The sequence below is a fragment of the Opisthocomus hoazin genome, chromosome 17 (assembly GCF_030867145.1).
Source record: "Opisthocomus hoazin isolate bOpiHoa1 chromosome 17, bOpiHoa1.hap1, whole genome shotgun sequence".
Lineage (NCBI taxonomy): Eukaryota > Metazoa > Chordata > Aves > Opisthocomiformes > Opisthocomidae > Opisthocomus > Opisthocomus hoazin.
Genome location: NC_134430.1, coordinates 704050 through 770773, shown reverse-complemented (window position 1 = coordinate 770773; position 66724 = coordinate 704050). Strand labels below are relative to the sequence as shown.

The window sequence follows — 66724 nt, the reverse complement described above, 5'->3', positions numbered from 1 at the left end:
TGGGGCAGCTCCGTGGGCCCTCCTGCGGGACGGGCTGCCCAGACCCCCGCGGGTGGCTGCTGTGCGGGGCAGCCCGCAGTGTGAGGCGACAGCAACGCCCAGAAATCAGGGCTGCTGGCGAGGTTCACCGCTGCCTTGGGTGCTTGGCTGGGGAAGTGGAGCCCTACCCGAGCAGGGAGTTAGACCAGGCCGCTGGGCTAATGCTCGTAACATTTCTTAGGGAGCGGTTGCACGCCCAGGTCCTTCCCTTCATTTCGACAGCAGATTCATGAGCAGAATCGCTCCTAAAGCAAACCTAAATGGAAACTGAAAGCCAGTCTTCTATTGTCATGAAAACACTTTTTCTACCAAAATGCAGTTATCGTTGGTAAAGAAACCGCTTTCTGCCCTTCACAGGAACGCCGTGCACGGATCGGGAAGGAAGCGGGGAGGGCTGCGCTGCTCTGTCCAGCCTGCAGGTAGGCAGGGTAGCAAACGGGCTCGGGAGAGGCACACCAGATTCATCTTCTGCTCGAAGCAGTCGGAAGTTGTTGGTATTTACTGTACAGAAATTCAAGATTATAAACCAAAGGAAATCTTTCCATTTCTGCATGAGGTTGGACAGACAAGCCCAGAAACGCAACAGGCGTTTATCAGCATGGCGGGAAGATGGCGTTCACCGGGGCTTAGCCTCTCAGTAACCTGCTCTCTGGATCATCTCGTCCTTTTCAGCCCGAACGCTCGTTCCACAAAGCTGGGGACAATCAGTCAGAAAGTTTGGACTACGTTGTAAAACCTTGTTCAGTCCTCTAGGTGGAAGGCTGAGAAAAGAAATCTAATTATTAGAAAAGGGGTAGTTTGTCCTGAAGAACAAAACTAAAAGTGCAATTACTTTGTTGCCCTCTCGACTTGATGTCAGATGTGAATCAGGCGTGTGGGCTGGGAGGAACTGTTGAAGGCTTGCGAGGTCTTAACTGAAACAGTCTGACAAACAGACCTCAGATCCCACAGGCTGTTCCTGAGTATTGTGTCTCTTGAGCCTTCTGCTCCAGATGCTGTTTTGCAACAAATGCATCACTCCTTTTGTACACTGTTGTGTAAAAGTGGAAAGACAGGCTGGGGCCCCGCTGTGCTCTCCCTCTGCGCTACCTCAGCAGGGCTGAACAGCCCAGGGTCGGGGCTGGGCAGCGCAGGAGGTGGCAGCCGGAGCACGGTGCTGTGCTGGGCGAGCTCCCCGTGCCCTGGATGCTATGGAAACCCGTGGCTCCACAGAAGCAGCCGGAGCCTGGTGCAGCCGGAGGCTGCTCCAGTTCCACACCAATGTGGCACAACGTGGGCTGGGGAAATCCCCAGCCAAAGGTAGCGAAAGCTCGGTCTTGCCCCACGGAGACTGGCTGCTCCAACAGCAGCGTAACTGAGGGAGAGGCCAGCCCTGCCTGCACTTCTGCATTGCGGGCGTTGCACAACTGCTACGCCGTGTGCTAAACTCAGAGCTGTCCCCCGATACCAGACAGCGCTGTCCTTGTCCGCACTCATGGCCGTCTGCCAAACGCTGGGAACAAGCTTTGACACCGAGCCGCGGGCCAGTTAACACCTTCTCTGTGTTTAGCCCCAGCTGGTAGCAAACCACGTCTTGGCCCCTGCCTGCCGGCGCTGCCACGCTGACACAGGCTGAGTCATATCAGATCGGCACACGGCACAGCTCGCGCTGCCACTGACATCATGGGAGCCGCGAGGGGAGAGCTGTGCAGGCTGTTTGTCTTTCTGCCCCGGTGACACACATCCGTCTCGTGGGAGGGCTCGGGGCGGCCCGCGCTGTCCCGCATTGCGCAGGCACGGCCCCCGTGGCGACGCCAGCCCCGTGGCCGGGGTCCGCGCTGACCCCGCCATCTGGGCTGGGAGAAAGAGGAAATGGGAGTTTCCTGACCGGCAATGCGTGCTCAGCGCGGTGCTGGGGGAGCCGGGAATCCCATTCCGTGCAGCTTTAACGGGAGCATCAGGGAGAACCAGCCTGTGTGCCGAGGGGCTCGTGATGAGCCCTCTTAGCACAGGAAGTCCCAAAGCTCCTGCCGAGGAGTTAACCTCTTGGGCTCATAGACTTCAGCAGGGCTCGTGAGGGAAGGACCAGAGATGTCCTTCCCTGGCCTCCTGGGTGCCCACGGCAGACACTCCAGCCTGGGAACATCTGAAAGTTATTCCCAGATGGACAGCCTTCTTCCCTGGAACACTCCTGCTGCATGGTGGCACCAGCAGCATGTGAAGCAGCTCAGGACTGGTGTGTCAGAGAGTGGCTGTGGGCATCGGTGTCCTCGGCTGGGGTGGCCGGCTCCCCTTCTGCTGCCGCTCCTGCTGCGGGCACCCCGCGCTGCCAGGTGACAGCACGTCCCCGTGACGCAGGAGATGTTCCTACTCTCAGGGCTGGGAACACAACGGCAAAGCACAGAGCAGGCAGCACGAGGACGTGTGTCCCCCTGCTCAGGAAGCGTTTGACACTTCTGGTTTTGGCTACATGTCTCCATCCATCCCGGAGACGTGCCTACAGATGACTAACAGCTACGAGCCACGACACCGCGCTGTCTCAGCACCTCGCTGCGACGGCGGCCTTGCTGACCCGTCTCGCTCCCAGCCCACGTGCAGAGCCGGGGCCCGGCGTCACCATCGCCCGCACGCTGGGGGCACCTGATGGAGACGCTGCCGCGAGGCTGCGAGCAGGCAGCGGGGCTCTGCCCGGGGAGCTGCAGGGACCTGAGCCCTGGGTGGTGCGGGAGGCTTTGTCCTCTGCCCCAACGTGTGCAGGGCACGGGGAAGAGCAAACGCGGCTCCCTTCCCCCTGCAGACCGCGGGGCGTCCCGAGCCAGCGCTCCTGGGGGCTGTGCTGTCTCCCCCCTGCGTGCCCAGGGCGAAGGCACGGTGAGCTCTGCATCTCCTGCCCAGCAGCGAGGTCTGCTCTGTGGGATCCCCTGCCATCCCTGGAGGGGACGAGCGGGAGAGCTCCCGGCACAGCTGCGCTCTGCTCGCTTGTCTTGGTCGTGCTCTGCTTCCAGCTCTTTAGAACAAAAACTGTCTGCTTCCCAAATGGATGTGCCTTCTCAGGAGGTATTTGCTCAGCAATGGTCACAAATCCTCCACTCTTCATGTTGCTCTGGATGGGATAAAATATTCTGTGATGGTCTATTTAAACATCTTATGTTAATACCATGAAATGTTTGTTCAACTTGTATTATTCCTTTAGCTCTGAAGTAGTAAACGCTCCCAGGCATGTCAGAGTACAGCAAATCCATGGCTACAGAACATGGCATCTAAACAAAACTCGGGCTACGCAGGCGGGAATATTTCTGGCGAAGGGGACAGCTGATACTTTCCGGCAGAGGGGCCATGGCTGGGAAGGGCTTAGCAGAACGGTAAATAGCTGCTGTCACAGAGACGCTTGCGTAACTGCTTGGTTTTCCCCATCATTATTTTTAGTTAAGTCTGCTTTGTACTCTGCTGTGGTAAATCCAAGGTTACCCAGTAAGCCAGGAGCGCTGCTTCGGGAAGGAGAGGGTGCTACCTGAGTGCGAGTGCTCCGAGTGCCTCTGTTAAACGCGTCTGCTGGGACAAGTTGGTTGCAGCAGGTAGGAATCACCCAGATATTCAGTCACCAGCGCATCCTGAGCGGGGGCAGTGGGACCGGTCCTCCCTGGCTTCGGAGCAGGGAGGCGGGGAGCCACTTTCCCAGGTCTAGCCCAAGCCCTTTCCTCGCTGCCAGGATGGTCGGCACGAGGGTTTCTTGGGAGCTGTCCTGACGTCAGCTGTGGTTTATCAGTGCCTTGCTGGTGTGAAATTTCACCTTTCCTGGAAGCCTTCAGGAGATGCACACCAAGCTGCGCAGCCCTCAGGTGGGACAGACGGGGAGGATTCGTTTGACGGCTCCCTTGCAGGGTCACCATCGCTGGGCGGTCAGCCGAGCACCGAGTTCTGCACCTGGGACAGCCGGGCGACAGCAAGGCTTCTGCCGTCTCTGTCCCCTCATCCCTCAACTAGAACAGATTTATTTATAGCCAACAAGACCTTGAAAGGATGGCTCTTTCACCTGACGGAAGCGCAAGAGAAAAAATAGCCAGGGTGTGACCAACCCATCTGTCACTGAGGAAATAAGGCCGTCCTCCTGTAACTTAATGCAGTCATCCACCAAGACCAAAGGTAGAGATCAGGGCTGCTTACTCAGTGGTACCTAAGGCCGTCTCTAGTCAGGCACACAGGCAGTTGCAGTGACAGCCAAATAAATTACTCTGGCACGGTCCCTTGGGAGCGTGTGCTCTCCTTCAGAGCAAGCGATTGCCCCTGAAACACGTCTGCTCTGCAAGGAGCCCTCTGGCTACACAGGGGGTGAGTTACTCTGCAGAGTGCTTATGAGGATCTCCTTAAAAGCCAGGAATTAATTTCAAGAGAGAATATTTCAGAGAAAAATCAGTCTATTTGTCTGCAGCTGCACAGGAATCCTGTACTTGTGGATGAAGGCAGCGCTGGGAAGACAGCTAGCAACGTGATGAGTACTGTGGGCACAAAGGCTCAAAACGTGAGTCAGTAAGTTCTGCAAATCCTGGTTCAGCTTCTCCTCTAGATATCCTTTGCTACACTTTCCTTTTTTCTGGGAAGACCTGGGCTACCTTTTCTCCTCTTCAATCCCTATGGCATGTAGCACCAGGGCCAGGAGGCCAGGAGCTCTTGCCTGATGTGCGTGAACAGGAGTGGAGCTGGCCTGTGAGAAGGCAGTGGCCTTCCCACTGGTGCCTCTGCTGGGCAGTGACCTTCCCACTGGTGCCTCCGCTGGGCGCGCTTCCAAGCTGGAGCCATGCGTCAGCTGATGGGCTCTCACTCTGGCAACCAGCTACGATGCTGCCATCAGAGACGTCTTTATTGAGGGAAGCAAGAGGAGCAGATGGTCTCTCAGTCAGCATCTCCATAAATGTGAGTGGCTGCGGCTGTAAAAGCAAACTGCTATAAAGGGATGTTGCTAAGCTTTCCTTCCAGTGTTATTGCTTGGCTTTCCTCATGAGGCATGGTGACCCTCTTCCAAAGACAGGGCATAAATCATCACTTGTTTTTTCCTTTAATTCCTGGATGTGCTGAGGACTGTGTAATAAATTGTACTGCTCAGTGTAAGAGAAAACTCAGATGCAGCTCTGCCAGCCTCTTGAATCCCATCAGACAACGGGAGGATTCAGTTAATCTGCCTGGTATTGCTCGCATCATCCAGGTGCAGATGTTGGTAAGTGCAGCGAGACGAGCCGTCCGGTCACTCTGCAGACGAGCAGGGATTTGGGATGCCAAAGCTGTCGGGAACACGCAGATCCCAAGGCAGCCAGCCCCAGCCCCAGCCCCTCCCAGAGAGGCTGTCGGCATGAGCTCAAGCTCTGAGCAGGTACTGGTACCGGTACCTGCCCCTCATCGCTCGGGGCTTGTCTACACAGGACTCTTAAGAAAATTAAGTTCAGGTAACTAAATCTAAAGTGGATTAAGAAGCATTAAAATTCTGCATAAAACTCTCATTCAGAATTAAAGTGGCCTTAATTCAGTTTAATTTACTCCCAAATGCAACTAAATAAGGCCATCTAATTTGTCCTTAATTAACATAAGTGGTCCCATATAGGCATTTATAAATGAGATTTAATTAGCCCATTTTTAAAAGCGAGTTAGCTGCCTTGAGCTTCCGTAGGTAGACAGGCCAGGTCCACGGCCCCTTTGCAGAGCAGGCTCCTGACTGAGGCCGGTTAGCAGTCGTTCTGTAGCGCTGGCGTCTCTGCCGAAGGAAGTGGCACGAGGCCAGCTTCTTCCCCACCAGCAGATACTGAGATCCTTGAATACCACCTATTTTGACTGTGTTAAGTGTACGAGTGGGAGATGAAAGGCTTTGCCAGAGGACGAGCTCTTTGTTTAAAATCTGGGACATGGGAGTGGTAATCCCTAGAAAAATCCCTAGAAAAGTCTGATGTCAGGATTTTACGAGACTTGTTCATGAGCAAGGAACCAGACCGGAGGAAAGCTTATGCTGAGTCAGCAGAGAACTGGCAAGAGATGGAGGACTGGGAGGCACTGAGCCCATCCCTGGGACAGGGCTTCCGCCCCCAGATGCTTTTGTTCCTTTTTTTGCCTGCTGGAAGCCCCGATTCAGAAAGAGAACCCTGCAGCATCACGCGAGGCTGCGGGCTGCCCTGGGCACCCAGCCTGCCGCGGCCGAGCCTCCGGCCTTGGCTGCCCCTCGCTCTCACGGTCGCTCCCCAGGAAAGTCCCCACGCACGCGTGCGCTGCAGCGGGGATTTCCACCGCTTCGCTGTGGGCACAGCCACCTCGCAGCGGGATGCAGGCGCGAGCACCGCTCGGCAGCCCCGTGGTGCCGTGGCGGGGAGGGGACGATGCGGCTGCCTGGCCATGAGCATGGCGCTGCCTCCTGCACGGCCCCCACCGAGCCCCGCAGTGGGGACCGGCACGGCGTCCCTCGGCACGGCGTCCCTCGGCATGGTGTCCCTCGGCACGGCGCCCGCCGGCACGCCACCAGCCCTGCATGGGAAGCCCAGTCGCCACGAGGTGAGGGCCCGACCTGTGGCACACAGCGTAGACTCTCAGCGGTGCAAGACGTCATTCCCGAAACAAAGGGTGTTTGCTGGTGTCTGGACGTGGGAGCAGAGCGTGCAAGTTGGGAAGCACTGCCATGAAGTGCCACAGAAGTGCTCAGTACCCCGATGAAGTCCGTGGAGGGGTTATCCCTCAGACTGACCCTCCGCTGCGCAGCCCCTCTGGCAGTCCCGGCTCCAGGACAGCTCACGGCTCCAGACTCGGTGGCAGCGGGCTGCTGGGTGATGGCTTCCCGCGGGGTGCTGCTCCCCGGGCGCTGAGCTACGGACGTCCTGCTGGATGTGACACCCGCGAGCGAGCAGAGAGGGGCAGAGGCCTTTGGGAGTGTCTGGAGGAAGCAGGACGGCGGCCGGTTCCTGGACGCCACGGCGAAGGGCGCACAGCAGCGGCCGCACAGCACGAGGTCCAGGGGCAGCAGTGAACGGGCCAACACGCCTCCAGAGCACGCCACAGCGTCTCGCTGTGGAACTCGGACGCCATACGAGCGTTTTTCTGGTTTCTTCATGTCTTTCATTTCTTCATTTCTCGTCAGCTGGCAGGGGCAGGGTGGGACAGCTCTGCCCTTCCAGCCCCTCTCCCTGTGCCGGGGACCCTTCGTGTGCCGCAGGGAGGAAACGAAGGCTCCCGCCTTGTGCGTGGCAGTGAGGGGCCTCGGTGCAGCAGGGATCCTGGCAGAGGCTTTGCTCTGGAAATCTTCACCTCCGCAGGAGCGGCAGCCTCCGCAACAGCTTTTGCAATGCCAAAAAATTCAAGCAAACTTTCTCTTCAAAGCAGTCAGCAAATGCAAATGCAAATACAAAAAAAAAAAAAAAAAAAAAAAAAAAATCAAAGGTAACCACTGGGAGTTTGGGGATGTGGCCAGCATGGGACTTCTTTTGACCTTCAGGGTGGAGAAGCCAACAGACCCTCTTCCATCCTGGCTTCTCTTTGTACCAAACCAAAACAGGCAGCACGCCGCTGCTGTCGCTGCTTTGCATAAATCAGCAGATCCAGCTTTGTGGCTCTTACTTGGGGTGTTTCCTATAAAAAGCACATCTGTGGCCATGCTTTTTGGTGCAATAGACTTTAGCCTGGAAGCAAAAGCACACAAACAATGTGAAATTCATGCTGACTGGAGTAGATTCCAAGGGAAAGAAGAGTTGGGAAAGCACCTACTTAAGTACTGACTAAGGATATTATCTCTGATCTGAATCTCGCCTCTGTGTGTGCGTTACTGTTGAGTACACAGTGCGGTTTCAGACATGGCCAGAGACAAGAAAAAATGATTGTTTCAGGGTAACCACAAGGAAGATGAATGCAAATGTATTCCTGTAACTGGGAGAGTTCCCTTGCTCTTAAGTTGGGCTCCGGTACATGGCCTCAGGGAAGTAAATTTGCAACTACCTTCATTAAATTGTTTAGGAATGATTAATCAGGAGTCAGAGACGTAACATTTTTTGCACATTGTGAAATGTTAATTCAGTTCCTGCAGTTCCGTACAGTCTGCAAGGGTGGCTTTAGCGAATGGTCTGGGGACAGGTACTGGTGGCTGACAGAGGCTTCCTGCCAGCCCTTATCTCCCCCGAAGCCCGGGGCTGATAAGCCTCCACCGGCTGAACCGCAGCCACCCGCGTCACACCGGGATCACAGCGGTGCGAGACGCCTGTCGGAGACAGCAGCCTCCGGCGCGGTGCGCGGCACCACGGCAGGAGACGCCGGGAGCACCCCTGACCGCGCTCTGCCATGCCCGCCCCTCGGGTGACTTCACCGTCACCGCGTGCTGTGTCCCAGCACCGGCTGCGGCCAGTGCAGCCCACACAGAACGTAACGACACACAGAGCGCTTCTGCCGACGCGCCCGCAGCTCGTGGCTGCGCATTGACGCGTTCCTGCTGCCCGAAGCTGCCGACAGCTCAGCCCTGGCTGAAAGAGCAGCGGTGCGTTCCCAGCCACCCCTCGGTGGCCGCAGGACTGTCCCCGTGCCCGCCACAGCCCACCGTGCCCTCCCGTTCCCGTCTCAGCTCGCGGGTCTCCCCTGCCTCCCGGCCGCGGCCCAGCGTGCCGGGGCGGAGCGGTGCTTTCCCGGCAGCTCCAGGCCAAAGCCCGGTCCCCAGCACGGCCAGGGCAGCGGCTCGGTGCGGCCGCACGCCCCGACGGGCCAGGGGACACCGGGCTGCACCGAGCAGGTGCTGCGGAGCTCTGGGACTCAGCTGCCGTCTGACACCCACCTCTGACGGGGGGGAGGTGAAAACGGGCCAGACCGGAGTTTTAATATTTTAACTTTTTTAACCTTTTTAACCTAACTTTTTTAACTTTTTGGAGAGGGGCTTTTCACAGGGGTGTGTAGTGATAGGACAGGGGGAATGGCTGTAAACTGAAAGGGCAGATTTAGGGTAGATTTTTAGGAAGAAATTCTTCCCCGTGAGGGTGGTGAGGCCCTGGCCCAGGCTGCCCAGAGAAGCTGTGGCTGCTCCTCCCTGGCAGGGCTCAAGGCCAGGCTGGATGGAGCTCTGAGCACCCTGGGCTGGTGGAAGGGGTCCCTGCTCATGGCAGGGGGGTGGAACCAGATGATCTCTAAGGTCCCTTCCAACCCAACCCATTCTGCGATTCCGTGATTCCAACCTCGGAGTAACCGCGGCCCGGACAGGCCGGAGCACCCTCCCAGGGCCCCTGCCCCCGGGGCCCGCCCGCCGCTGCCGACGCGGGGCTCCGCCGCGTCCCGGCCCCGCCGGCCCCGGCCCCGCGGCGGGCAGCGCGGGCAGGCCGCGGCACGGCGAGGGCAGCGCTGCGGCGGGGAGCGGCGTGCGGGGCAGGCCGGGGGCCCGCAGCGGGTCCCGTCCCCGCGTCTGCCGGGGCGATCCAGCGCGGAGGCGCGGCTGGGGCCGGGGCCGCGGCGGGGGCAGCGCTCGCCCGGCGGCAGGGCCCGAGGCGAGGCCGGGGGCCGGGGGCCGGGCCGGGCCGGGCCGCGCCACCTCCCCGCTGCGGGGCCGGGGCCGGGCGGGGCGGGGCTGGAAGCGGCGGCCGCTCGGCCCCGCCCGCTTTGCCCTTCCGCCTTGGCGCGGCGCTGCCCGGGCCCGGTATAAAGCGGCGGCCGCCGCCCGGCCCGCTCGGCCCGATGGAGACGCAGCGGCGGCCCCTCGGCGGCAGCCCGGTAAGCGGGGGGCGGGCGGGGGTCCGGGCCCCGCGGGGGCCGGGCCCGGGGCGCGGGGGGGGCCGGGCCCGCTGCTAACGCCCGTCTTGGCCCGCAGGTCCGGGCCGTGAGCGGAGGCCGGGAGTCCCCCGCGGGGAGCCATGAGCGCGGGCAGCGTCTCCGCCGCCCCGGGCTGGCCTGAGGCGCTCCCGGCCGCCCGGCCCGCAGCCAGCATGAGCGCCCGAGCCCCGGGCGAGAGCCGCGGCCCCGGCGCGGAGCCGCCCGCGGAGGCGGCGGGCCCCGGGCCGGAGCCCTGCGGCGGCGCCGAGATGCAGCTGAAGGTGGACTTCTTCCGCAAGCTGGGCTACTCCTCGGAGGAGATCCGCGTCGCGCTGCAGAAGCTGGGCCTGAGCGCCGACACCAACACGGTGCTGGGGGAGCTGGTGAAGCACGGCCCGGCCGAGCGGGAGGGCGGCGAGGCCCCGCCGGAGGCCAGGGAGGCCCCGCTGGTGCCGCGGGGGGGGGCCGCGAACAAGGCCCCCGCGCCCGGCACGGCCCCGGAGGAGGCGGACGGCGAGAACCTGCGGCCCATCGTCATCGACGGCAGCAACGTGGCCATGAGGTGCGTCCGGGGCTGCGGGGGCTCTAGCGGGGAGGGCTCGGGGGCCGGAGAGCCCCGCCGCTCCGCGCTGGGTGCCCTGCCAGCGGCTGGTGATGTTTTCCGAGGCACCGGCGCGCGTCGCTCTCGTGGGGACGGGCATGGCGCGTGCCCGTGTGCTGGGCCTGGGTCTCTCCTGCCCGCGGCCTCCGCCAGCCCCAGCCGGTGGTCGCGGGGCCCTGGCAAGCGCTGGGGCTGCTTCCTGGGCAGGAAAGACGCTTCCTGCTGCTTGCTCGCTGACGAGGAGGATGGCTGCAGATACATGGTCCTCTTGCCTAATGGCTTGCTGTAAGTCTCTCTAGCAGGAAGTTGCTCAATAAATAATTACAGGTTTAATTAGAGAAGGCGTTGTAATACGGAGCTGTCTTCTGCCTCGGAGGCCAGTCTCTGACTTGTGACTGTTGGGCTTCGGTTGAGTTTCCGTGTGGTGCGGAGCACGGGTGGGATGCCAAAGGGGCTTCGAGCACGTGGTGTCCCCCAGACAGGGCTGCGACTCGCCCGCGGGCGTTCTGGTGCCGCTGGCGCAGGTCCTGCGGCCAGAGGCAGCCTGCGACGCTGCTGGGCTTGGGACAGCAACATGCGAGCGCAGGAGCCCTGATAGCCGTGGAGCACCCGCGATACCTGGTCTGGATATTGGTTGTCCTTATGTCCCTACTTGCGCCTTGGCTTCTGTTCCCCACGACAGCGAGCGTTACCTGCCCTGTCCCCAGCCCCTGGTGTGGCACTCCCTGCCTCTGTGCAGGGCGCTCTGGGCTCCGTTAACTTAGAGCACCAGGTTTCGGACTTGGGCTTTGTCGCTGCAGTTCGAAAGCAAGCCTCCTTCACTATGTTTTAGCTTAATAGATCTTGTATGTTTGTGTACATGAACCTTTTCATAAAATAAAAACCCAACAGCTGGCGGGGTGCACACAGAGCTGCTGTGTGCGTTGCTGTAGACTTTGTCTAAGGTGAAGGTGCTCAGGGGAGGTACACGTGCAAGTGAGGTTTTCTCTAAGCCGTGGTTGGCAGTTCTGAGAACAGGACTGAGAAAAGACGGGGTGCAGTCTGCTGTGCGACTGACGAACAGAGCCTGTGAGCCCGTGGGCAGAGGAGGAGTTCTGATGGCGATGGAGCAGGGCCAGGGAGCGGAAGGTGTGACCTGGGTGTCTGCAGGAGAGCACCGTCCTGCTGTGCTGCTCTCCAGCAGCTGGGCAGCCACTCGGGGAAGCTGGCCCGTTGTGAGACCTGGGCTGAGAAGTGTGGCTCTTGCCGTGAAGCTGACCTTAGAGAAGTGCTCAGGCTTAAATGACAGTTAGTTGTGTTTTTTGAGTGAGGAGCCTCTTACCTGTGAAAGTTATCCCAAAAAGCGCAGGAGAGATCACAGCAAAGTGACTCGGGCCAGGCAGCAATAACGCTGCTGATAGGACAGAGTTTGACATGAGAAAGCAGTCTGGCTTTTTTAAGCAATTTGCTAGAAGGGGAATTCCGTTCTGAAACTTCCTGTATTGATGGTGTGATGTTCCCTGCTGATTCATTTGCAGTGTGTACAGCGGCCTCCCTGCACAGCTCTTGACAAACATATGCAAATCATAGTGGAAATTAGCTTTTACTTCCTTCTAAGGGAATTTTTTCTTGGCTGCTGCGAAATCAGATCAGCCTAATTAGCTACCTTTTGTAGACTTGAGAGCGGTAGCAAGGACTCAAAAGAAGAAAATCTCTGCTTTTCTCATTTAACTCTGAAAGACCATAGTAACCTGTGTCTGGCTATCTGTAGCACAACCAGTCTGACACGAGAGAAAATTTGTAGAACATCTTTCTTCTGATTGTCATTTAGGATTCTTAATGAAGATGTGTTAGGTGTCTCCTTAGGTGTTAGTTTTGATGTTAAATGGATAGTTCCTATAGAATAATTATTTTGGTCCAATTGTTGTAATGTAAAGCAATTGTTGTAATGGCTGCAGCAGAAGTGCGAGGGCAGGAGCAGAAATAGTCTTTCTAGTGCTACAGCTGTACTACAGTAACAGAGCTTCTTAGCAATGCGCCTGCTGGGACGTGAGCTCCTCAGTCACTGCTCATGGAGGAGCTCACGAGCATGCGAAGTGGTGGTGGGAGTCGAAATGTCATTCACGTGTAGACGGGAAGAGGAAGACTTGGGGCAGGGTAGTGCCCAGGTGGGGAAAATCTTACCGAACGATGAGACCGGTTATCTGCAGCACGGTACGTCTTACCAGAGTGTCATCCTGAAATGTAGGCTGTTCATCCCCAGAATGACAAATGGGGCTGTAACACAGAAATGTTGAAAATTTGCCAGAACCACTATCAACAGAAAAGCTGATTACACTCTAAATACTGGTACTTGTTAAACAGGAGTGGTAGTTTCCTCTTAAAAGTTCTGGAAAGTTATAGATACGACCTAATGAATAATTAAGAAGCAGCTTTTTGCGTTGGTATGTATGTCTGATGCAGTTGTCAGAGTTTGTTCTCCAACTGCCAGGTGCTGTTAAGATGTTTAGCACTGGTCCTGTTAACAGGAGATGTTGCTATTTTGCACAAATCCTGTGTTTGTGACTGACTTTTTGGGCCATAATATAGTGAAGAAGCATGTTTCCTCAGTTCTGATGTCCTTGACTGCATAAAATGTCTTGTTTTGCTTAACGTTACAAGCGAAACACCTAGTGAGGGTGCAGTTTACACTGGCAGAGGTTAGCCACTGGTGCTAGCTGGTGGAATAGCACAAAGGGTGTTCAAGATCACATTGTACTCAGGGCTAAAAATAGAGATGTAGAGTCCAGAGTTGAAGCAAAGGCTCTGTTTCAGAGCAGCTGCAACAGTTAGGGCTGCTTTCTCCCTCCTGCTGAGGATTTGGGTATTTATTGGTGTGCTGAGGGGCTAAGAGCAACAGTCATTCCGTGAAGACCTCAGTGCTGCTATTTACACGAGGTGAGCAACGAGGACCGATTGTGTTACTCTAACACCTCTTCACTAAAGGTTGCCTGATTTGCTGGATCCGTTTGCTTAGTGTCTTGCCTGACCAGTCTGTCTATAACCTGAATATTGTAATTCTCTATTTTTTTCTTTAATGCAGCCATGGAAATAAAGAAGTGTTCTCCTGTCGAGGTATCCTTCTGGCTGTCCAGTGGTTTTGGGACAGGGGACACAAGGATATTACAGTCTTTGTGCCGTCTTGGAGGAAGGAGCAGCCACGACCAGATGTACTTATAACAGGTGTGGAAATATGAAAACCAAAAGTAGCTTTTCAGGCTTTTTGCTTTGTCACTTAATGAGCTTGCAGTGTTCTGGCTAGTTAGTAATTAACTTATGAATGGAAGATCTGAGTAGTAGAGATCCAGTAAGCTGAGCTGACCAGTAAGAATTAGTAATTAACTTCTCCCCTAAGCAAGTTCTTGCCTGGATCAGTTGGAGTAATTCAGAGAACAAAGAATGTAATGCTATGCTGCTTCCTAACTTCTTGCCTTTCATTACTTGCAATTTTTTCCCCTTTCAGGGACAAGTCTTCATGCTATGTATTTGACTAACACATTTGACACTGTAAACTGTACAGAATTTCTACATGCTGAAAGCTAAAGCTTGATGAGAGTTTAGTCAGAATTATTCAAACTGAGGGGAGTTTTCTCTGAACTTGCAAACAGCTAAGATTTCTGTGTAACTCTGCTCGGAAATCTGTGCCTGTAGTATGGCACTGCAAGAGATACCGGCCTGCCAGTCTGTAATGCAGAGCGCACTTTGCATGCAGAGGATGCTGTGGGTGGGACTTGCCGTGTCGCAGCAGCCTCGGTGTGCGGTGAGTGTCCTCGGGCGCCAGGCAGGCACCGCGGCTAGGCACCCGCCTCTGGCAGCCTGGGGGAGAGTGTAAGGAGAGAGATGAGAATACAGGCCGTGTTGTGGGGAGATGAAATGACTTTACATGAATTTTGTCATTTATTTATAATGTTACGTTACCTGTGCGAAGGCCTTTGAGCTGTGTGTGTTCACAGTTGTGTTTGTTCTAGACCAGTACATTCTCCGTGACCTTGAAAAGAAGAAAATTCTGGTCTTCACTCCTTCCAGGCGGGTTGGAGGCAAGCGTGTTGTCTGCTATGACGATCGATTCATTGTGAAACTGGCACATGAGTCTGATGGCATTGTGGTTTCTAATGATACTTATCGGGACCTGCAGAACGAGCGTCCTGAGTGGAAGAAGTTCATTGAGGAGCGTCTGCTGATGTATTCTTTTGTTAACGACAAGTATGTTCCCATTCTTCTTTTGCCTTTCAAAAAGATCTGTACAAGCATACTGTCTTGTTTTAATGAAGCAATGGCAAGCGATGCATGAAAAGAGCAAAATGCTGGTGCAGAACGGGGATTAAAAATCCTGTAGAGGTATTTTTTGGTAGAAGGGAGTGTGGTGTGAAGAACTGTCCGGCTGTGGTGAAGTACAAAGGCATAAGGAATTGAAGTCATCTTAATAGCTGTTCATGGTTTGGAGCTAGGAGTTCTGCCACAGTGGAGTTCTTAGGAGGGCTCCAGGCCTTGATTTCCTCGCAGGACAATCACTAGCATGCCCAGCAACAAGTACTAATTCTGGTCAGCAACAGAGCACAAAACCTCTCCTGTGCCTGACGTGAAGCACTTTATGCCAGTCTTCACTAGGTGACAGGAGAGTTCTCACTGCAGTGAAATGGGAAAGCTTTTTAGGGCTCAGATAGCTTTTAACCTTCCGTCAAATGGGAGACTTCTAAAAGAAAAGAAACCCTGACCCAAGGAAGTAAACTGCTCCTGACTGAGATGAATTTTTCTTTAGGTTTATGCCTCCAGATGACCCCTTAGGGCGCCATGGCCCCAGCCTGGATAACTTTCTCAGAAAGAAGCCTCTGGTGCCAGAACACAAGAAGCAACAGTGCCCTTACGGTAAGACCTGCCTTCTAAACGTGAAGACCGAGGTGTTTGTGCTAGTGTAATGCATGCGTTTAGTAAAATTCAGCTGGTCATTCCGTGCTCTGCCTTTCCTTGCAGGGAAGAAATGCACTTATGGAATTAAGTGTAAATTCTACCACCCTGAAAGGATCAATCAGCCGCAGCGCTCATTAGCTGATGAACTCCGAGCCAATGCAAGGTTGTCTCCTACCAGAAGTACCAGTTCCAAGGAGGAGAAAAAGGGCAAAAGAGGTTCCCAGGCAGAGCTCTTGTGCTCTGTGCCCACAGAGAGTGATAAAAGCTCTTTGCAGAAGGTCTCTGCAGAGAGGAAAAGCTTGACCCACAAGGCAAAGCCCGGTGATGTTCCGCTTCAGGTCAAAAGCTGTGTGTCAGGCAGTGTCCCTCCTAACAGTGGGAGCCATAGGTCCTCTGACAGGTACCAGCAGCCTCATATGGACTCTCTGTCTTACATCTCTCAGGAGCATCTCGACTCGGGCATTGGGTCTTTGGAGAACCAACTGTCTGACATGTGGCCTTACAGATCTACCAGTCACTGTGATCATTCCCATCCTGATCAGGTGGCAGTCTGCACCTGTGGTAGGCAGAGACCTGTCTACCCACATTCTCCCAGCTTAGAGCAAAATGGTCTGGTCTCTTACAAGCATGGTTCCCATAAGTCGTCTTCCTCTGGTGCTAGCTTCTTGCAGTATAGCCCTGAGATGTCTCACTCAGGACCACCTCACTCTTTCTCAGGCTATGGGGTACCTGTACACCCAGTTAACGCTGGGCAATACAGCCTGCCCAATGAGTATAATTCCCCTCCACCCCATTCTCGTGAGTACTGGTCTGAACCGTACCAGATGCCACCTCCTCAAGTGAGGTCTACCAGCGTGCGAGATCCCCGTTCAGTGCAGAGAGCGACGGGGCCCACGTACGGGGACTCCGGCCAGTGGGCTGTCTCTGACCAGTTTGCAGAGGAGCGGGCCAATGTGCATGTCAAGCTGTGTGGCATATTCCATCCCCATTTAGTTGATGCTGTGATGAGCCGTTTCCCTCGGCTTCTCGATCCCCAAAGGCTGGCTGCAGAGATACTAACGTACAAGTCTCAGCACCCAGGTATATGAGGCAGGTGCCGGGGGCAGCCAGGCATGTGAAAGGCTTCAGCAGCGGTGTTTGCACTCTGTAGCTGCCATAGATGTATTCTGAGGGCTCCTCCTTTTTCCTTGGCAGTACCAGGCTCTTCTTGGAGGCTGGATACCAGATGTGGTATGCTCACAGCAAATTCTGGCCTAGACATGGCAGTGTGCCCCTTGTAGAGCTGAGAGCACCCTGGGGTCCCGTCTTCCAGAGGCCGTTGAAGAGGCTGCAGCTTCAGAGCAGCGTTTTTCCTTTGGGACTGCATGGTCAGTCAGGCACACCCTAAATTCCTGCAGTTGTTCAGAACTGAACATGACCTTATTCCTCCCGTTAGCTTCAGTTTTGAGATGGCTTAGTCTGTGATCAGGCGTACAGAGGGAGGACTCTGGGGGGCTTGTGGAAGACGAGGGGTACTGCCTTTGCAGTGGCGTGAGGCTTGTTTGCGGAGACTGAAATGCATTGTCAAGGCTGTTCTTGGCTCTTAACTAAGCCTCTTCACTAAATCTTACCATGCAGATCTGGAAACTGTTGAATTATAAATCTAGTATGAAGCTAGGTTTAGCTGACTTTAATTTGGTTTTATTGGTGCGCTTCTTTAATGATGCTTTCAGTACCCTTAAGCTTACCTTCCTGAGGTGAGGTAATTCTCCAACATGTACCACAAGTGCTTAGCAAGCTGCTCGGCTCTTAGCAATAAGAGGAGCTAGGAGTTCAGTGCTTTCTCAGGAGGAGAGGCCTGACACTGCTCCAGAGCTCCATGCGAGTCGTGTGTTTGGTATTTGCTGAAAAATGCAGCTGTCAGAACATGTGGGTGACCACGCTGTTGCTGCTGCTCCAGAGCACTGACCTTGCCTGGTAGCCTGTCGTGGGCTGTCTCTGCGCAACGCTGACAAGGAGGATTTATAATGTTGTGCCTTTTGTCTTCAGACAGCGATAGTTCTGAGCATTCAGTAAAACAGCTGTCGTCCTGTCTGGCCTGCTGCCAGGACTGCTCCTGAGGATTCCTTAATATTTTTCTCTGTAAAGCTGTTGTTTGGTCTTCCTTCTACCCAATGTTTTCCTGTCCCCTTCAGCTTTGTCAAACTATAGCAGCATCCAAAAATGTAGAATAAGACTTATTTGGTAAGACTGTTCCCCTTTCACTCCCTCTTACTCTGTAAGGTGTTTTTTACTGTAGATACTGTAACAGATTTTAAATATGCAAAACCAGTTGCTGTAGTAATTGGTTCTGGTCCTGGTATTTCACTGTGCTTAGAATGCAAAGATGTTTCTTGCACTTGCAGGCCAGAAGCAGTTGATTTGTTGATACACATTGTATCTGTGTGTTTGGTTATGTTTTTTAAGTATGTCCATCTTGTGGTTAAACCAAGGTTGTTGAGTGGCAAACTGTGCAGGGGAGAGCGGAATACAGCTGTCTGAGAGCCCTCGTTGGGAGCGGCCGTGTCCGTTGCTGTGCTTCCCTCTGGCTGTCCGAGGCGTGGCCTACCCAGACTGGCACCATGTGCCGTGAAAACCACAGGGACGCAGAAACCTGTATACGTGGTTAATTATGATACATTACAAATTAGTAATGTTTCATGTTAGTAAGCAAAATGCTTCTTAATTTTAAGTAACCTGATACTTTGCATATTTGTAAATTACAGGAAAAATGGTTTTTAATGTTATTGTCCAGCAACTTGCTGCTTGATGCTGTTTTTAATTAGTACTATTCTTGACTCAGCCATTGTGTTACTTGGCGTGGTGTTTTTTGTTTTTTCTGGTGGAATGCTGATACATGCTTCTTCTCTTGCAGTCGGAAGATTAACATTTTATACTCACAAGCTGACATTTTACTGAACTTTCTGTATCATTATGCAGTATGTAGTTTATGTACCAAATGGAGGCAGCCATGTGAAAGCCATGGCAAAGTAAGAACTTGTATTATATAAATAAAAACTGCTGAGTTATTTGGTCTCTGGTGGCTCTTTGGAAGACCATTCAACATTTTGGCTGGCTTTCCAAGAAAGTCAGAGAACTCATCCTTCCTCCCTGGGGTTCCTCTGCCAGCCTTGGATCTGCACGCGCCGGCTGGTGACAGCAGCGGTCCGATGGCTGGGCACTGGCAGGGTTGGTGGCTGGCGCAGTGTGGCAGCTCCAGAGTGCTGCAGCAGATGACAGCGTGACAGCGTTGGCTGTTTATTCGGTGTTCCTGAAGTTAGTGCTCTGCACAGGGGCTGCCCCGGCGCGCGGGGCAGCGGGGCAGCAGTGCGGGCATACGGCTCCAGCCGCAGTGGTGGTGGAGGTCTCGGGTGCTAAGGAACAGTACTCTCCTCATTGTTTTGGAATAAGTAGTGTGGGCTCTGCTTCAGTTTTAATGGGCAGTTCCACAGTACCATCTGGAAACAGGTTTATATTTTATTGGTTATACAGCACATCTGTGTCGGGTTGAGTGTGCTAATACGCGCACTGTAACATGTCAAGACTTTGCTCTAAAGCTTTGTTATGAATGGGGAAGGAAATGCAGTAGGAATATCAATGCTCACATTTCTGTACCAGAATCTTCCCCTCCCGCCTGCTATGCTGCGGTACAGCATGTTCTTAGCTGACCTGTTAAATAACTTTAGGGTCTTTATTAAATTAAGAGCATGAATTTGAATAGGGGGGCAATGACTGTTTCCAGTTAATCAAAACCAAGGCAAGCAGGAGCTCCTGGAGACAGTGCTTTCTTTCAAAAACCAAATCTGACACCTTGCAGTCTGAAAGGTCAGGTACTGGCTGTGAGAGAGGAGCCCTCCAGAGGGTGTCATTATGGGGTGACAGTGAGCTCGTGTGGCTCTGTATGTGTGTGACAGCTGGGGTCTTGGTGGGGAGGGGGCTAGCTGATGTGCTGTGGATTTGATCAGACCTTTTAACCAGGGGAAGGCTCTCTTGCTGTTTGTAGTGGGGTCTCTGGTTGAAAAATGCTGTAGGATTTTGAGGCTGGTCTTCCTGTAAAACACCTGAATGGATAGTTTTAGTTTTGCAGGATGTGTAGATGGAGGAGGAATGTTTATTTTTACCTCCTTCAAAGCTGAACTGATACAGCTAAAGGAATTGATGCAGAAGCACAGACGTTCACTACCATAGCCAGGAACGGAAGGGCTGGTGGTGGCTGAGTTTGGTTATGATGCTAACGGCCCTTTTCCATTGCAGTGACAGTCCTGGTGGCACGAGGAGCAGTTCGGGAGGGTCAGTCCCTAACACAAAGCCAGGCAAAATTATTCCCGCAGGGCGCTGCTGTGTGTGCTGCCATGCCACCCAGGAAACCCAGCCGAAATCAGCCACTCTTTCTCTGAACTCTCTCATTCTCTCACACAAGGCTTCTGCGAGAGTGAACCCGCTGCCTCCTGCCCTGGAGCATCCCGTCTGTTGGAGCGTAAGTGCTGCTGTCCTGTGGGCCCGGGAGCTGGGGAAATGTGGGGAATGCGGATCGGAGCTGTCTCTGCTGCACATTTTCCCCCCTGCACTGGGTCAGAGGAGCTGCCTACCTGCACACCGCGGGCTGCTGCGCTCGGGCAGGCTCTCACTGTGCTGCTGTTGTGGAATTTTCAAGACACATCCTGTGGCTTACCGCTTCCTTGGGGTGCATCGGTGGGGAGGACCTGTCATGACTGCTGGGCGTCTGCATTGTGTTTCTTACCCATCTAAAATAGGTTACATCTTCTTGCCAGCTTACTGATCTATTAAAGTTAAGGAGGTCACACACAGGCACCTTGTTGAAAGCTTCCTTCGCTTCAGCAGGGTTGCCCTGCCTCCATCCTGTCTACGGCCCTGTGCCGAGCCCTGCGGGAGGCTGGCTCCTCTCGGAGCAGCTTTTCCTACCCCAACAGCATGAGGAATCACTGTTGTTCTCTTTGAAAGGAGGAGCTCCCAGGCTGCGCTGGAGAACGGCGTGCAGAAGGCTCCTGAAAAGTGTCAGGGCACAACCAGGGGAAAGAGGAGGAGAATTGCTGAGATGACCCAAGGCTGTTTCTGCTGGACAGTGGGGCCAACGGGAGCTGCGGAGGGGCTGTGAGCTCTGCAGAGCAAGTCTGGTGAGCCCGTCCATCGCTAGCGCTGCCCTTCCAAGCGAAGGTGCCATCCCTCACCCTCCAGCAGTGATCAGTCATCCTCCCTTGTCATCTGCGTCGCTGCCTGCTCCAGCCAGGTGCCTGCTCCTGGCAGGAGGAGACCGCTGCCCTGCGCCCTCCCCAAAACCTCGGGGCAGCGTAAAGGGGGCCAAGGAGGGGTGGTTTCGGGTAGGAAAAACTTTGATGTGGAAGTGAGGAGGCTGAGTGAGGATGCTCGTAAAGAGGAACGAGGGGTCCAGGAGTGTGTTTTGGGGATAAAGAAGAACAGTCTTCTCTCTGCCTTCCCAGCTGTGCTGGAAATAGATGGATAAGGTAATTAAATCGCATCAAAGGAAAGGCTTTGCTCCCACTGCACAGACAGTGCACAGAAAGGACAGACAGGCAGGGGAAGAGCCCTCCTTCAGAAGTCAGTGCTGCAGGATATCTTGACTTTTATTTTTTTTAAAATCAATACTCAAAAAAGGGAAGGAAGAAATGGGAAGCTGTGCTGTGATAGAGGTCAGGGTGGAGACTGCCAGATTCTCATCTCTCCTTCCCCTGTGCTGGGCGATGACCCAGGAGGGACCCTGGGCAGCGGACGCAGCCCCCTGCTCCCAGCCCAGCGGGGATCAGGCACCCGGTGTCTGCAGGGCCGGGCTTTGCTCGCCTCTCCCCATGCCAGCTGCCTTGTGCCCTGCTCGCTCACTGAACCTTCATCTGAACCCATCTGGTTCTCTCCCATCGGGGGATTTCCAGGATGTGGCCAGCTCAACTCTAACATTTTAAGGCGTTTCCAGAGGCAGGAATCTGACCCAAGGCTCCCGTACAGGCTGTGGGAAAGGGGCCGCTGTGTAATGGCAGCAGGCGTGCGTGGGCTGTCACGTGCGGGTGCGGCAGTGTCACCCGTCTGCGGCAGGCCGCCGGGCGAGGAAGCAGGCTCAGCGTCAAGGCCCTGTTTTCACCCAGCTCCGAGGCGACGGGGCTCTCGCTCCCTGCGGATAGGAAGAGGCGGCCCAAGCGCGGCTGCAGCCCTGCAGTGCCTGGTGCAGAAGCAGCCTGGTGCACGGCCTTGCTGTAAGACAGAAATACAGGAAGCGAGAAACCCCTCGGAGTAAGCGTTGCACCAGAGCGAAAAGAAGGGAGAGGGTCTGGGTCCTGCCAGGGGGACAGAAAGCAGGCAGGGCGGCTGCTGGCGTGCTGGGGACCGCGGCGTGCTGGGGACCGCGGCGTGCTGGGGACCGTGACGTGCTGCCTGCGTGGGTGTCCCTCGCTGCTCACCCTCCAGCCGCGCGTTTCGCAGCCCGCCTGTCACCTGCCTGCCTCGGTGCCTTGGGGTCCCTGCGCTCCCCAAGGCCAGCGTTCGCCTGCGGGGAGGTTCCTCTTCCCGAGTTGTGCCGGGCCGCAGAAGCGCTTTCTCGCTGTCTCCATCTCTCCTTGCTGCGGCGGCTGGGGGAGCAGCACCCGGCTCAGCCCTCCGGCAGCCCCGAGCCCCCCGGACCCGGCCAGCCTCCCCCGAGCCCTGTGTTGCACAAAGGGCTTGGAGTCAATGCAGCGTCTGGTTGAGCAAGAGGGCAGGAGGATTTGCATGGCGTGTTGGCCCGGGGGAAAGCTTTCTGCAGCTCCTGCCTCACGCGTGGGCAGGGTGTGGGGCGATGGGGCTGCTCCAGCGGGGAGGGAGAGCTGCTGGAGGCAGCCAACGCTGCTGCCTTCGCCCTCCGCCTCCTGGACCCTGGCTCTGGCTGAGCTGCTGTGCGAGCGGGGCTGGCAGGGGATTTCCAGCACCGCGCTGTGGGTTGCTGCCAGAGAGCTGAGCTGGGGCTGCAGCAGGTCCGGGACCTTGTCGCATCGCTGCAAAGCTGCCGCCTGCCCTCGCCCGTGCTCCTGAGGGCTCTGTGGACGCCGCTGCCATGCTGCTGGCAGGGGGTGGCTGGTTTGGGGCTGGGGTTTTGCTGCAGCACGGACCCAGGAGGGGCTCGTGTGCAGGGCTTGATTTATTTTGGGATTTCTAAGAAGCGTGGGGCTGTCCCACTTCAAACACGGTGCAGCGTGAGTCAGGCTGCTGTTATTTGCATTGCACCAGTTCCCTGACGGTGTGGGGTGCTGCACGGGCACGTTGGGACGAACGATCCCTGCTCGCTGCAGCAGCCTGGCCCCAGCCCCTGCACCCGGCCGGCTCCCCGGGGCAGGCACGGGGGCTGCCGTCGGGGCTGTGGGACGGTTTCCGTGTGCTCTCCAGGCCCTGGGGACGGCAGCAGGCCCAGGGTCACGGCGGCCGCCCCACAGTTCTGCGAGGTTGATTCCCAAGCAGCATCGCACGAGTCTGCCTGGTGCCGGCAACACAACCACAGCAGAAGTGTTGCCATCAAAGCCTGAGAGCTGGAGGGCAATTCTCAGGGCTGCAGGACTGCGAGGAGCAGGGTCCCCGGCAGCCCCTCAGCCGTGTGCCACGGCGGGCTCTGCATTGACCCCAAGCAAGAGCTCCAGCCCAGGGCGAAGGAAGGAGCAGATGGAGATTCCTTGGGGCTGTCGGGGGGAAGGTGCCCACCTGCGCAGTGGATCGGGCATCTGCCCTGCCTGGGGAGCAGGGAGCCAGTGCTGGGCACCAAATCTGCTCAGTGCTTTGCTCCCTGCCTGACGCTCCCAGCAAGCTACGCCTGGAGCTGCCGCAAGCAGCGATGGCCGAGCCCGCTGCTGCCTGTGCCAGAGGGCTGGTGCCCCTCTACCAGCGGCTGCCAGCTCTCGGGGCGGCTGCAGCCTTTGTGAGGGGCCAGGTGCCAGCGCGTTGCTCCGGTCCCCTTTACCGAGGAGTTGTGGGGGTTGCTCAGTGCCAGACACGTGTGGGGTCACTGCGGGGAAGGGCGGCGGCAGCGAGCGCGGTGCCAGGGCCCGCGGGGAAGGGCTGCGCACGCAGGGCTCGCGGGACACGCTCGGAGCAGTGGGCGCAGCGATGAGCAGCGTTTGCCCATCTCTTGGCGAGGCGCGGCTGGTTTGCATGGCCTTCTCGCAAGGCAGGATCATCTCCCAGGCGGGAAGTGCTGCTGCCCCACGCTCCCCTCAGCAGCTGAGTTCACAATCGCAGCGAACGCTTCCTGGACTGAATCACAGCCGCGGCACACAGTGCTCCGGGCCTGGCCCGTGGCTGCCATAGCATGGGGACCATCACCTCCCTGCAGCAACAAGAGCTCGCCTGGGCACCCCTTCCCCAAAGAGCCGCGGTCCGGGGTCTTCGCAGGGCGGTGCTGGCGCAGCCGTCCCGGTCCCGGCAGTGGAAGGACCAAGCAAACACCCCGAGGGAGAAGCGCCCGCCTGTATTTCACAGCAGCAGAGCGGGGCCAGCACCAGGGGTGGGAGCAGCACCCGAGGCAGGACCAGGGTGGGGGGGGGGTGGGTGCAGGCAGCCCTTCACCCCTGGGTGCCTCGTGCAGGGCCATGGCCAGGCCCGATCTGCGCTCCTGGGGTGGGGGCTCAGCGCCCGCTCCCCTCGGGGCTGGCACTCCCATGGCTCCGCAGCCCCCAGTAAGATCGTCTCAGGGCTGAGGGCCTCGTGGCCGTCCCGGGCAGCCGGTTTTCCCCAAGCGCTGTCGCAAGGAGCCGGCTGGGCGTTGCAACATGTGTGCAGAGCAGCTGATGGAGGGGACTTACCCGACCAACAAGGAAGCAAACAGGGCAGCAGCTGGGTTTTGCAATCCACCCGCGGCCCCAGTCTCTCCAGCTTGTGCAAGGTGACCGGGAGCTGGCAGTGACCTTGCTCCTCACGCCTGGGAGCTCCCACCCAGCTGCAGTGGATCAGGACAGTGGCTGCTCTGCCACCTCTCATTTGCTCTGCTCATGATTCATCTTTTTGCAGGAAAAAGACCTGTGATTTATTTTTATCTACCACTTTCAGCTTTCATTAGCATGCAGGTAAAAGCCTGTGCAGCTCGGTCTGATGCCTGTGTCCACAGCTGTGCACGGGGGACCTTCAGTCACCCAGGCCCCTTCACAAGAAAAACAGAAGCCTTCAGCAATAAAACAGAAGTTTCAAGCACAACTGTCAGTGCCAGAGCCAGCACCCGTCCCACGACACTCCAGCTGGGGATGGGGCTGAGGCTCCCAAAGGGATCGGCCACACGCTGTCCTCCCCCCCCAAGGCAGCACCGCAGGGAAGCTGGTGCTGCCGAGCTGTGGCCAGCAGTGCTGGGTCTGGGACAAGCGGCCGTCCCCTCTGCCGGGGCAGACCCCAGGAGGCCCCACAGCCTCGCCATCTCACCTGGCCCCGGGCAGCCGAAGGGCCCAGCACGACGTGGGAGAAGAGCTGCCCCGCAGCAGAGCGGGACGTCTCCCCCTGCCAGCCGGGCGCTGGGCGCTCAGCCGGTGCCTGTCGATGCGCTGGCTCCCCAGGGCTGCTGCCGTCAGACACTGTCCGCATCGGCACCGGCTGTCCTCTGCCGTTGGTGACAACCGCTGCCGGAGGCAGGAAAGGCTGCGCTGTCCCCTCCTAATGCGCATCACAGCCAAAGCAGAGCTGGTTGACACTTTGCCACAGAAAACGCCCGTACACGCAGGCCTCTACACTCTGCCAGCCCTTTGCTGTTTCTCGGCAGGTGAATGTTCTGGCCAAAAAGGCGCAGCAGCTTTCCTCGAGGTCAAAGCGGTGCAGCCACGAGTTTTACCCTCTGCAGTCCAGGCGCTCTTGCAATCCTTGCTTTGGAACAGCAGCAGCAGTGGGAGAAAAGCTGCTTTCGTACCAAGGCCAAACAATCAAAAACCAGCGGCTAAGACTTCTTTTTCCCACAGCTATGGAAAAGCAAGGCCATTTAGGAGGTTATGCTGTTTCCTAGATCTTCCACCCCCCCCCCCCCGTATTTAACCTCCGTAACCTCGCACACAGAGCAGCAGGACAGCTCTGTGCCTCGCCCGTGGAGCCGTTAGATCCCGACACCCCCGCGGACACGCAGCCGCCAGCCCGCCAGCAGCGTGCCAGCCGCTCGCGCTGCTGCGGGACACGCCAGCCCCCACCGCGGACAGACACGGCGCTGCCTTGCGCCCCGAACCAGAAGCCAAACCGGAGAACTTCGCTCCTGCCCGTCTGCCTTCGCTCTGAGGAGCTGCTCTGCAGTGACTGGGCTGCCGGGAGGGAGCTGCAGGGGACCCGGGGCCCCAGGGCAGCAGCGGCGCGGCAGAGCAGGGTGCACACGCAGTTCCCTGGGGGCTGCGAGCGAGACGGCCTTTCCACAGCCGTCTCCCTCGGCAATGTGTAAGCAGACAAACACATTACAGCACCAGTAAAAAAGCCAATTTACCACCTTGGGAAAGGCAAAGCTCATTTCAACACCAGCACTGTTATCTCGACCTGGCTACCGCAAACAGCACCCAACACCCACCCCTCTGTGTACGCTCCCAGTGGCAATCCAGACTGCTCGTCCCTTATCTGCGGGCACTCTGCCAGTGTCAGCAAGAACTGCCTTACATCCAGGTCCTACCTTGAAGCGGGATTAGTTGAACACAGCTGGAGATTAGCGCCTGGCAACCCTTTCAAGTACTCGATGTTGTGTCTACAGAGGAAAGCATGCACGCAGGAAACCTCCTCAGGGGCACGAGACAAGGAACAGCTACTATGGGAAAGTGGAAGAACTCCAGCAAAGCCCTCACAAAACAGATGGAGAATAAAAAGCACTAGAGTCAGAGTTTGGACTGGACAAAACACGAGAAGAGAGACAAACATGTAACTTTTATTGTTTATGTACAAAGGCCAGAAGTTTGTATTAAAAAGAGAATTCACCCAATCTCAAAGATAGCAAAGAGCAGGATGGCTTTGAGCTCCAGCCTTCCCTGCATCTCAAAGCACTGCGTAGATTTTAGGGGATGGTGTTTAAAATTAAACTTAGAGAAAAGGGTTAAGCACCTTCTTCTCTGCTTGAGTAAGAATGAAAATGAGCCGTTCCTCAAAATGAAGAACCTTCCACTCTACATGGATTAAAACAAAGAAACCAAAAGTCAATTTAACTATACACTTTGGTTTTTAAAAAACAACAACAACAAAACCAACAAAAGAACAAAATCCAAACAAGACTACAAGGCTAAGTATCAGCAACAAAAGTAATCTAAGTCTCACAACACGGATGGGACGCACGGAATCACACCCCAGTTCCAGTGGAAAAAGCAGTACCTCTCTGCGGGTTTGCAGATGACAGGGGCGGCAGCAGCCAGACCAGCCAATTTCAGGAAGTTCCCGACTGAGGTGGAAGCACAGAATAGTCAGGAATTCAGGACTACTACTACTACACCACCTTAGTCTTCCTGCAACTCAGGTGATTTAAAAATGCTGCCAAGTACATGGTCCAAGATCTTCTCCCCCTATCTAAGTTCTTAAGAGCGAGCCACTCCCATCTGCAGACACCTGGCCAGAGAGCTGCCACCGTGCTCATCCAGTCGACTGGCATTTCTCCCAGTGAGGATTCATGTAGACCTAAACCCCAGCAGCATCAGCACTGACGAGTCTAGTAGTCCTGCAGAGAAAGGAGAAGACAGGCACTCTAAGACCTTTCTACTCCCGATTCTGCTTGCAGAGCCAGGATTCTCAGTCTTCTCCCGTTTCTACACACAATTAGTTGCAGGCAAAACAGAAAAGAGACTTTTTTCTTGTAGCTAAACATCGAAAGGGACAGACCTTTCAAAGCCCTAGGTCAAGAAGGCATCAACCAAACCCAGATGCTTTCAACGTTCCAGATCATGACAAGATAACAGGACGCAAACCAGCTTTTTTCATAAAAAGTGCACAGGACTTTACCGTGACCTAGCTTCACAACAAGCCTAGCTGGGCTTATTTACTGTTAAATCCACAAGACAATGCTTATTTCATACCGTGAGATTCCTCAAACACGAAAACAGGATCTTAAATTACAGCCGAGGGAGGCTTGTGAAGCTTAGGAGTCAGTCTGCCACTCAAGTGTACAGGCGAGCAATGAAAACAACGACAGAGCACGGATACTTACGGCTCTTGGCTTTTTGTTTAACTTGAGATCAATCCTGTGGTTGGAAAGATAAGAGAAATGTCCATTTCAATACATCAGACCAACACTGGAGTTCACAGAACCAGTTACTGCATATGGCACAGGCTACAACAAAGACTATTCGGTTAATTCAATCCACATTCCCAGTTCGGCTGAGCCAAATCACTGTCCCAGGGTTACTGGGCAAGAGAGCAGCAGAGAGACGGAGAGTGGATTCTTTGTTATTGCCAAAATGCATATCCCGTCCACTCAGAAAAAGAGTTAATAAAGGTTCACAATAAAAATCACAGGGAAGTTATGCAGCATAAAGAAATAAGGTTAAACAGGCATGCTCTACGTTAATCTGTTAGCTGTGTAACTATGCCGCACGGGGTTACTCAGACATAGTGGTGATGGTTATTTACTCGGAACAGAGACGGGAGTTTAGGATGACAGGGTTACATGAGTCAAAGGTACCGAGTTCATTACATTTTTCCAGAAGGAAATATCCAAATCTACACTAATCTCCTTATGAAGCAAAGCCAGAAGAATCAGTTTTTAAACAAAGTTTTTAAGTTAAAAAGTTTATCTATTTTAAAATGAAAGAGAAAGGTAAAGAGGAGTGAAGTTAATTTAATTTTGCTGAAGTTATTAAATAAAATGTTACCTCCATCACGCTTTTCTGTTTTTAAAAAAAACTTCCCAGCCTAACCTAATATACATACCTACAATTAAACAGATAAACTATGGGTTAGAAAGGTCTCAAAAGGCACATTGGTGTCTACACACTAACAACACAGCACAAGTACTAATTCAAGTCAAACTTACTCAAAGTCATAATCAAACATGCCAGACGGGCTGAGGGGCAGCATTTGAAAGGAAGAAAGCAATAGAAATTAATATACTAACGAATTAAATAAATTAGTTGATTAGCCACCCTAGCGAGATCACTAAAAAATAAAATAAAATAAAACAAATAATAAAGCCAGTGTTCAAATGCCATAAAGTTTCTTAAGATCTCTTCAGCAGAGCTGGGCACAATGAGCGCCCAGGTCGGGCAGTCGGGAGTCCCCTCCCCGGGCGGGTTTCGGGGCACCGCGGCGTGCGAGCGGGGGCAGAGCGGTTTTGGGGGGGGGATTCCAGGGGCCGAGAAAGGAGGCTACCGGACACCCGAGAGCGCGCAGGAGCTCGCAGGCAGAGAGAAAATCCGACCTGCTTGCAGACCCCGGCGAGCGGGCGGGCAGAGCGCGGCTCGGAGCAGACCCCCAGCAAAGCCCAGCTCGCGGAGACGGGGACGGCCGGGACCCCGCAGCCCGCTCGGGCGCAGGGACACGCCACGCACACGCGTGCCCGCTGCGCCCGCGCAGCTCGGGGCCGCTGCCAGCCCCGCACCGTCCCAGCGCCCACGGCACCGCACGGGGCTGGTCACCAGGCCAGCCGTAACCGGAACGTGGCCGCTCCTCAGCACTGAAGCGCCCGAGGAAGCAGTGTTGTTTGCTCCTGGAATACTTCTTAGCCAAGGAAATCGCCCAGCGTGCAGAAAATCATCACCCTGGCCTTCCCGCGGCCTTGGCGGGAACAGAGGACGACTTCAGTGAAGACACTCGAACGTCCACCCGACTCCCTGTCTTTAACTGGTCCAGGCTAAGCTGCCCAGTCACACCAGTTCTGCCCAGTCTGAACCCAACTCTCCCCACAGCTGCCGGCAGCGTTCGAAGCCGGCAATCCCGCGGAGCCGTGCACCGTCAGGGCGCCCCGTCCCAGCGCCCCAGCACCCACACGTACGCTGCGCGTGGAAGAGCTGCCGGACAACGGCCACATTTCTCTCTCTCGCCTCTTCTCCCCACGCCGTGACACTCCAGGAGTGTCGTCCTGAAGAGCGCTCCGGGCCGCAGCGCGCTGCGAAGCCCTCAGCTGCACTTCCAGTAGACTGGGACCTTGCGTTGATTGCTTTTTGTTAATGTACATATACTGGGAACTTTTCTGCCAAAATTTAGGGGATAGGCAGTAACGGCATTCACAATTTTAACAGTGGTTTTATTACAGACAAACTTAATTATCTTCTTTTAATTATCTTCTTCTTTTAATTATCTACCTGGCCACGCTAAGCGTTAGGAAACAGTCAATTACTGACTGCAGACGCCTCTCCGTAGCGTAGCTGTGTCTGCCTGTCTCGTCGGACGGTCAGAACCGCCATGCCAGCGCGGGCCAGCGCTCCTCACGGCCAGCGCGCTGTCCCCGACAGCAGCCAGCACCAGCTGCGTCCGCAGAAGGGGTGCAGAAGAAACCCCAAAGCTCCACAACCTGTCACTGGGGCAGGTTCTTCCTAACTCCTGCCACTAAAGTTCGGGTTATGCAACGGAGCAAAAGAATTCGTATTATTTACAGCGTTCGCATTGCACCCCACGGCGCCTGCCCTGGGCTGGCTGGCTGCCCATTGAAGTGCTCAGCAGAACATTTTACCATTTGTTTGAAATAGCAATTTTCTTAAGCTGTACTTCAGTTCTACAGATTGCTTCTCTGAACCTGTTCACAGGTGCAGTTCCTCGTGTTATTCCTGAACTTCTTTCCAACTGCCTACAGGCAAAAAAAAGAACTCTGAACTGCTCTGGGCTCCCAGCTCATGAGGAACCAAAGGGACATCCAGTCCCTCGGGATGTTTGCCCAGTTAGTGCTGCTGTAGGAAGAAAATTCTGATCTAAGAATTAAAGACACACTAATAACCCAAAACCTAATGCAGGAGAAAAGGTAGCCAAACAGTTTTCAGGCACCACACCTCCCTCTGTGTCTCCCCAAAAAACCTTCCCCCAGCCATCTTTGTAAATTTTCACTGACTTTCTTTAAAACATTTCTCTCTTGTAACTGTAGGGGAAGGTCCCTTGTAGAGGGAAGCCCAGCCACACACAAAGCCACCAAGCTCAAAGTCAGCCAGAGCGCTTGATTTTGACCAGCTCCTTTACTTCTAACAGTCTTTAGGTACCGGTTCCAGCAGTCGCTTCCAGGGAGGTGCAGCTCAGCAGTGTCTCCTCTTCCCAAAGCATGGATTTCCGTGCATGTTTTCCCCGCGGGGTGTGACTCCACGGTGCACTGTCACACTCCGCAGAAGCCCCCGCGCCAGCTCTGCGCAGGGGCACCCGGCCACGGGCAAGCAGCGGGTGACGCCAGCCCGCGCAGAGCAGCGCTGAAGGCACGGAGTTTATTCCAGATTTCTGAGCCATCAGCCCACCATGCTGCATCAGGCCTTGGGGGCACAGCTTACGGGCAGAACTGGTGATCTAAATTGAACCAGGAAGAGTTCAGGAGAGCCTTGTTTCACACGAATTTCAGGTCAGTTTAACAACAAACACCTTGAGGTTAACGTGACAAAGCAACTCTTCCATGCCCTCATCAAAAGGGACTCAGTTGGGGCACTGAAAACCGAAAGGGCTTGGAGTGGAAACCTCAGTGAAGAGCGTCCACAACCCCCAAAACATTCCAATTTGCTCTTTCACCCTTCTTTTCCAAAGAAAGTACCGACATTCCTATCTTACTTGGTTCTGCAGAAACCAAGCAGCAAGCACCGGAGGACAGGACTGCAGCCCTCCTCTCCCGGAAGGAAGACAGCTTTAGTCTCCCGGGCAGCCAGGAGCTGAAAAGCCCAGGTGAAAAGCAGAGCTGCACCCGCGAAGGAGCCAGCGCCCCGTGCTGCCTCCTCCTTTAACTTCCTCAGCGTGCCTTCCCCTCCTCGACACGACGAGCGCAATGGGGTCCTGACGAACACTACAGGATGCATACAACTAAAAACCAGAGAAATTACCAAAACAAACGACCTGAGCTGCTCAGTACTCTAACAAGTTACTAGTTTCTTTCACACCATCAGGTGAACCCACCAGCAGCTACCCACTCAGCAGGCAGGACAGGAAGGCTGCCGGTACCACTAACCTGTGTCGATTTTTGTTCTTCCGTTTTTTGTGGCTGCTGTGGTGGCTCCCAGAAGAAGTAGAGGAAGCAGCTTTCTGGGGTTTCACCCCCTGCACAGACCCATCCAGCTCTTCTGCATCCTCCTGGCTGGGCTCATTCTCCTGATTGTGGAAGTCTGGGGAAGTGTCACTTTCTGTGCCGCTGCCTGGCTCCCCTAGAGCAGGACAAAGACAGACGAGCCCAAGGGTCACCGCCCCGCAGCTCGCACCCCGGCTGCCCCAGCAAAGCGCAGCAACAGCAGATGGGGCAGCAGAGACCCCCCAGCCCCACAGCACCAGGAGGTATGCAGGAGAACCTGAAAAATACTCCTGAAGGACAGCAAGCTACTGCTCAGCAACTGGAGCACACTGGAATTGCATCTGATTTGGTACCGATTACAAAAACATTTTTAAAAATCCCGAACGCAAGTGGCTCCTCCCCACGTCCCGTGCAACCGCCTGACACACAAACACAAACGCGCTGCTCCACTCTTCTAGCCTCGTTCTCCAAAGAGCACCAAATCCACTTAAAGAAGTTTTATGCACAATAAGCCCTTGCTGAGCATAAAAGTTTACTCAAGAAAGGAAGCTCAACTTTCCTTCTGCTTCTCCCAGCGCCGCTTCGCTGACTCGTGCAGCTGGAGGTGGTGCTGGGAGCACTCGGGAGCCGGCCAGGAGGAGCAGCCGCAGGGCGCTGGACGGGAGCAGGGAGCGCGGCACGGATCCAGACCACCGGAGACAGAGCTGAGGGGCAGGGAGGAGCGTAACTCTTTCCAAATTCCCAAAAAATTAAGAAGTGACTTACGCTTTTCGATGAGCTGGTCCTGAACTCCAGCTAACGCACTGACCGCCTGGAAAACCGAAAGTGGCGTTAACGGGAGCAGTAAGTCACTTGCCACTTTTCAAACGTTCAAAAACACCGAGGTCACCTCACAGAGGACGACACGTCAGGCCTTTGCTCGAAAGAGCTTACGGCCTGGCGCCGGCACGGCCCAGTGGAAGGGGGCCAGGAGCAAAATGCTACAGACACGGATGGCAGCGACGAGCGTGTGGCCCGGGTGGCTCCTGACTGCGGCTCCCCGCCATCTCCCGGGGCACGAAGGACGGGGTTTCTGACAGAGGCTGCGACGTGGGATGAAGATGCTCGGGTCGGGGGAGACGGGGCAGGTACAGGGGCTTTAATGGAAAGCGGCTCCTGCAGCAGCCTGGGCGACCCCCACGGGACCAGCTGCAGTGAGGAGCACCGAGGGATGGGGACCGGGACGGGGACCAGGATGGGGATGGGGACCGGGACAGGGACTTGGCTAGGGACCGGGATGGGGAGGGAGACGGGGACCAGGACCGGGACCAGGACGAGGACAGGGATGGGGACCGGGACAGGGACTTGGCTAGGGACAGGGATGGGGACCGGGATGGGGACCAGGGCGCCTGCTCGGCCCCGCCGGGGCCCGTCCCCGCACTCACCGCCGCCGAGGTGACCGAGGACTTGCTGAAGAGCCGCTCGGCCTCCTTGAACTTGCGGTTCCTGCGGTCGTTCTTGCTGTTGGAGTTCCTGGAAGAGAGAGGCAGCCATGGCGGGGGCCCGGCGCGGCGCGGGGCGGGGGCCGCCGGGACTCACTTCTGGTTGGTGAGGTAGCGGTCCCAGCCGCGGATGATGTTCCCGTACATCTGCGTGTCCTCCAGGTAGCTGCCCTCGAAGGCGTAGATCTGCCGCTCCAGGTTGGCCAGCGTCTCCTGCCGGCACAGCGCAGCGCATGGAGCGGGCCCGGCCCCGCGCCCGCCCCGCGGCCCAGGCCCCGCCGCCCGGCCCCGGCCCCGGCCCCGGCCCCGGCCCCGGCCCCGCCGGCGGCGCCCGCCGCTCACCGCCAGCTCCTGCTTGCGCTTCACCAGCTCGGCCAGCTCCCGGCGGGTGTCGGGGATCTGCGGGGGGCCGCCGGCCTTGGCGTGCAGCGCGGCCATGGCGGCGGCGGCGGCCTGCGCGGGCCGGGTGGGGCGGGGCGCGGCGGCGGCGGCGGCTGCGCTGCCGGGAGGGGCCGCCGGGGGCAGCGCCGAGCCTGGCCCCGCCCCTCCCCTCCCCGCCGCCTGGCCCCGCCCCTTCCCGCCGGAGCGCGGCTGCCCCGGGCCGGGCCGGTGAGGGCGGGCGGGAGCCCCGGCCCCGTGGGACACAGCCGCCCCGCGCAGGGGGCTGCGGCACCGACCGGCCCCGGCCGCAGCTCCCACCGACACAAACCACGCAAAAAAGGATTTTTCGTTAACTTCTTTGGTGTCTTTAGCACCGAAACGAGCCCCGAGCGCCCACCCATTCCCCGGGCCCACAGGAAAGCAAAGGGACTCCAGAAAAGGGCCACAGGTCCTTCACGCCAGATTTACAAACGCTTTATTTAAAAACCCCGAGTACGTATAAAGGAGACCTCCCAGCCAAAGCTCGCTCTGCCCCCCCGAAAGCCCCCATCTGCCCCCCGTATTTACACCGCAACGCGCAGCCCCTGCGCACCCAGCCGGCACGGGCAGCGCGCAACCACAGAGCAGCCAGCGCAAACCGGGCGGAACACAGACACGCCGCACACCCCATGGCAATGAGGAGAAGCCAAGCATGGGCCAGATGCAGTCCTCGCAGGGGTGGAACCAGCTTCCCTCCTCCTAAAGCACTGTTCTCTTTCACGGGGGAGAAGACTATTTTGAACAAGTGACAGTGTAACTTTATATAAAAGGAAAACTTACATAGTGCAAACTCTGGTTAAAACACGTCACCACCTAAAGGGCACTTATGGGTGACCCAACAGAACCAAGGAGGAGTTCTTCAGGGGCGGGAGGGGTCAGAAACAGGCCCCAGCTCCAGCTGCAGACACGCAACACCCAGCAATGTGCTGGGCAGACGCTGACCGGGCCGCGGCCCCCAGACCGCAGCGTCGTCCCCCAAACCCCAGCAAGCGCTGAGCGTCTCTCGCAAACCCCCTTGCAGGCTCCAGGCAGCGCATCCCAGCGAAACGCCCGTCCCTGAAGGTCACCGCAAGGCGAACCAACTGCGCAAAGCACGAACACCAGCGGGGCTTTGCAACGTTCCGCCTTTTCAGCGGCGAGCCTAGTGAATTCTCCTGTTGAGAAGCCCCAACAGGGAAGGAATTTGGCAAGCTCTACCAACAGGACGTGTTACAGAACACATCAGGTTACTTTCTACCTAATATTTCAGTTCAGTGGCATTTTCAAAGGGCTTTGACAAAACAAGTTAATGCAAATCATTCTAAACGTGCCGTTCTAAACTGTGTTTTACATCGTTTCCTAGAAGCGGACAGTCCTTCAACATTTGGTGAATATTTCCAGCATCAGAGCTTTCCCCCCATCCTGGTGCTCTTTTGCTTGTTGCATGGGGGGGGGGAAAAAGCCAAAAAAAAAAAAAAAAAAGCCAAAAAAAGCAAGCTGCTGTATTTCCAGATATGCAGCACTGTCAAAGATGAATAATCCGTGAAGTCCCCCAAAATAAACTGTGAGAACAGATCAGCAACAGAAGGAGGGCTTTAAGGCAACAAGAGGCAGCAGTGCTGCGCTGCTCCCATGTCCGCATCCCAGCGTGTCCCACTGCAAAGAAATTCTCCCCCCTGCCCCCCCCAGTTTCCTCCTCATCTGTTAACTGTCAGACTCCTCCTCCTTTTCCTCATCGTCGTCATCGTCCTTTGTGTTGGCCTCAGATTTATCTGAAGATTCGTGGAGAAGAACGTACTCCCTGCTACTGAACCCAAACTTCAGCACGTCCTTCTCCTTGAGTTCGTAGTAACGCTGAGGTTCAATCCGCTGGTTATTCAGAAAAGTGCCGTTCCCGGAGCCCAGGTCGATGATGTAGGGCCTCACCCTGCGCCCAACGGTACCGTCGGCACGCGTGTACTCCACCAGCCTGGCACAACGAGAAACACCGTTTCAACACAACAGCGAGGGACAGAGAGCGCGCTCCGACAGCGCACGGGTTGTCCACCACGTGAGCCCCGGTGCAGGCAGTGCTTATCTGTACCTGCAGAGATCCGAACCAGCCTGACGAGAGCAAAGAGAAACTGCGAGACTGAGCGGGTCCGGACAGACTGCCGCACCTTGTCGAGCTTCTGATGACAGAACGCAGCAGCTCCGACGACCGGAGAGCCGGCTGCTCCCTGCGAGAGCACCTCTGTCTCCACAGCAGGCAGCCCCCGCGGCTTCAGAGGGGAGCAGCGGTCCTCGTTGTGACGGCCCAAATGAACAAAACCTCTCCTTGAAATATTTTTACTGCCAGTCACACCTGCTGCTTTAGCCCAGTTCAGAGACACGCAGAGTTGTGTCTTCAACCCCGCTGCTATTTGTCGAACTAAATAAAAGGCTGCTTGGGGTTACACGAGAGGAACTGCAGATATTTTTGATTACTGCTGGAATGACACACAGCAGCCAAACGTAAATTCCATCTCTAACGTACTTACAGCAAACTCAAACCCCTCAACTGTGCAAATCCAGGGGGGGTTTGTTTGTTTTTTTTCCCTTCAGAAGTTCCCGAACAACCCTGTTTCACCGCCGGGCAGAGCAATACTCACCGGTACTGAAACACCGCGTGCTGCTTGGAGCAGGAGGGGTGGTCGATCGGGATATCTGCGATTCTGCGGTGCCTGCCCAGAAGGTAAGCGCTCTGCCGGTGGATGTACATGACTGGGAGGAACTCGTCGTTCTTGAAAGGGTAGAGGCGCCACCGCTTCTTCGGAATCCGGGCTTCGGGGGGCTCGCTGTACTTAATCACAACGCCGCGGAAAGTGTTGGTGTCCTCCAGAAGCGCGCCAGACAGTTCAAAGCTTGGCTTCTCCTTGTTTACAGCAGCTTTTTCTTTAGGTTTGTTATCAGATTGCCCATGTTCTGGATTCTGGTCAACACCACCGCCTTCGTTATTTTGTCGATGCTCTCGCCTTCTCTCGTTATAAAACTCCCTTTCTGCCTGCTGCTCACGGATGTGCTGAACATCCCGCTCTCGCTCGTGGCCTCGGACTCCGGGCCGCTCGCTCGCATTCTTCCTTCTGTCTGCGTGGTCTCTGTGCCTGTCTCTGTCCCCGCTTCTGTCCCTCCTGTGCTCCTGCTCCGACGGGTGTCTCTGCTTTCGCTCCTCATTCCCTCGGCGACCATGATCGTCTCGCTCCTGTAACGAAGCGGCGCTTGTAGAGACGCGCTTGGGATCACAGCGAGCGAGCAGTGAACGCACCCCAGCCCCTCACAGCACCGCACCCCGCCCGCGGGGCCGACACCCCGCGAGAGAGACCCCCGGCTCGCGGGGAGCGGCACGGCCGGGGGGGCAGGGAGCCGCCGGCGGGCGCCATGGCCGCGCCGAGCCCCGCCAACGCGCCTTACCTGCTTCACCTTCACGGCGGCGCGGTGCGGGCTGCGGCTCCTGCGGCCGCGCGGGGACCGGCTCCTCCGCCGCGACCGGCTCCTCCGGCGGGGCGATCTTGAAAACAACGGGGGAAGGGGGGGGGGGGGGGGGTGAGCGGCGAGGCGGTGGCCGGGGGGCGAGGGGGTGTGAGGGGGAGGGGGGCGGTGAGCGGCGGCCGGGCCGGGCCCGCAGACCGCCGGGCGGCCCTACCTGCTGCTCCGGCCGCGGCCGCCCGGGCCCCGCCGCTCCTCGGCCGGCGGCGACTGGCTGCCCCGCGCCGAGCGGGAGGCCGAGCGCCGGGGGCTGCGCCTCTCGGCCTTCACCGCCGGCTCCCGCCGCCGCCGCTCCCGCCGCCGCTCGGCCGCCGCCTCCATGGCGCCGCCGCACAGCCAGCGCGCGCCGCTTCCGGCCCCCGCGCGCCGCCGCCCGGCAGCGCTTCCGCCGCGGAGGCTCCGCCCCTCGGGCGCGCGCGCGGCCCCTCCCTCCCGCCGTCGCCACGGCGACAGAGGCCGCGGCCGCCATGATGCCGCCGGCGGACTCGCTGCTGCGGTACAACCCGCCGGTGCTGGTCAGCCGCCGCGCCGAACCGCGCGGCCCCGGGCCGAGCCGCGGCGGGGCGGGGCGGGAGCCCGCGGCCCACCCGGCCCCGCCGCCCCGCCCCGCCCCGCTCTCTCCGCAGGCCCGCCCGCTGAAGGGGGCCTCGCCGCCGCCCGTCCTGCCGCCGCCCGTCCCGCCGCCGCCCGCCAGGCAGCTGCGGGAGCTCCTCAACGCCATGCTGCCGCCACGGTGAGCTGCGCCGGGCCGGGCCGGGCCTCGGAGCACCCGGCGGGCCCGGCCGCTGACGCGCGGTGCCTCCCCGCAGGGAGTGGGAGGCGACGGGCCGGCGCTGGGTGCAGGAGGTGTCCGCCGCGCCCGGCACCCGCCCGGACGTGGTGCAGCTCCAGGAGCAGCTGGACCTGCGGCTGCGGCAGCGCCAGGCGCGGGAGACCGGCATCTGCCCGGTGCGCCGGGAGCTCTACGGACAGTGCTTCGGTCAGTGCCGTCCGCCCGCCGGTCCCGCGGCTCGGCCGGGCTCGCCTCCCGCCCCTGTCCCCGCACTGCCCGAGCCGCCTGCTTACCCCGGGCCTGGTGCTCACACCCGCACGGCAGGAAAGGGTGCAAAGAAGCTTAAAATTCCCTTAGTCGTACTTAACCCCACCAGGTAACTTACAGTGACGTAAACCGCCGAGTGACTGTTCGGCACTCTTACGCCCGTGGGTGAGGTGGTGCTGGCCTTCACCCGGCTGCCGGCGCTTTGGGCACGGCTCTGCCAGAGGCTCCGGACTCTTCTGGAGGCTTCCTGGTCACTGCAACAGCCGCCACACATTGCGGTGTCATGGCTTTACGGGACCAGTGTCGCCGATGGTAGCGTAGGTTCTGTGCCACTGCACGCGTTGCTTTCGTGGTGCAGAGAACAGGTAAAAGCAACAAGCTCTGCACCCGGTGTGTATCCAGCTCGCCTAGGGAAACGTGCAGCAGTTCCTCTCACTGGACTGTTGTACCCTTTCTTTAAAGATGAGTTGATCCGTGAAACTACAATTAACTGTGCCGAGCGAGGACTGTTGCTGCTGCGCGTCAGGGATGAACTCCAAATGACGATCGCTACTTATCAGACGTTGTACGAGAGCAGCGTTGCCTTTGGCATGCGGAAAGCACTACAAGATGAGCAGGGCAAATCTGACATGGAAAAAAGAGTAAGTCGGGCTGTTAACCCCGTAACATGGTTTTCCACACGTGATACAGCAGAAGGATATTACACATAACATTTTATATGAAATCAGTTATTTCCATTTCCACTGGATGGCAGTGAAGATCATCAAAATACGGGTCTCGTTTTCCTAGGGCTAATTGCACTTCATAACTAATCTGCTATTGTATCTGGAACACTCTAAAGGCTATACAACACACAACTTTGTCCCATCTTAACTGAAAATTGATTACTAACAAACAAAACTTCAGAAATCTCTACTCTTTTCCAAGATTGCAGAGCTAGAAGAGGAAAAGCGGGAGCTGGAAAGACAACTGAGTGAACAGAAAGCGAAATGTGAAGCTATTGAAAAACGGGAAAGTGAAAAGCGTCAGATAGAAGAGAAGAAACACACCGAGGAGGTTCAGTTCCTGAAACGAACAAATCAACAGCTGAAGGTTAGCAAAATAACACAATTCCAAACAGGAATGGTAAAACTCCTCATTTGGTACTTAGAAAGATAAAAAAAAATTTGTATTGGTGTTCCACTTTCTTTAAATACTCGATGAAATCGGAAAACAGTGCTTTTGCGTTCTCTGCTTCCTTGCTCAGTCAGTAACTGGTCATTACTAGCGAACAGCAGGGCAGATTAACTACATTCTGGTCATACACACCCTTGCCAGGGAGAGATCAGAATTTGTTCAGAAAGCGATAAATTGTTTCAGTCAGCTGGAGATGCATACAGCTGAACCCCAAGTGCAGAGGCTTCAAACGTGGCTGATGCCCCAGGAACCTGCTTGGTTGTGGGGCTGTAACAGCGAGTGAGCACCCCTCCCCAGCTGCGGAAGAGAAAATCTAGTGAAGGCAAATCCTTCGCTGCTGGCCATCAAGTCTACTCCCTGACAACAAGACACACCATTTAACATTAAATGTTACCTAATAAGAACAATTGTGTACTTGTGCAGTAGGGACTGCGTAATTACAGGAGTAATTTTGTGCGTGCTGCTTCGGTGGAAACAGAGCTTCTGCTCATTACTTTGCTTTTGAAAGGAAAAAAAACCCAGATCTTCTAAGTAAAGATATTACCATAAACAACGTTAAATGTTTGCAGCTAAAACCATTCCCCTTACACTGAGATTCTGTCCATATCTTCACCGTTCCTACAGTTTCTCCTTCCTAAGCCACTAGCGTGCTTAGGCTGTCTTGAAATAGGTAGGGCACACAATGGAGAAACGGTTAGATCAAATACACGTTGCCCCTGAATCCACGTCTCTTCCTTGAAGCTGAAGTATCCAACACCGCTGCACACAGAGCTCTGTTGTAGTTTATGTTGATGGCAGCTCTAGGAAGGGGACGGCTCAGAGTCCTGGAAGCTTCAGGCACCACGTGCTCCCTAAGCACGGGTAGCTCTCTGATCAAGCTACTAATTGGGCGTCAAGTTGTCTCGGCAACTGAAAAACTTGCTGTTCCCAGCTACTTTTGTCCCAGAGTCAGAGTTTCTGTTCCAAATGCTAGAGAGCCAAGCATTTAATTTAGCTAACGCAGTCCAGCCTGAAATCAGAGAATTCAGACCACTGTTTCAACAGCTTTTATTTAATTTCCTCTTCAATGCTTTACGTTATAAAACGAGTCTTACATTGTATGGAACCAAGGCCAGCTCTTTTCTTCTCTCAGAATGCAACAAGTGCGTAAGCCAAGAATGAAAAGCTAATTTGTAAAGCATGTAGTAAGGAATGGGATAGCTAGGGAAAAAAAACCTGGCCTGCTTCTCTTGAAGTATTGCAGCATCCCTCAGCTCCTCGCTTTGAATATCTGACAGACAATTTATCACTTTTCAGCAACGTGAGTTTATTTTTTAGGTTGAATCTAATTTGACTGTCTCATTTGTTTTTCAGGCCCAACTTGAAAGCATCATTGGACCAAATAAGTAGATTTTTTTGCTGTTCCCCAGGCAGTGCTCAAAAGAGCTGTCAGAGCAAGAAGTTTGCAATTAGTGACAAAGATTTGTCTTCATAAAACAATCTGAGTTTTCACTTACCAGTAACTGAGGGCAGCATAATAGTTTTCTTTCTTTCTTTTTTTCTCTAAGAGTTGAAATTCAAGGGCTTCATTAGTTACTGCACCCTCGTTCAAAGCTATCTCAGCATGCAGCTCCTTCCATAGCGAACCTGTCTGGGCTGTCCCTGTTGGTAACACGCTAGACGACCTTCAAAGCAATGAACTAATAAACATTCTTATATGCAAGCATCTCTGTTGTGTTATTATTTTGAAAATGTTGTAGCAAATTCAGAAACAACATACGAAGTGTCTACAATAAATCTAAGTCACATTCCCTAAGAATCAGACTGCGGGTGTCCTTGGGGAGGTGTTTGGAGGGACCTCCTGGAGTAGGTGCAGGTTGGTGTTAACTGTACACCAGTATCCCTTGTCAGAACCATTCGGAGCTACCTTGGATGAGCAACGCCAAAGCTCTCTACATGGTTATTTCTAATGAAGCAGAGGGGTGTGATTCCATTCCACGCATCGCTTCTCAGTGGAGGCAAATGGAATCTTGACTTGAGGTACCTGTGTGACTAGCTGGTTACACACAGCAAGCAGAGACGGGACAGGTAACTCACTGCAGTCATGCGAAAAACTCCGTCAAGCTCGTTTCCAGAAAAACCACCAACCACCACCGAGTAACACTTCAGGATATGTTTTGCCACCACCGTGTTTACTGGCCTTAGACGGCGATGTGGAAATACCACGATCTCCAGCTGCACGGAGAACTTTCAGACGAGGCAGAAACAAAGAGCGAGATTCTACTCCTGGGAACAAGACAGACAAGGCGAACCAGGCTTTGAATGGGAACTACAAGTTTTATATTAAAAAAAGCCACTGCATACTAGAGATCTTTTACGTAAAATTTAATAGAATAAGCAGTAGTTATTGCTTATGTTTGTATTTTTTGTGCTTTGATCTCTGTTCCTCCAAGCCAGTTTTTTTCTTGTTCTTATTCTTATTTTTCACGTTGTGAGTTTCGTAATACCGGACTCCAACTTTCTTGGAGCGCTGCTGCCTCTCAGCTCGCCTTCTCTGTAAATACACACAAAACCCATTAGCAAATCCACAGTATCCATTACCTGAATTTGTTTGCATTCTTTCAAATACAGCCCTGTCTAGTTCCAAAGTTTCCCATCTCCCAGCACTTAGACCCCTGCTCTCTTAAAGCACCAGCGCGCAAGCTAACGCTGAAAGCGGAACAGTTGCCCACGAAGCATTCTTCCCTTCAAAGCTCTTGTTACCTGCTGGACCCCTGCATGGGTCCCTGCTCAGCTGGAACGTGCTGCTGCTGCCACACCTCGCACCAGCAGCGAGTCCCCCTGCCTTCACCCTCCCCCTACCCCCGTACAGTCCCTGCGCTCTCCCCCCCTACCAGTGCCGAGTCGCAAAGCCCTTCAGCGATGATGGGCAATCTACGTACAAAAAAAGTCAGCTCTGCTACTCTGCTCATTTGTTTTACTACAAGAAATGACACTTACTTCTTTGGATGTAAGTTTCTTGCAAGGCTGTTTACCCAAATGGTCATCATCATCATCTTCCTCTTCCACCTTCCTTTTTCTTTTCTTCTCTGTGCTGCCTGCAAACAGCAGAGATCACACACTCGGGCATCTACCAAAACACCCATCCGTCTGCAGAACTTAAGACTGGGGTCACCATCCCACCTACTTCAGCAGAGCACTCCTCTGGTCACATTTTAATAGCTTCTACCAAAACCACACACGGAGAATCTCTCGCTATTCCTATGAAAATTGCTCTTCAGAAGCAGATTGCTTAAAGCCCCATGCAAGTCCAGAAGAATTCCAGTCTTGTCAGAATAGGGTTCTCCCACACGATCTGCCTTTAATCAAACTTACCATGGGAACCAAAGCCACAGACTCTTCAAGTCACCGCAGCAAAACCTATAGCCTGAAGTAGCTCTGTGCTTTTCTGATGTCGTAAAACCCTTCCACTCCCTTCTGTGTAGTATCACACCATGCAGAACGGAAGTTGCTCAGTCTGCAACCTGTCCATAGCACCACTCTTCTGGAAACACATTTGTCTCCACTTTACTCTCATTCACTAGTAGAGGGACACACCTTACTATACAGACAGGTGTGCTACAGAAAGGCTACAGCAAGGTCATCAGGCAGCCTTAGGTTAGCTAGGGAAAGATTTAAATAGCTTTAGGGGAAAAAGAACTTGCAATCGGGAGCTAATGAACACTTCTCCCCCAAACTCCCTCTCTTCTCTTGCTTACAGGACTTCCAAATGTAGAATAAGAACATCTACTAATCTTGTTTTACCTCTGTCTTCAGTTTCTTTGGGTTCCTCAGACGTCTGCATGGATTTTGCAAGCACTTTTTCAGTCAGCTGCTTAGGGATTCTACAAAAAATAAAATAAGCAATAAAGAATTTGTGTCATAACAGAAAATGTAACCATGTCTGAGAAGCGGCCAGACTCCAGGAGATCCCAGTATCCTGTAAGTAGCAAAGCCACAGCCTTTGCACCGAAAAAACGTCTTACAGTAATCTTGTCTCTGGAGTTACTGGGCTTGTGCACTGCACAAAGGGGCAAAACGTTAACGCTTAACCTTGATACCTTAGTCCTCACAAAGCTGATGGATGGGCTTTCCTAAAACTGGGCCTGCTGTATGAGCTAGGATACTCTTGTACATGCATGGAGACCCAGCTGCCATATCCAGGTAGGACACTAGCCTTGGTATTGCTTGAGAAAGAACCCAATGCCAAGGAGAGATGTAATATTGCTACCCAGAATACCAACAGATTTTTAATCCTTAGCTTAAGAGGCAGCTTTCCAAAAGTGAGAACATTTTCAGTTACGCTGGTAAATAGGACTTCTTGGAAAGACCTTTCAGAAAACAAACTGCTGCATAAACAAAATCCAAATGTTTACGGCTCAGCCAGATAAGCTGTGGCAACTTGTGTGTGGCCACTCAGAGCAACCAGTCAAGCAAGTCATGAATGGAGTGAAACTACAGCAGAACCACATTATCCCTCTTCTCCCCTAAGAAACATCTGAGTCACTGCACAGATTCAGATACCTTATTGCTGAGAATCTCTTGGCTTTGGCTTTATCCAGAAATTTTTTGTATTTGGCAATCTTCTCCTCCAAAGCCTTAAGAACTGCCTTAGAGCCCTCCCTGGCACCTGGTACAGCCAACTGCGACTCCTCCTCTGCCACATCTTGATGCTGCTCCTTTTCCTCCTTCTCCTCTTCCTGCTCCTCCTCTGCAGCAGAATCACTGTCTGTTTCATCGAAGCCTGGCACATCTACAGGAACCAGGTCTTCTTCCGAGAACTGCGGTGCCACATTGATCCTCCCAAAGTTCTGCCGAACATGTGACATGAGTTGCTTGATTTCAGTGTCTGTATTATTCTTCTCTTCTGCTGGCTCCATGCTTGGTGCTACCGACTCAGAGATCTTCTCCTCATTATTATCCTGGCTTGATGTCACCGCTACTTCCAACGCAGGAGGCTACAAGAAAGAGCATAAAGGATATATTATCCACAAAGTCTGTCCCACCATCTCTGAGAGCAATTTCCATTTTCTCTCTTCTGAAAAAGCCTAAGATGCCAGGCTAATGATGGGATAATTACTGACATTTCTGGTGGTCAGGTGACTGTAAGGTGGCTCAAACATCTCTGTGAAGAGCATTGCTACCTGGTCCTCACCAAATTCAAGTGAGTGTCACCTGAATCGCCAGGCTAGAGCAGAGCCCAAGTTACATGGTACTCTGGGAAAAACAACAGCGAATACAACCAGAAGAACTGCATAATATGTGAGAAGAGGCAAGGTCATCGCATTCTTACCTGGGGACCTGTTTCTGCATTCGGTGGCTTCACAAAGAACGGAATTCTGCCTCTCTGCCAGTCATTGAGAACCATCTTGCTCACAGTTTGCAGGTCAGGCTCACCACCCTGAAAGAACCCAGTAACAATTTATGTCCACGTTTGCAGGGCACACCACCTTTCCACTACCTGTAAGCAACAGAAATGTCCGTATTTCCCACGTGCGGTAACAGGCCGCATGTTCTTCCAGCCTGCAAATGCAGAAAGTTGTCACACCTTTAGCAGTTTTCCAGTCCTAGAAGCAAGTTTCTCAAGGAAGTCTTCTGTATCCTTCCATGAATCAATTTTGTACGTCTTTCTGATGTACTCCGGTTTGGCTCTTTCCAGCACGGCACTAATATGATCTTCAGGGCTCTTAATCTTTTCAACTTGAACCTGAAAACAAATGACAGAATATCAAGCCTTTGGAAAGCGTGCATTTGTTCCTTCGAACCTGTCATACTGACGACAGCGAAGATCTTCTAGCATTTAGTGCAGATACATACCACTCCCTTCAGCACAATGTCTGTTTCTGTGTCTCCAGATGGATAAACTACACCCGGGCAGTCAATGAGAAAAATCCGCCGCATCAAGGTAATGTACTGCCACACCTGAAAGAGATCCGTGAGCCCCATGACACCTCCTTCCACACAGCCCTCGGTTCTGCTTTTTTAAGTGCACAGTTCTAATAATACCAAGTCTCGAAGATGACTGCTGTGTAACACACAGAAACCGAATACAACTCGGCATGCCTGTTAGCTAGCCAAGACATGGCGCACCTTGCTCCTTCTGTTTCAGCCAATGCTATCCCTAAGGATTTGCATCAAACTACTAACTCACAGGACCAAGGTGAGGAAACACCTTGAATATTGGAGGACGACCTCCGATACTCTGTGGTTTTCCTCTTCTGTGACCCTTAGCCTTAGTGATAACTAGGAGTAAAATGAACAGGCCAGCAAGAAGATTCCTGTAACTTTGTCTTATTCTTTACTGTCACATTCTTGAAGAACAGTTAGAAAACCAGCACTAAGAGAGCCTGACAGCACAAATACACCCACTCCTTCAATCTGGGAAAGCGCAGACACTGAGTCTGGGCCGCTGAGCATTCAGATCACAGTGCTACAGTACAGGCAGAGCGGGGACTCGGGAACGCTTCCAGCAGCAGTGCTTCAGAGCAATGCCTGTCCATCACCCCCCCCCGCCTCAGGCTCAGGGTCACATAGCCAGTACAGTTCAAGTGCTAGACTTGAAAACGTCATTGAGCTAATTTTACATGAGTTCTGCCTTTGACAACGCACTTCCACAAATAACCTTCATCTTTACTGTAGGGACCTCTTCCTACCTTTGTTTCACCTGCAATTGGGGCCACACTGCAGACCTTCTTAGACCGTAATGTATTGATCACTGAGCTTTTGCCAACGTTCGGATAACCAATGAAACCCACACTGATCTGTTTCTTGTCAGAGTGTAACTGTTGAGAAATAACACACCTTTTTAACACCTCACAAAGACAGACAGAATTATTACTACAGTTCTGAGCATTTCAGCAGCTACTGCTCTCACTACACTAGAAAGCAAAGGAGACTCCAAAGTACCAGTTAAAAAAAAATGAGATCAGCTCTTTTCCATCAGGAGAAATGCATAAGGGTACAACCAACTTGCCATCCAAGAACTCCAAGCATTGAAGATAAAATTTGCTACTTCAAAAGGAAGATGTGAAGCCCTTGCAATCCTCTACAATTAATCGTGATCGCCTTACTTAGAAATGGTTTAGGCTGAGAAACCAAGCCGATACAAACAGTAGCTGGGGACAGAATATAGATGTGGCTTGAAGAGACAGTACCTAATGCAAGGGCAAGAGAAGGTGCCTTTCTTGCAAAAAGGAAGACACTTAAAAGGAGAACATCTTAATAGAATATGCATACATGCAGGACAGAAGCAGGTGTGAAATATGTTTCTTCTGCACATTCACATGAGACCTAGGAGTGTCAACGGGATACTCTGTCTGCAAGAAGCCCGGGCCAGAGACCGATGGCCAAACCCACTCTTTCTGAATCTCCTCGTTTTGACAAACATTTTGAAGACATTGGAAGGAATATTTTCCACGTTCTTTCCAAAAAAGGGAGCTTTACTGATAGAGTCGTTTGCTGACAGAATGGCCACAGGAAAGCGTACTGAACCCCAAACGCTAACAAAACAGAAGACTCCACACTAAGCACCCCCACCCCCCCGAACAGCCAAACAAATCCCCCCGATCGTTCAGTACCTTTCCAAACTGCCTTAACAGCTGTATGAAAGCACCTTTGCCAAAAGGGTTTGTGAGGCTGGCATGAAAAGCAAGTGTTGGATACTCCTGGGAAAGCACAGCAACCCAGCGCTTCTGCGGAGGAAAACATGACTGGGTTAGGGATCCTGTGCCGCGGAGGTGGTGAAACAATCTGCTTATGAGCAGAAGCACACATCGTCTTCGCTTGGGTCACAAATGCAACTGCCTATGAAAACTGCCATGTCAGAACTTCTGAAGCATTTCACCAACCCAACAACTAAAGGACTGAGCATTGTTTTTATGAGACACAAACAATTTCCAAAAAATGTCTTCACTGCTAGCTAAAACTAATTAGTTTAACAATATAAAGCAAACCAGCTGTGGTGGATATGGATCTTAAGCAGACTAACATTTAGCATACTCTGGAGACATCAGCTCAACTGTTAAATCCAGACAGAGGAAGCAGAGAATTTGTGGCTGGTGAGGGTTGCTCAACTCAGCCAAACTTGGGCAGATTTACATTGTAATTGTTACTTTTATAGCAGGCGAGCAGAGAGTTGCCACTGACCCAGTTACATTACGCCCTTTGAGACCAGCATGAGGACTGGCAGCAAAATTAAAGCAGAGGCTACAAAAGCAACAAAGAAGGTCCAAGGAGTAACAGGCAGGACTGTGCTTACAGTGGCCCAGGTAGGAACAAGATCACATTTGTTCAGGACAAAAATGAGATGTTTCCAGTGTTTCTCCTTTTTAAGGTAAGATTCCACGTGAGGGGAGCGAGTACCCATGGGATCCCTGGCATCAAGAACTTGAACGACAACATCTGATGAGTCTATCACCTGAAAAAAAAAAAATCATGCAGAAGGAAAGGATTTTACACAAGACATCTATACCTCCAAAATGAAAACTACTAATTTTCTAAACCACATCATTGATTTAAAAGCCTTGTATCCTTCCCGAACAACTGCTACTTCCCCACAGACTAGTGAAGCTCAGACTAACATCCACTGATCCTCCACTCTCTCTTCCCCTAACTCCCCTCCACATCCAGGCTGGACACCTGAATAGCTTTTACCTGTTCTCAAGCACCAGGAAGACGCTTGTAGCACTTGGGAGAGAAAACCCTGCAGCCAAACAGGAAAACTAATTGCTTCAGCAGACAAAAACAATGCTCGCCATCCGTTCTGCAGCAATTCAGTCCTGCCATTTCATAAAGGACCAGGGTATAAAGTATGTTTTCTGGATCAGTATGAAACACACAACCAAGTAGGAACCTGCTGTTAGTCCACTAAGCATCTACAGCTGGGAGCTGTCATTTTATTACTTGCTTCTCGCCAAGTGAATTTGTTTCACAGCTATTGCCTGCATTTTTGGCAGTGTCTTACTGAAATCTGTTTTGCTTCTATTGCTCCCAGCACTTTTAGATCTAAATGAGAATGTTTTAAGCTACATTTGGAAATCCAGAGCAAAAAGTCAAGCAATTTCACACCTAACAATCACTGAGAGCACACCAACTGCTCTTACAACCCCAATTCATTCTCAGTCAAGGTGACTCAGGAACTGAGGGTCAGAGCCCTTCAAAGACGACCCTATCAACATGCCAGATGGTTTTAGCCTAAAGAAACTTGGAGGCCTCTGACTTGGAGTCATTGTCTTAACGTTTTCGAGAAACTTTACAGCAAATTCAATTGTACCAAAGCTTCCCTAACAGAGCAACAAATGGTTTTCAGAGCTTTTCTGATTACTGCTGTATAGGATTTGCAATGCTGTGCTGAAGCACCTGACTTCGTAAAGGCTAATGGACACAACTGCTGCAAATCTAAGCTTTGCTTACCTTGTAGAGCTCACCCCAGATTCTTTTGGACTGTCCTTTCTTATATATTTCCTCTTGTGCCTCTTCCCTGGAAGTGGATTACCAGAGACATCAGCAATCACAGTAACAGGGTTACAGTGTTCTCCGCTCTAAAGCCTCTTAGCCATTTGCAGACAAAAGAGGAGACAAGCCCCAGGTAACCGACAGCTGGGATTTTGCCCCCACCCCCGTCCCCCGCCTTCCATCCACCCATTTGCAGACAGATCCTACAAATACACGCTCTTTCAGAGATTCCTATCTGCCCACTGGTCAGCTCCCTATCTAACCCAAAACATGAGTATGGAGATATTCTGACACACGACAGAAAACAGAAGGGTCCCATGGAAGCAGCAGTTTGATTAGATACACAGGGACAAAACAGGATTAAAAAATCCCAAGTTCAGCTAATTTCATTTTCCTTACTCCTCATACAATACCAGAATTGATGAATGTGCTAGACCGTTCTTTGACAATAAAGCTGGCCTTTCAGAAACGTGAACAAGGAATAACTTCTCCTTTCTGTGTACCTTACACCAGTGTCTTCTGTCACCAGGTCTCGGTCCTTGCTCTGATCATAAGATCCTGATGAGGCTTCAGCATTCTCCACCAGAGACTGCACATCACTTGCAGAAAGAGTTGGTCTTTTCCTCTGTGACTTGGGGCCAAATGTTGTTTCAAACGTTTCTGTGTCAAGAATGTGAACTCTGGAGGCCTAAGGAAAAACAAGTTGGTGAAAAACCCACAAGCACTATTCCTTCCACTCACGACATGCAGTGTACGAGACCTTGGTTCAATGCAACCCTGCAACCAGTGACAAGAGTTACAGGCACTTTCCTAACAAAGTTTGAGTATTCCAGCTCAACCTTTGAGAAACATGAGTGGATAATTAATAAGCAACAAAACACACTGCACTTGCCAAAGAACTATGCTTCAGTTCTTTCACTATAAATGATGTCCAATGCAATTACAGCTACAAGATGAAAATTTAGCTGCTATCTTTGATCATTTCTTGTTTTTCTAACAAGTGCACAAATCTCGCCAAATTCATGGAGTTTTGTCAGGGATAATTACAATCAAAATTGTAGATTTTAAAGCCTGTAATGAATGCCAACTTTTCTTGGAACAGCATACAATTCATTGCTGAAAGAAGTAATTTGACTTTGTAAAGCATATTTAGGTTTCTATAACTTTTTCCTTAATTTAGGTAACATTTTTATGACACAAACCTGGAAAGTTTCCATTTGAAAAAATAGCTAGCAAGAGTCCAAAGTCATAGTTCAGACGTCATGAAAGACACATGGTAAAAACTAAAACTTGATCTACTAGAAAAGCAAGCTGCATGTACAAGAACATCCGATTCAAGATAAAAAGCACGTATTTGAGTTCAAATTCATCCCACAAGAGCATTTGCAGTGACACGTCCTCAGAAAAGGTCCCTCTGGCACACGAGCTATCAGAAGCATTAGAACATAAGCTGGCAAGCTGCTACAGCCATCCTAGGCTGGTACGCTAGCCTAGGACGTTTTAGGGTAAGTTTCCTATTAGGAAATGAGAATTTCTAATAACAGGTGATCTCACAAACTATGGGGAGGTAACACACGGTTTCTTTGCCTTCACATTCGATGCCCACAGTGACAGGCTCTCAAAACCATCCCTCCCCAGGCCACCCGCTCCCACAGCCCTAGAACACGACGTTTCACCCGAGGGAACAGAGCCAGCACGACCTCAAGTAACACCTGTGACCGCCCTGTGCGCACAGCCCAGCCTTCGCCCGGCCCAGACGCATGGTACCCACGTGCGGTTTGATCCGGTCGTAGAACAGGGACATCGGCAACTTCCTCTGCTTCATCACCACTCTGTATGGATCCTTCATGACGGTTTCCATCTCCTCCTGAAATTTCTGCAGGGATGACTGCTTGATCACGCGAGTATTTCCTGCATATAGAAATAAATCTTGCACCTGACCGTTCCTCATCCTAACTGCTTCAAAGACCCAAGGTACACTAATAAACTTATTAATACTCCATCTGGAATCAAAAATACCAGTGATAAAAAATAGAGGATTTGACTTGAGACAAACCTCAAACTAGCTCAAAGAAGCCATTCACTTTCTTTCACGCTATCTAAAGAAAAAAATTAAAATTATCCCTAGGACACTTAACATACATAGGCTACAACGTACACACACACACAGGCAAACCCCAGCAAACAACCAAAGGAGACAAAATAACCACACTTTCAAGGAGTGCGAGGAAAGCAAACGCCCCAAGTACAAGCACAAGCAAAGTGTAAGCAGCACCTGTGCCTACTGGGGGTCCTTCACCACCACCCTCAGCATCTGTCCCACACAGCACTGGGACCACAGCTCTGAAACAAATACCCTCCAAGCACACAACGTTCACCAGTTTTTATGCTTGCTGAGTCTGAAAGTTGAGAAGTAACTCACCAAACCATTTAATATTTGGTTCCACTCTTGCAACCGTGCCCGGTGCCACTGAAGACTGGTACTGCAGAGGTTTAATCACTTTACCATGTTTGTTTCTAAGTGAAAAATGAGAACACACGTAAATATGCCAGGGCAGCATCCAACCCTCAGCACTTCTGCTCACCACACCAGAAGTACATCCACAAAATCCAGAGAGACCCTTCACCGAGAACCAGTGCCCCCGAGCCTGTCACCGGAGACGGCACCGCCCAGAAAGGCCACGCGACTCGACCACCAGCAGCGGTGACGGCAGCCAGCACGCCCTGCGAGTCCTCGCTCCAGCTCGGCTGACGCCGGGGGAAGGCAGTTTACGTCAGACCGGGAATGGCTTACTGCTCTGCAAACAGCGTCGAGCTACCTCGTCGTGGTAAGCACAGCTTGCTTCTCTCAGGAGCTCGCGTGGGGATTTGCAACCAGCTCTACCCATCAGCCGGAGCAGACACTCGTCGTCAGATAATTTCCAAGTGGAGACCTGGCTTAAATTTAGTAATTCTTAAAAATGTCTATTCCCCAGCCTGCTCTCAAAACGAAGTGAGATCTGGCAAACCAAAGCAAAGCCGCCGACCCGCGCCAGGACCCTCAGCAGCCGCCGCGGCCCCGGGCAGAGACGCGGCTGCCAGGTGGGAACTGTCCCCCCCGCCCCGGCCAGCAGCTCCGGGGCAGCGACGGGCCGGCCCCGGGCGCAGCAGCCGGGCGGGCACCGGGACCTCCGGACGCTCCGAGCCCAGCGGCCGGGCCAGGCGGTGCTGGGAGCGACGGAATTCGGGGCAGTCCCGGGCTGCAGCGCGGCCATCTCCGCCGCTCCGCCCCGCGGGCCCGTCCGGAGCTCGGGGTGCGGCCCCGGCGAACAGGCGCTCGGTCACCGGGCGAGGGCAGGGCCCGTGCCGGGGGCGCCGCTGACCACGCCTTCACCGGCGCCTGGTCGCTGCCGGGCCGCGGTACGGGCGGGGCGGCGCGGCCGGGCCGGGCCCCGCTCACCTCCGCTCCTTCTGCCGGTACATGTTGAGGCGGCGGATGGTGGCTCGGTCCCGCATGTTGTTTCCTCCCGCGCCGCCGACGCGATCTGCGGAGACACAACGGCGTCAGGCCAGGCCGGGCCCTGGACGGCGCGGCCCGCGGCCCCACACGTACCGGGGTTGGTGCTGGCGCGGGAGGGGTTGATGGTGCTACGGCCCTTGTAGCGTGGCTTCACCATGGTGGCGGGCGGAGGCCCCGGGGCGGGGCAGCGCTCACGGCCGGACCGGGGGAGCCGGGATCCCGCTCCGCCACGCACGCCGCACCGGGCAGGAAGTGGCGGTAAAACCACTTCCGGCGTGGGGGGCAGCGCAATGACGCACTTCCGCCGAGTCGGGCTTCTGGCCGCGCAGGCGCATCAGGTTGCCCCAACCACGTGTGCCCCTGGTCGCCATGGCAACGCGTGGGCTGCCCGGCCCCCCCCCCCTCGCCCGGCCCCCCCGGCCCGGCCCGCCGTGGCCGCGGCGCTCCCCGGGGCCTCCCCAGCTCGGGGCGGGTGACGGCGAAGCCCGCAGCCGCGTTAGTGCCGGGCTGTAACGGAAACGGGAAGGACCCGCACGGGGGGCCGGGCCGGGCCCGGCTGCGCGGCGCGGCCGGGAGTCGTCGCCGAGCCGGGCCGGGCGCAGCGTTGCTGAGCACTGGGGAGCGGCGGGGGGGTGGCAGCCGGCTCCGTGTCCTCCGGCTTTGCTGACGCTCTGCCGAAGGCGGAACAGTAACCGAGCTGCTGGGATTCCGGTCTTTTAACGGTTCTGCTCCCGGGCAGTCACAGAGCCACAAACCCACGGAACGTCACGGGCTGGGAGGGACCTCTGGGTCCTCCAGCCCAGCCCCGTCCCTGCTGCGCAGCGGGGCCCGGCACGTGGAGGCTGCTGAGGTGCTTTCTGGGGTGGCGGTCCCGGATTTTCACTCTGTTTTGGTTAAGCCTACGATTTCTGGTTTTTTTTTTCTCTTAATATAATTATCTGTGCCTTGGGCTTTTAAAAAACACACATTGATGTGGGCATAGAGAATTAATTCCAACTTGTAGATAATTGTTTAAGCTATCAGACTTGGGGCTCATGCAGAAGAGTTTTCCCAGGACAAGTGTGTTTTCTATTAGAGTTGATATCCATCTGTCAGAAGATCCTTTTGATTTTTGGATTTTTAGACTAAATAGTTGAGTAATACTTGTTCTGTTCTCCCCCACTCTTTCTTCCTTCTCCTTAAGAAAACACTCTCTTTATTGTTAGCAAGATATCTTGGAGTGCATCCAGAGAATTGCTGTCTCTTGCTGTGAAAGAATAGAAATAGCCAGCTTTAGACATGAGGTTGTGTCGTGGGGAAGCTTTACTGGGAACGCGTCTGAGATAATTGTTGGATTCCCACGCTGAAGGCGTTGCCGGGGAGGTCTCGGCACCGCTTTCCCCAGCCCTGCTTACGGTGAGCCCCGTCGCCCAGATCGGTGTGGGCCACAGCCCTGCGTTTTCTGTCATGAGAAAAGATGGTGCTGGTAACATACGGGAACTGCACTCAAACTGGAGTGAATCCACCCTTTCAGCCATGCTCTCCTCCCTCGAGTTTTCCCTGACCAACGTTACATTACCGGGGCTAACAGCACCTAACGTGCAGTGTCTCCGTGGCTGTGGCTGCTGGACTTGTGCATCTGACAGCATACGAGGCAGACATTTCACTCTACTAAACGAATCTGTTGTTGCCATATGACTCACAAGCTTTTCCTTTGCTATTGATGCATCCTCCCGTTTCCATTTTTAACTTTTTTCCCCTATTCTTTTTCAACTGGCTGCAGAGGGATGTTGCCCATGTCGCGTACCAGACGGTGCAGGGGGGCTGGTGATAGGTGCCAGGCCCATCGGATCTGCCGGACGGCCTCGGCTTCACTGACGTGACTATCCCGACCATTGCTGAAATGAAATCGTTTTGAATTTTCTGTGGCTTCTTCCTTGTCGAAATCCAGTGAATGTGGTTGTGTGCTGCCGTCAGAATGACTCATTGCCATAATTACATATGTTCTAAGGGGTTATTCCCATTGTCTTATGAAAAACTAGTGATGTTTGATTTTTGGCAGGGACTGTCTTCCTTCTATGATCTACAGTTTTTGTCAATTAAATGAAGGAAAAATAGATTTCCAAGACGTCAGAACAAGACTGGGCTTGTACTCGGAGCACTTTTTCGATGTGGTATTGAGCTACTTTGTTTTATTTAACAGGATAAAGGCAACATCAGCCATCTTACTCTCATCGTTGCAGTGATTCCCTGCAGAGCACAAGGACAGACGTGAGTTTCGTAGCTAGCCTTCAGAATCATCCCAGGCACTGCCAGAAGACACCGCAGATCGTGTAGCACCACAGCAGTTTTCCCAGCTCGGTTCCTCAGGAACAGGCTTTCAGGCATAGAGCTACAAGCGCAGGAGGCAGGGCTCCTTGGCAAGAGGCTCCAGGTTTGGCGGCTCCTTATCAGAAAAAAACAAAAGCGATCCCAGATACCGTTGCCTTGGATCTGGAGTTCCCCAAATGGCAACTGAAAGCGATAGGGGAAAGTGGGAGGGAGGAGAAAATCGAAGTCAAGCAAAAAAGGCAAAAAGGTGAAAAAGAGCTTTGAGAGCTGGGGCTGCGCTGTGTGCAGTGGGACCGAGCCCTCGGAGCCAACGCCGTGCTGGGTCCCGCGCCGTTCCCGCAGGCGTGCGGAGCCTGCTGCTTTGCTCTGGGAATGCACGCCGCTGCTGCAGGGCTCTGACAGGAACCGAGTGTTTGCTCGCGATCTGGAAGCTGAAGCTTTTAGCCCTGCGCGTCGCAGGGTCTGATGTGGCCTTTTGCAGGCCGCTTTGGGGTGAGTGGCAGACGAGGTTCTAACCAGGCGCTTTGTGTTATCTCCCTGGTCGCCTCTTTTCTTTCCACTAAGATCCTGCGGCTCTTCAAAAACCATGGAGATTCTGGCAAGCGGCTCCATCTAAACCCTGGTTTGGCATCCAGTTGGGTATAATATACTAGCATGTACGAAAATGCAATCGGCATCATTTATTCATGGTGACTGTTATGTACAGCTGGTATTTCTGTAACTTTAATAGAGGTTTTTTTAAATGTTGTGCCTAACATCTCTTTCTGTGAAGACTATTGACTTAATAAAATCTGTAAATATATATAAAATATCCCTTTTCATGTTCTCAGACAATGTAATCCAAATAATAGTGTTAGGGATAACCTATTTCACTATCCTACTCTATTTCCTGTAATCAAAGCTAAGATTTGTTCTGAGTGAGAAATCATTTTAACGTAAACATGAACTAAAAAGTATATACATCGCCTCCTTCTCCGTGGGGTGGAGAGCCAGTAAATTATTGTTGGAGGAGTATGTGTGCACACATTGAACTTGACTGTAGCTGATGAAAAATCCAGATTTCTGCTACACAGAGAGGCTCAGAACATAATACCAAACCCGTGTTTGGTGAAATTTGTCTGCTTTAGCTCCTAAATCTCAGCAAATGAGATAGAAATTAGACAGTTCCTAACCCACCATTGTAAGCTGTTAATACGTGATTCCTTGCCCTTTGTTCCCCATTACATGGAGTGCATTACCTAAAAGTGAAGTAAACTGCCTGGAAACTGCACGTGTGGAGCAGAATTCTGTCCGATGAACAAACACCAGCTTGTTCAGCAGTAAAAACAAAGACGTTTTCCGTGCAGCGGGGTTTCTGACAAAGGATCTGTCTGTCTGCTTACGCATCTAGCAACCCTTTCTCCGGTTCGGCAGTGAGCTGATCGAAGTACAGAACATGGGTACGCGCAGACGCCGGAGCGGCCGCGTTTCCGTGCCGGGGTCCTACGGGTACCTTGGCTTCTGGGTGGCGGGCAGCAGTGACCTAGGAGAGGCTCTCTCCTTCCAGATGTTTTTGGTCCGCTGGGATTTGACTCTGGCTTTGGTGAATGAAGCAAACAAAGCTTGTTCAGCAAACCCATTTATTTATTTATTTGTTTAAAGAAGCATATTTTACAGTGATGCCATGGAGAGAACACCACAACAGATTTCATTTGGTGGGCTGAAAGAGAGCATTCATGTGCGTGTGAGTTGAGATGGCATCAACCTGTCTAAGGAAATCTCCGGCTTGGACTGCTGAGCTCAGCGTGCAAACCACGTTGGTGAAAGGCAAAATGCTTCTAAATTCAGAAATGAACCAGCCCTCTGGGAGCGGGAATAAGCATGACTCTCGAGCTGACTAAAATGAGAAAATAAATTTGATTTGTTTTTATATTTTCCTTCTAATTTTTCTAAAACAATTTCATTTTAAAATCACCCATACTGAAAAATTTTGGATTTTCTTAATATGCATTTTAAACTTTCCTTTGCCTTTCTCCCTTTTTCTTCCCATTTTGCTGTGAAATGGGAAGAAAGATGGGAAAAGGCTACAACAGAAAGAAGTTTGTCAGTTTTTCTAAAAAACTCTAGAAAGTTCTATGAAATAGGTTGTGTTGATTTATTATATGCAGTTTAGTTTTGAAATAGTTGTGCTAATATTGCCATGAGTTACTGTAGGGGATCCAGTCGGTTAACAGAGCCTCCGTGTAGAAAACTGTACTAATGCACTCTCGCCTCTCTCTAATCCTTGTTGAGAACCGGACTGAGATACTGCAGCAGGAGGGAGGAAGGAGTCGTTTGTGGATTAGCAAGCTGAGGTTCATGAAAGGGTTACTGATTATTGCTGCTAAAAAGCGGAAGGGAAAAATGGTTCTGCTTACATGCAGTGCCATGGCACAAACAAAATACTTATCTCACAGGCTAGCCAAGGCTGGAAAATAAAGTGAGATCTGATCTTTCAGCTGGGAGGCTTTCAGGAATCGTCTGAACGTGATCCATAAACAACTCAAAGGATGACTTTTAAGAACCTCTTTCTCTCTCCGCTTGGTATGCTGGTCGTTTATCATTGTGCTGAAATGGAATCCCCTTTAAAAGATATAACGGCTTCTTGTTTACTTAAACGCAAAGTGGATGATGGGCTGAGAGGTTTTGCTGCCAGCAGAGCCGTCACGGAGAGCTTGGTACAGCTTCGGAGCTGAAACAACCGTGCAGCTCCCACGTCCAGCGCTGAGCCAAACCAGCCGCAGAGCGGCCGGGCGAAGGGGAGTTCAGGTGTCCTCTGCCGGGGCCGAGCCCTTGGTGAGCACCACGATCCGCCGGCGCTTCGCCGGAGAGCACCGGGACTGCCGGGCACGGGCAGGCGGCCGTTGGAGCGACCGGGGTGCTCTCCCGCAGGCGTCCCCGCGCGCTCGCTCAGCGCTCCCACGCCGCAGAGCAGCCGAGGGGTGCGGAAGCGAGGGCAGCAGAGGCTGCGTTCGCCAGGTGTAGCTTTGGGGTGAGCTTGGCCCTGCCCATCGCAGTGCTGCGGGAGCCACTGGTGAGCCATCGCACCTCCCCTGGCTCTGTCCCCTGGGGCTGGAGGGCTGCTGCTGAGCTCCAGAGGAACTGAATGTCTGCACATATTTATACCGAGGAAGCACATTTTGAAATATGAGGGAAACCGAGTGATATGCCACCGCGTGACACCGCCGAGGGTAAAGCTCTCCGTGCAGAGAAGGCAGCGTCTCGCTCAGTCTCTGTCCCGCACCTCGTCCCGGTTCCTCTGCCCAGGTGTCAGCTCTTCCAGAGCAGGAGTGCTCGCGCCGGATCCAGGGAATTCCAGTCGGTGGCGTGCAGACCAGTAGTTTCTATCAAGCTTAACAGTTTGCTTCCGTTCTGCAGAGCCCGCGCTGTGCTTTCCCCCTCCCGCCTGCCTGCCCTCCTGCCACGCGCCGGGGCAGTGGCCCTGGCTCGGGGTGCAGTCCCGCAGCTGTGACCGTACCAACGGAGCCACAGTGTTTCGGCAACCTGTGGTTTGTCGTAACCTCTCATTTTCTCAGTCTGCTGCATGCTAACGGGATCCTTCAGTGGGAAACTCCTCCGGGGCTCCACGGAGCACAGCTGGGTCCTGTGAGCGCAGGGTGGCTGATTTGTGGCTGCAGAGCAGCTGGCAGCATTTTCTGGGATTTTCTTAAAGCTTTGGTGAGTTTCCCTTCCACAAGTGAGTCTCTGTCCTGTGGGACACCAGCCTCCATAGGGGCCAAGGCATGAACCACACACTGAGGAAGCTGGTTGTCATTTTTTTGTTTGTGTGTTTTTTAATTTCAAATAACTCTTTGAAGCAGATTCAGGGCAGATACCACTGACCTCTTACCACAAACGTTTAACGTGTATTCGCAATGATAAAGTCATACAGCTTAAAACATAAAATAAAGGGTTGGGGGAAGAGAAAGAGGCCACTGCCTTTGTTTGAGTCCAGGTCCTGGGTCAGGGAGAGTGGCCGTGCTGGTCCGTTCTCGTCCTGCTCGCTGTGGCCCTGCTGCGCTGGGGCCGCGCGCCTGGTCTCAGGTTGAGGCCTGTGGTCATGAAGTCTCGCGTCTGGGCCCGTCGCTGACCCATCGCCCAGCTCTCCTCCCCACAGTGGGGCCCTGGGGAGGTGGGCTCCCCTCCGTGTGCGCTCCCACGCCGCTTCTCAGCAGCGTCCCGGGTGGGGGGGGTGTGCAGCCTCCTTAAGTATTGTGTAAGTGGCTTCTGTCGGGTCGGTGGGTCAGTCTGGGAGTATATGTCTGTCCTTCTGGACACGTGTACGTGTTGTGTAGCAGTGCTCTGGTTCGATAAAGCTTTCATATACATAGCAGCAATGAAGTCTTGCCATCGGGTGACATGAAAGGGCAGCTACTGGGCAGGGCTAGCAGATGTCGCGGGGACCGTGGCCCCTCTCTGTTTGCTCTTCCTCTTCTTCGTGCCGGACTTAGTGTCTTTGGTGTCCTTCTGATTTCTGTTCCCGTTTGCATTGTCTTGTTCTTCCTTCTTCTTCCTTCTCCCTGCAGTAAAGCAAAGGGGCACGGTGAGGCTCTCCAGCAGAGCGAGCTGGCCGGTGGCCTGCTGCTGCCGGGTGGCCCAAGGGGCCTGCGCCCTCCCCACGCAGAGGGGTGCCTGTCTGCCCAGCTGTGCTCTGCATTGCGAGCTGTTGCCTGCACACGAACGGGGAAGAAGGACCAGACCTGGATTTAGCTTTGTGATTGTCGCTCTGCAGCAGAAGCGTCATTGCGGTGGCACAGCAAACCCCTTAGCTAAGTGGCTGCTGCGTGCACCAGAGCAGCGGATCGGCCGTGTCTGCCTCCCCCCGCCCGGCCGTCCAGCCCCCGCGGTGTGAGTCCCTGCTCAGAACCAGTCTCCCCCAAAACACTCAACCCCAGCTGCAATCCTCATGCGTCCCGTCAGAGGATGACCAAACCACCATTCATCCTGAAGGCACTCTAATTCATGGGAAACACAGACCTAAGCATTCTGGCAGAGGAACAGACGACTCCCCGCACCGCAGCGCACAGGCGTGCGCCTGCGGCTGCTCAGCTGCCTTGCTGCTGTCTGGCCAGGGAAGAAACTAAAATATCTGAAAGCGCATGGGACACGTGGCAGGCTGTGCTGAGGATCACCCGCCCAGGGGTCTTTGTTGTGCTGTCAGGTTGTGTTCCCTGTCTCGCAGAGGGGTAGTGAGATGTGCCGTGCACTTAGGATACTGGACAGTTGGCTGAGTGCTTGTGCCTGATAAATAAAGGGTGCTGGGAGGGATGGCGCGATATTCCACGTCTGCTCACCTTCAGGGCACTGGTTCTTCTGCACGGTGCATCTCCGCACCTCCGTGGTGGCAGGACACAGGGACACGTCTCCGGAGGGAGCCTGCAGAATCCGCCGCGTTCGGTCTTCATTGCCCTTCTTGAAGCCACAGAGCTTCCTCTTCTTGGAGCAGGGTCCCCAGGGCCCCCACTCACTCATTTCACATTGTGCTGCCAGATAACAAGAGAGGCCAGCAGTAACTCTTGTTTCTCCGTTGCTGCCTCAGGACTTCCTGGAGCCCTCGTGCACCATCGCACCTCTCCCCCGCTTTAGCCTTGATGGGTATGTGTGTTTCCCGAGCAGCTTCCTAAGTTCTCAAGGCACCCCCTTCCTTGCCACACCGCCCGGACTCCGAGTCACACTTCACAAGCACGCGGCAGCAGCGCAGGGTGCTGCTCCCCATCTGGGCTGGTGTCCAGAGGGCTCTGCCCTCTCAAGGGCTGTGCCTGGCCTCTGCCGTCGCCCGCTCGACACGGGTGCCATGAGCCATCGTCTCTGAGGGCTTCGTTTTATCGTCTAAACCAGACTGTAGCGATACATGCGACTGGACCCGACAGACGCACAAAAAGCTCAGTGAAAGGTGCCCAAGCACGGCTTACCAGGACTGCTGCACTCCATGGTGCCGTTGGCAGCAGAGTAGCCTTCGGGGCATGTGACGTAACATCTCCCTTTGTGCAAATACAAACCTTCCTTACATTTTGTGCAAAAGTTTCGACTGAAACAGGACTCACAGTTCTCAATTTTGCATTCTGGGGAAAAAAACCACAAAGCCATTATGTAGTCTGATGTGAGCAAAAGACTCAGGAAGCTCTTGCCTGCTTACTGGAGCTCGCTCCTGGCTCCAAGGGCTCTGCCAACAGCTGGGGCGAGCCTCTGGATGTCCTGCCAGGCCTGGCAGTGCCACTCAGATGTCAGTTTTCTTTGCACCCCTCCCTGGTACAGGACAGAGCCACTGTCCTGCAGCTCTCATAGCCAGCAGCAGCTGTGGCCAGATCGAAATCAGGCAGGGTAGAAAAGGTTTGGGCTGGTGTTCAGCTTGAGCATCAGTCAGCCAGAGTGGGACAGTGCAAAGAATAAAGTCCTGTATCAACGGCTCCAACTGCAACTACAGTATGGGCTGCAGAGAAATGGAGTGTGATACCCGTAAATGGATGGGGTGGGGGGCAGAGGGGAGGAGAAAAGGTGCTTGTGCGAGCAGTACCTTAAAAACTGAAAGGATCTTCCTCCTCCTTCCCTCAAAGCAAAAGGGTGCCAGTCAGGCAGCCCAGGCAACAGAACTTCCCAAGCATCCTGCAGGATGCCACGTCCGCACCGTACCTCTGTGGTGCAGAGCATGCTGCAATGGGTCACGCAGCCTTGAAGGCTTCATGGTAGCCCTCTGCTCTAATGGACCACTGCTCTGTTACCACCACCTGCCCGCAGCATGGAGAGGCCCAAAGAAGCTCTCAAAGACCAGGAAGGCCGAAACTCAGCCAAAACCTGCATGGAAAGGCTGATGTGGGGGCAGTGGGTACTTGGCCGCCTTCTGAGGGCTCTGTTCGGGCAGCATCTAGCCGCTGCTCAGAGGGAAGGGGCACCTCAGCCCGGCTGCACGCTGCGCTGGCTGCACAGTGCCGCAGCAGGGAAGCGCCCGGGCACCCGAGGTGCGTTAGCCATCCTCAGCGTAAATTGTGGGGTTATTCCCAGGACAGATCGCTGCCCTGCTCAGCGCTGCCTTCTCCCCTTCGGTGCAGCCACAGCATCACCTCTCATCTGACCAGAGGCACCACGACCCCCTGCAAAGCACCACAAAGCACTGCGAAGCCCCGCCACCCTCCCGCGTTTCGCCTGCTCCCTCCCGTCTCCGTACTCACTGATGCACTTGTTCATGTCTGTATTGCGAAGGCCGAAGTATCCCAGTGGACAAGATGGTAGGCAAATCCCAATTTGCCGGATATCATTCCTCTCCAGAAGGATGAAGAGTTTGGGGGAACATCTCAGGCACCCGTTGAACTCGGAGCACAGGTCGCAGCCTCTGGCACAGCCCTGACTCAGCTCGGCGCTAACTGGAAGAGCGAGAGAGCAGCAGCGGTCAGTGCCTGCCCGCACGGCCGGGCTCTGCACGCGCCGCCTTCGGCGCGGCCGGCGGGAAGGGCTGGGACCGGGCAGCCGCAGGCTGGGGTCCTGCTGCGATGCTGCGCTCGCTGCGGCTGCTGGCACCGCTCTGGCCAGGCACCGCGGCCTCGTGCCCGACGCCGACAGGCGCCAAACGCAGGCGCGAGAGTCGCGACAGCAGCAGCAGTGCGGAGCAGGACCCCGACGCAGCCACCAGCTCTCCACAGAGTCCTGGCGCTGCCTCCCCACCAGCCCCCTGCGCACCGGGCCCCTGCCCAGCAGCCCTGCCGCCCGCCCGGGCAGACACCCACGAGGGACACAGGCCTGGGTGGGCTGCACCTCCCCGCCGCGGCCCCCCTCGGTGCTGCCCTGCCGAGCTGCGGGCACGCTGCCGGACGAGCGGGGACCGGAGCCACGCGGGCTGGAGCGAAGCTGTTTGACTAATTCTGTGCCGCGCTTCGAGCCAGGCTGCGTCCCAAGCTAGATCTCGCTCTGACCCTGCTTGTATCAACTATATCTGGCAGTGCAGGAGGTTTCACTGCCCCCAAAATAGAGACGTGTTCTCAGCTCCTAAGTTCAGTCCAAGAAAAATACTCAATCCCATGTCTTGAGAGTTTTCTGCTTTTAATTATCATATAAAATGCTGCTTGTTTTGAAACCAATAGCATTCTTTGCAGGCTAGCATGCAGGTTATTTTTATTAGTTTATTATGCAAGCAGTGTCCTTGTTTATAGAAAAGCTGTGTATTTGAAAAATCTATTCTTTTAAATACTGTGTTTACTACATTTCAAAAGCAGTGACCTGAGAGCCCAGCAGCTCCCCTGCTGCCTATCCCAGCCCCGTCGCTGCGTCCGCAGGCGCAGAGGCTGCGGCTGCATTGGGAAATGAAACAGAAAGCAGAGGGGGTCCCCAGCCCCGCGGGCCCTCAGTGCCAGGCTGCCAGGAGGGTTTGCTGGGTCTGGACTGGGACCTCTCCTCGGCATTTTGGGCCCTGGCACCCTGTTTGCAGGGACCCCAGGGGTCCGGCCCCGTCCCTCCCACGGCGCTGGGCCACGGTGCCAAGGTCTGCTGCCACGGCAAAGGTACAAACCGGGCCCCCGCTGGAAATTGAACTTTATAGCATTAGCCAGGACATCGAGTTTTCCTTGTTCTCACAGGGCTCAGCAGTCCCAGTTTTAACATAAAATCATTTTTGTATAATTTAATTTAAAACAGTTTTAATGTGAAACAGTTCTAAAACTAGCTTACATAAACGAGGGCAAACCCGTGTGGCTGCTCTCACACCAGTTCAGCCTGGTTGCCCTGTGTGAGCCCCAGGCTGGGACTGGCCAAGGACCATGTGGGCTGGAGGGATAATTAAAACCCCGTGCGCCTTGGGTCGCACTGCGCCCGGCCGCCCCACGGCCCACACACCCGTGCCTGGCCACTGGCAGGGGCAGAGCCTGCCGGGGGGTCCGGCCGGGACGGGGTGACCGCAGGGGAAAGGACGGTGTGGAGCGGGAGCCTGCCAGCAGAGCAGCGCTGGGGGGGCAGATGGGGAGCGCTGCGTGGATCGTGCTCACACGCTGCCTCCCCTTCCCTCCGCTGCTCGCTTCTGGTGGGAAGGTGCGTGACGATGGTGGGGGACCCAGAGGCTGCCAGCCAGTGCTGGCCAGTCCCTGCCCCGAGCCGCAGGCTGCAGGGCAGCTCTTCCCTCCTCCCTGCCTGCGGCTGCCTGCGGGTTAGCGGGGGCAGCTGCTTGCACCTTGGGGCAGTGGCAGGTCCAGTGGGACAGGGCAGTGCACATCTCTGCACGGGACAAGGACCTGGGGAGCTCCGAGGGCTCGTGGGGCACCCCTGGCTCTGCCCAGCTCTCTGTCCTGGTGAACACATTCACCATCTGCATGAACCATACAGCATCACAAGAAGAAGTAGAGAAGAAAAGCGTTTCATACATACTTCGTCTTTGCCTCTTGCCCTTCACCACCTTGCTGCTGCCTGTTAGATCCATCGAGCTTAGAAAAACCACCACCACAAACAGTCCAAGCTGCATAGTAACTCTCCAGCGCTGCAGCCCCTCAGTTGCAGGGTGGTCGGAGGAGCCCGCTCCACGGCTGGGGATCTCTCTGCTGCCGCTAAAACGTCTCAGGCGGGATCAGAGCTGAGAGTCTGTGCGCGAAGCCTGGTGCGGGACCATATCCACAAACTACATCAGCAACAGCGAGCTTAGGTAGCAGGTAACATGGCTCTACCTTCATCCCTGTAAGGAGCGCAGGAGCTTGGCTCTAGTCCCATCTGGGGGCTCTGGCAGCGAGCGTTAGCTCCTTGCAGTTTCCCAGTGCACTCGCAGGAACTGCAAAGGAAGAGGAGAGCGGATTAACTCGACAGTCAACATCGCTGCTGTAACGGCTGGGCTCGGCACTGCGGCCGGCGAGCGCCGGAGCCGTGGGGCGAACTCGGGGAGTGGTGAGCAGGGGGTGCAGGCAGACGGCGGCACCCGGGGCGGCACGGGGCGAATCGCCCTCCAAACTCCTCTGCAAGTCACTGCGTTGCTTAATAACAGTTACCACACATCGAAACGCCGAACACAGCCTTGCCATCTGCCGATGCCGTGTACGGTTGTAGCTGTAACTTGTTTAAAATAGTGCCAGTCCCCCTCGGCCGCCCCTCCTCGAGGAGCAGATGGCCTCTGCGGACTGCCAAGCGCACAAGATGTTTCCCATCAAGTGGGCACCGCTGGGGCTGGTAGTCGAGCTGAGCAGAAAGCGAGCCTGCAGTCCCAAGCCCGAGACGGGGCTGTCTGGGGACAGGGCGGGATCAGCCCGCGAGCTGCCCAAAACGCCGTGATTCTGCTCGGAGGGAATTTCCAAACCTCCCAGCTCCCATTTCCCGGGAGCGGTCGGGGAGGGTCAGTGCTGGGAGCTGCTCTGCCCAGGGCTCACGGGCTCTCGCCCAGCCCTGCCGGCACCGAAGCCTGGTGTTCGGCAGCGAGCGCGGCTGTACGTGCCACGCTGCCCTCGCCAAGCAGCAGCCGTGAGCTGCCCAACGTGCGGGACAGGGCAGCGCAATGAGACGGCAATGCCGGTACGACAGCCTGGGCAACAAACCGGGAGCTGCCTTGCGTCCTCTCCTTGCCTGGAGCATCAACACCTTGCTCCTGCCCGACTCCAGGGTGCTGCTCCCCAGGGAGATGACCCGGGAGGTGGTTTTGTGCGTGCCCCATGGCCGGCGTGCATGACAGGTGACCCTGGGCTGCACCGAGAGCTGCGTCACTGCCAGGCAGGGCCACACTCTTCTCTCTGCAGCTGGCAGAGCAAAGCCCCGCCAACGGCTGCCATTGTGTGGGAATAAAGGTGACAACATTCACTCTGTGAGGTCAAATGAAACAGAAAATGGTTTTAATCCCTTTATAATAACTGTGCAGTAACCGATGCCCCAAACGGGCGGTGGTGATGGTGCTGGAGCGGAGCCCGGCCGCAGCCCCGGCGCTGCCTGTGGGACGGACGCAGGCCCCGGGTTGCCGGCCCCCTGCGTGCCCACCGTGGGGTGGGGTCCTGCTGAGGGGCCGCCGGCCGGAGCAGCTCCCCTGCCACAGCCCACCTGTGGGGTGGTTATGGCCACAGCAGCGAAACACCGGAACGGAGAGGGCTGCCCGCAGCAGTGCTAATGGGCTGGCAGCACCTTGAGTCAGCTCGAGGGAGACGTGACCCGGGCACTGCCAGGCCTGGCAGCAGCACGTGCCTCAACGGCGAGACGTGTCCTGGAGCGGGCACCTCGGGGCAGCTGTGGCTCACGCATGCCGGCGAGGCCTGGAGGCCATCGGGTGCTGCAGAGCACTGCCATCGTCCTCCCACCCCGATGGCTCTGAACTTTTCACCGCGTCCCTGCTGTGCCTCTGCCCGGTGCCGCTGGGGCAGGAGCACGGCGCTCCCCATGTGCTTGTCGTTACAGCCCACAGCTGATCCGCAGGATTTTCAAATAAATAATTAGTCGCTTGTGTAAACACCAACTTGTTCTGCACTTCCAAGTCTGTTTGCTGCAAGCTGCTTTATAAACACTGTCAAGTGCTTAAGCTGGGCTGTTGGGAGTGTTTACCAGAGCGGAGAGCTGTGCGGAGAGGGGATCGCACCCCAGCCCCGCAGCCTCCTCCTGCACCGCCCTGGCGTGCCGGGACCTGGGCACGGCAGGGGCTGCCCTGCGCGGGGTGAGGCAACGCGGGCAGCCAGGCGAGGAGGGACCCTCCGGACAGACGGCACGGCGCAGCACATCGCAGCACAGCGCAGTACGGCAATGCACAGCGCAGCACGGCGCAGCACGGCGCAGCACAGCAATGCACGGCGCAGCACGGCGCAGCACGGCACAGCAATGCATAGCGCAGCACGGCGCAGCACGGCGCAGCACAGCAATGCACGGCGCAGCACGGCGCAGCACGGCACAGCAATGCACAGCGCAGTACGGCGCAGCACGGCGCAGTACAGCAATGCACGGCGCAGCACGGCGCAGCACGGCGCAGCACAGCAATGCACGGCGCAGCACGGCACAGCAATGCACAGCGCAGTACGGCGTGGCAGAGCCAGAGCCCCCCGGGATGCTGCCTGGTGCGAGCGGGGCAGCGTCACCGCAGCACGGCCCAGACTGTCCCCATTCGTGCTGAGCGCCGGCGGCTCCGGAGGGAGCGTGGTGCGGCTGCCCTTTGCTTTTAATTGGGGCAGGTGTGCAGGTGGAGCGCGCCTGCAGGAAGCACACGCTGAACCCGCTCTGCGCCCTGCCGTGTTTACACAACACACACGGTTTAGGCCAAGTCCCCTCGGCGCGGGGACAGCAGCGGGGATGTTCCTAGGGAGCAAATGCAGCCCCAGCGTGCCAAGAGCCAGCGTGAGGCTGATGCCGCCGCCACGTACCCCTCTCTCAGGGCTTGTTCAGTGCAAGGCCAGGGAATGACCATGGGAAACCCTGAGGCCATGAGCACAAACCAGACAGGCACAAACTTTTTCCTCCTTGTTTCCTTGCTTTCTAGCCCAAGGAGAGCCCGGGT

The 66724-nt window shown here is 54.7% G+C and overlaps 6 protein-coding genes across 10 annotated transcripts; 2 read left to right on the top strand and 4 right to left on the bottom strand.

Annotated features, from left to right (window-relative positions):
* The first annotated feature begins 9637 nt into the window (after positions 1–9637).
* Positions 9638–18329, top strand: ZC3H12A (zinc finger CCCH-type containing 12A). The gene is made up of 6 exons (XM_075438067.1): positions 9638–9723; positions 9821–10324; positions 13425–13564; positions 14350–14584; positions 15141–15247; positions 15353–18329. The coding sequence occupies exons 2-6, from the start codon at positions 9864–9866 to the stop codon at positions 16375–16377; spliced, it is 1968 nt and encodes a 655-aa protein (XP_075294182.1). The 5' UTR covers positions 9638–9723; positions 9821–9863; the 3' UTR covers positions 16378–18329.
* A 7819-nt stretch (positions 18330–26148) lies between these two features.
* Positions 26149–33355, bottom strand: MEAF6 (MYST/Esa1 associated factor 6). Of its 5 annotated transcripts, none has more exons than XR_012765744.1 (8): positions 33230–33355; positions 32985–33100; positions 32831–32918; positions 32172–32217; positions 31350–31542; positions 28096–28153; positions 27432–27465; positions 26149–26945 (listed from the first exon to the last, which is right to left on the bottom strand). XR_012765744.1 is itself a non-coding variant. In XM_075438005.1 (8 exons), exons 1-8 carry the CDS (start codon positions 33323–33325, stop codon positions 26937–26939), a joined length of 612 nt encoding a protein of 203 aa, XP_075294120.1. In that variant the 5' UTR covers positions 33326–33355; the 3' UTR covers positions 26149–26936. The 5 variants fall into 5 exon arrangements, 4 of the variants coding, with proteins under 4 accessions (XP_075294120.1, XP_075294121.1, XP_075294122.1 ...); XM_075438005.1 differs by lacking the exon at positions 28096–28153 and adding an exon at positions 28257–28286; XM_075438006.1 differs by lacking the exon at positions 28096–28153.
* A 462-nt stretch (positions 33356–33817) lies between these two features.
* On the bottom strand, positions 33818–37111 carry SNIP1 (Smad nuclear interacting protein 1). The gene is made up of 4 exons (XM_075438160.1): positions 36948–37111; positions 36716–36812; positions 35917–36506; positions 33818–35255 (listed from the first exon to the last, which is right to left on the bottom strand). Exons 1-4 carry the CDS (start codon positions 37109–37111, stop codon positions 34991–34993), a joined length of 1116 nt encoding a protein of 371 aa, XP_075294275.1. The 3' UTR covers positions 33818–34990.
* A 146-nt stretch (positions 37112–37257) lies between these two features.
* Positions 37258–40705, top strand: DNALI1 (dynein axonemal light intermediate chain 1). Its single transcript, XM_075437876.1, has 5 exons — positions 37258–37523; positions 37600–37769; positions 38292–38470; positions 38757–38921; positions 40359–40705. The coding sequence occupies exons 1-5, from the start codon at positions 37258–37260 to the stop codon at positions 40392–40394; spliced, it is 816 nt and encodes a 271-aa protein (XP_075293991.1). The 3' UTR covers positions 40395–40705.
* A 649-nt stretch (positions 40706–41354) lies between these two features.
* On the bottom strand, positions 41355–52244 carry GNL2 (G protein nucleolar 2). Its single transcript, XM_075437875.1, has 16 exons — positions 52069–52244; positions 51916–52000; positions 50899–50993; positions 50248–50387; positions 48980–49164; positions 48435–48501; positions 47281–47439; positions 46601–46714; positions 45677–45805; positions 44841–44945; positions 44572–44730; positions 44317–44424; positions 43548–43981; positions 42789–42868; positions 41985–42082; positions 41355–41538 (listed from the first exon to the last, which is right to left on the bottom strand). The coding sequence occupies exons 1-16, from the start codon at positions 52130–52132 to the stop codon at positions 41389–41391; spliced, it is 2172 nt and encodes a 723-aa protein (XP_075293990.1). The 5' UTR covers positions 52133–52244; the 3' UTR covers positions 41355–41388.
* Positions 52245–57071: 4827 nt separating this feature from the next.
* On the bottom strand, positions 57072–63909 carry RSPO1 (R-spondin 1). The gene is made up of 5 exons (XM_075437956.1): positions 63649–63909; positions 61470–61661; positions 60216–60365; positions 59598–59786; positions 57072–58823 (listed from the first exon to the last, which is right to left on the bottom strand). The coding sequence occupies exons 1-5, from the start codon at positions 63740–63742 to the stop codon at positions 58675–58677; spliced, it is 774 nt and encodes a 257-aa protein (XP_075294071.1). The 5' UTR covers positions 63743–63909; the 3' UTR covers positions 57072–58674.
* Positions 63910–66724: the final 2815 nt, after the last annotated feature.

Excerpts from the sequence above, each read along its gene's own strand:
- ZC3H12A (XM_075438067.1), top strand. The coding sequence starts at position 9,864 with ATGAGCGCGGGCAGCGTCTCCGCCGCCCCGGGCTGGCCTGAGGCGCTC. Across the intron at positions 13,565-14,349 it reads ACCAGATGTACTTATAACAG|ACCAGTACATTCTCCGTGAC; the intron begins GTGTGGAAATAT and ends TGTTTGTTCTAG. Across the intron at positions 15,248-15,352 it reads GAAGCAACAGTGCCCTTACG|GGAAGAAATGCACTTATGGA; the intron begins GTAAGACCTGCC and ends CTTTCCTTGCAG.
- MEAF6 (XM_075438004.1), bottom strand. The coding sequence starts at position 33,325 with ATGGCCGCGCTGCACGCCAAGGCCGGCGGCCCCCCGCAGATCCCCGAC. Across the intron at positions 32,919-32,984 it reads CGCTACCTCACCAACCAGAA|GAACTCCAACAGCAAGAACG; the intron begins GTGAGTCCCGGC and ends TCTCTCTTCCAG. Across the intron at positions 32,218-32,830 it reads CCTCGGTCACCTCGGCGGCG|GCGGTCAGTGCGTTAGCTGG; the intron begins GTGAGTGCGGGG and ends TCGGTTTTCCAG.
- SNIP1 (XM_075438160.1), bottom strand. The coding sequence starts at position 37,111 with ATGGAGGCGGCGGCCGAGCGGCGGCGGGAGCGGCGGCGGCGGGAGCCG. Across the intron at positions 36,507-36,715 it reads CCGCCGTGAAGGTGAAGCAG|GAGCGAGACGATCATGGTCG; the intron begins GTAAGGCGCGTT and ends GCTTCGTTACAG. Across the intron at positions 35,256-35,916 it reads CACGCGGTGTTTCAGTACCG|GCTGGTGGAGTACACGCGTG; the intron begins GTGAGTATTGCT and ends TCGTTGTGCCAG.
- DNALI1 (XM_075437876.1), top strand. The coding sequence starts at position 37,258 with ATGATGCCGCCGGCGGACTCGCTGCTGCGGTACAACCCGCCGGTGCTG. Across the intron at positions 37,524-37,599 it reads AACGCCATGCTGCCGCCACG|GGAGTGGGAGGCGACGGGCC; the intron begins GTGAGCTGCGCC and ends GCCTCCCCGCAG. Across the intron at positions 37,770-38,291 it reads GCTCTACGGACAGTGCTTCG|ATGAGTTGATCCGTGAAACT; the intron begins GTCAGTGCCGTC and ends CTTTCTTTAAAG.
- GNL2 (XM_075437875.1), bottom strand. The coding sequence starts at position 52,132 with ATGGTGAAGCCACGCTACAAGGGCCGTAGCACCATCAACCCCTCCCGC. Across the intron at positions 52,001-52,068 it reads CCGCGCCAGCACCAACCCCG|ATCGCGTCGGCGGCGCGGGA; the intron begins GTACGTGTGGGG and ends GTGTCTCCGCAG. Across the intron at positions 42,083-42,788 it reads CAAAGAAACTGAAGACAGAG|GCAGCACAGAGAAGAAAAGA; the intron begins GTAAAACAAGAT and ends TGCTGTTTGCAG.
- RSPO1 (XM_075437956.1), bottom strand. The coding sequence starts at position 63,742 with ATGCAGCTTGGACTGTTTGTGGTGGTGGTTTTTCTAAGCTCGATGGAT. Across the intron at positions 61,662-63,648 it reads GGGCAAGAGGCAAAGACGAA|TTAGCGCCGAGCTGAGTCAG; the intron begins GTATGTATGAAA and ends TCGCTCTTCCAG. Across the intron at positions 60,366-61,469 it reads AGACATGAACAAGTGCATCA|AATGCAAAATTGAGAACTGT; the intron begins GTGAGTACGGAG and ends TTTTTTCCCCAG.